Genomic DNA, 72089 nt, shown 5'->3' with positions numbered 1-72089 from the left:
TTGGTTATGTTCTTTAGTCCATTGGCAGGATTGCTGCTTTCCAAAGTGTCAGTTAATTCTACGCTCACTTTTAATGAACTATTGACAAAGCACATTGCCACTGTGTCCTTGAACCTCTTAGAGGTATATTGCCTAGGAAAAAAAAGGAAGTTAAAGAAATGGAAAGATTTAGAAAGGCCAGAGCAGAAAAGAGTCCAAATCCCATCAGTGGTACATACAAACTGCTAGACAATTGGATATTTGATATGCACTATCTACATGAAAGCCAGGAGGAAAAATATGGGAGCTGATCCAGAATGATAGGCATCACTAGGTAATAAATAATTGAACACATGAGTGTTCAGGTGAAGCCACTCATGAAAACAGCAGAGTGGAATTATGCAGGGATGTTTTCTTTGTAACTAGGGATGTTTTCTTTGTCAGCAGTGACAGAGGAAGAACTTGTCTTTGTGTTTGGTTCAGACCTTAGTATTTAATTCAGCTCTGGGATGGGGTACCTGCTGAACTTGCACATGAGTTGCACACACTACATCTTCCCTGAAACAATATATGAATTGTTTGCAACTAAAACCCCAAAATCATGACCTAACCGCAGGAAATAAGTGAAACCGCCAAAATAGAAACAAAACAGCTTTCATGATGAGAATTCTCGGTAAGGTACAAACTGGTACATCTTTCAGACCAACTGGCAGGTCTTAATGGAAAACAAGAGTTTCAGCAGTGTTTCTTTTTCACTGTTCTATAGTGTACAGAAAGGTAACCATCAAATTGTGAAGTGTGCTTTTGTATTATTATGTTCAGGTAGAACAAAAGCTACTTGGTGATCTTGGGACTACTGTGCGTTCTCCATTTGGCCACCGAGAAAATTTCATTACTTATGACATCTTGCAATGCATAGAGAAAATTCAGTTAAACCAACTCTGCCTCTGTAGGACCTGTGGCAAGATGCCAAGTTGGCACCAGATGAGTTGTAACACTTTGTAAGACAAGTACCTCCAAATAATCCAGGATGCAAGTTACTCATGCTCTGTTTACTGATGAGATAAAGAAAAAAACCCAAGCATCAAGTGGTAGTCTACTGCTGCAAGGCAAAGCACCAATTTTATTACCTTTCTCTTTTGTATCAGCATTTCTGCATTCTGAGCATGTGTGTGTGAAGGGCATGCTTTGGCAAGTACCTGGAATGGCTTCCCTCAAAAACTCTGCAAGAGTCCACAGAACAACACTCTTTCTCGATGGATGCAGCTACTACAGGTATGTTTCATGTTACTAGTGTTTCTCCCACAAGCTGAGGGAAGACTTAGGATACACTCATCTGTGATTTCCACCTTGAGCTCAGCAGGCAGAATTGGTTGTGCCTGCCTGTCTTTCAGACAACTTCTGTGAATGCTGGGCTATTCGTTTACTTTAGGGAAGAACTAGTTTTTAAGCTCTATTTAGGCTTGCAATTAATTTCCAAGTGAAATGGTGGAAATCTCTCCTTGGCAAGCTCTCAAGGAGAGAAAAAGTTTTAAAATGTGCTCTTCCACCACTCATTGATTGTAAACTTGTCCTGGCTGGGATACTTTCCCTGCAATAATGAATGGAAAAAAGACGAAAATTCACTGTAAAGGTGCACTTTAAAGGGGCAATTTGGTTGGCAAAACAGATCAAAAGTTTTAGAATAGAAACTGAGAGAAATAAAAGAAACAGAGCAAATTTTATAATCAGTAGCTACTCTAATGCAGTTACAGAGGAAAGAGACTTAAATGGTAATTATTTTTCCTTTTTTTTCCTGATTAGCTTCCTGTACAACAAACAGAAAATGCAGATAGATGGATGGTGTTCATGCACGTGTTGTGGTTAACAGCAGATGAAGTAATACAGTATGAGTGAGGGCAGTCATTAGTTTCTTACTAGTTAATAGAAAGTATTGCACCTTGTTATGTCCCATCCTTGACACCAGGCAATGTCAGTAAGAAGACACAGAATTTGCTTAGTCTTCCAAAGCTGATTCTGCTTCTTGCCAAAGCTGCTTCAACAAGAGAAACCCCTTCCTGAAGCAAATAAGGGGCTGAAGCACACACATGCCAGTGCATGTGAATGATAATGGCACTGATCTGAGAAGACCAATGTTAGGTGGCTATTTATAGTTCTTGAAAGAATACTTGCATCAAGCATGCCCATAAACATGGGTTTATGCCCGTAAACAGGATATGTCCACAATTATGCCAAAAGTTTATTTTGACAAATTGCATTATGGCAATGTCTGGGAGGTTGAGACACCGTGTGAATTACAGGCCAATGCATTTATTCAGTACAATTATTGTCTTCATAAAACAGGAAATGGGAGAGAAGAAAAGCTTAGTTGTTCTGATTGCTGCTCTATAGAGGAATTGAAAGAGTTCTGCTAGACGATAAAGACAGTGCTGAGACTTTTGTGTCTACTCAGCTTCTGTAATTCGTGAAACTGGACCCTGCAAATTCTCAGAACAGCATTATTCTTGGAACCCCAAGTCCCAGCACTGGAGACGCTGAGTCATGATGTAACTGTTACAGTGTTTGGCCAAGACATGGATGTTTTCACCAAACCAGTCAACTTGAAGATGAAGTTCCCCTCAGCTGCTGTGCAGGTCGAAGGAGGATTTGGTTTGCTTAATGAAAGGAAGGGGAGTTGCATGCCAGAGTAGTCTAAAAGCATCCTTTACTAGATCAGCACATTGACTTTTTGGGTCAATCTGTATTCTTCTTAAAACCAGACTAATTGTACAAGCTTTATATGAGTAGCTTTGTAACCTTTAATTTAAAACATAAGAATTCAAAGATTTGCTTTTAGTCTTCTTCATAGCTAATGCTAAGAAAGAACATTGTTGTTATAGTCAAGAAAAAGTTGATAATCAAAAGAGCATCTTTCATTCATTTTTATTTTTGTTTCTCTGGCTTAATCTATTTTAGATTTATCACCTTTTATGTGAAGAAGAAAGCAAGTGATATTAGCAACTTGGATATGGCTTAGAATTAATTTTTGCTTTTTGGGGTTTTCTAATTTTTTTTTTTTTAATTCCACTAACAAATATACACGTCTGTGTAGTAGAATTGCCTAAGCCCCAAGCTGGCTTCAGGACCAGTGATGTTTTCTGTAGAACACAAACACTGTCTTCACCTTTGCACATGACTACACTATGCTTAAAATCTTACAAGCAAGTTTATACCCTTCCAAGAAACAGGGCTAAGAATCTATTGGCTGAGTTTGGTTCAATTCTGCAAATAACACCAGGTCTCCTCAAACTACAGAATTGGGTGATTTTGTCCAAAACTCTCCTTTTCCTTTATTTGTGGCATACAGTCAAAGCTGTTTTTTTTCTAATGAATAAGACACTCTGAGACTGTAGAAAGGAGATTTGTTTAAACCTTTTACTCCTTCTGTTTTGTGCTTTAGAAGAAAAGGGGAAATTGCAGGCAACCGCAGCTGATGATGTGCTGGCCTCACATGGGAAGGGAAGTGTAAGCGTAAGTTTGCTAGATATAAATTTGTCCATAACAATGCAGAGCTCCAGACACCTAGTATATCTCGGTATAGGGCTATCCAGTAGGTACACTAGATAGCCCTATCGTGTATATTACACTACTTGGAAGCTGAAATATAGCTCAGCTCCTCACTGTATGGCAGTGACTGGTCCCAAAGTTTGTTTTAATTTCAGTTTACAAGAAGTAATTTTTCACCCTATTTCCTTTACTTTCATGATTTAGCTTGCTTGTCTCTGATCCTAGGCTACCATCATGTGGCCACTTTGAGAATCTTCCCAAGTAACCAAAAAGGACTGATTAGTCAGCCTGGAAAGCAGCCAGGTACTGCCTGCATACAAGATGAAGGCCACATGTTGCTTCCAGAGGGCTTAATTTTGCATCCTGATTGCACTCACTCATCCCTTATTTAGACACTCTGCCCTTTGTTTTGTGGCTGTTTTGTTCTGCTTTAATTCTTCTGCCCCAAATACTGACAAAACATACCCTAATTTCAGAAGGAAAAGGTGCATTTTTTTCTGTAAGTAGCAGCATTGGGCCACTCCATGCATTAAACTCTAAGATACAGGTTTATCTGTGCTGGGCATTTCTGCCCACGCATTCCAAACTCAGAGGTTCAAATCATCTATGTGTAAATCCCTTCTGTAAGGCCTTTGATATGGTCCCCCACAACATTCTTGCCTCTGGATTGGAGGGATATCAGTTTGACAGATGGCCTGTTAGATGACTATGGAACTGGCTGGATGGGTGCATTCAAAGACTTACAGTCAATGGCTCAATGTCCAAGTGGCAACCAGTAATGAGTGGTGTCCCTCAAAGATCCATACTGGGACAAGAAGAATTTGATATCTTCATCAATAGCATAGATAGTGGAATTGAGTACACCCTCACCGAGTTTGTAGACGACACTAAGCTGAATGGTGGATGAACTAGAGGGAAGGGATGCCATCCAGAGGGACCTTGACAGGCTTGAGGAGTGGGCCCATGTGAACCTCATGAAGTTCAACAAGGCCAAGTGCAAGGTCCTGCACCTGGGTCAGGACAATCCCCAATCTTAATACAGTCTGGGGGATGAATGAATTGAAAGCAGCGCTGCAGAGAAGGACTTAAGGATATTGGTGGATGAAAAATTGGACATGAGCTAGCAATGTGTGCTCACAGCCAAGAAAGCCAATCACATCCTCGGCTGCATCAAAAGAAGCATGGCCAGCAGGTCAAAGGAGGTGATTCTCCCCCTCTACTCTTCTCTCATAAGACCCCACCTGCAGTACTGCATCCAGCTCTGGGGTCCCCAGTACAAGAAAGACAGGGACCTGTTGGAGAGGGTCCAGAGGAGAGTCACAAGAATGATCAGAGGGGAGGAACACCTTTCCTCTGAAGAAAGGCTGAGAGAGTTGGGGTTGTTCATCCTGGAGAAGAGCAGGCTCTTCTCCTGCGTGAGGAGACCTTATTGCAACCTTTCAGTATATAAAGGGGTCTTACAAAAAAGGCATAGAGAGACTTTTTACCAAGGCCTGTAGTGACAGGACAAGAGGCAATGTTTTTCAACTGAAAGACGGTAGATTTATATTGGACATAAGGAAAGAATTTTTTATGATGAGGGTGGTGGGACACTGGAACAAGTTGCCCAGAGAAGTTGTGGATGACGCTTCATTGGAAGTGTTGAAGGTAAGGTTGGGTGGGGCTCTGAGCAACCTGATCTAGTGAAAGATGTCCCTGCTCATGGCAGGGGGGTTGGACTAGATAATCTTTAAAGGTCCCTTCCAACCCACACCATTCTATGATTCTGTGATTCTATAAAATATGATTGTAGTAAACACTCTCCAAAGTTCATGCTTCTGAGTTATAATTTCAGACTGTGAATCAAAGCAGATAAATATGGAAAGATCTGATGCTATAGATTTGCAGCTGTCGGGGTAGGAACAGGGATCTCCAAGTCAAACACAAGCCTATACTGTGTAGTAAAACTTTGTACCAAATAAAGGCTCTTGTACTGGACTAATTTTTATTCATGTAGTAATGGAAATATTATTCAAAAAGAAACTACATACTTCATATATTCATTACAGAATGGACTTGGATTATTCGTTGGAGCTTTTCATCAGAAAATAATCTATGCTGGAGTCTATTACAATTTGAAGTGTAAATCCAGTCTCCAACCAAATGGAATGTTTATTGTGGTGTTAACATTTCACCTTACCCTTTTTCTCCATGTACAACAAATTGTTTAAAAAGTGGAAAAATGGAGATAGTTTAGATGAAGATTTTTAGCTACAGACATTGTTAACTCTTGATCCTGGCTTTTATTTTATTTTATTTTATTTTATTTTATTTTATTTTATTTTATTTTATTTTATTTTATTTTATTTTTGCCAGAATTAAAAGTCTTAAACCTTTTTACCAAAACATAAGTTCTATTAACTGAGTTTATATACTGACAAGGAGCAGACCACTGTTGAATTTGTAGGCAGGCTGACTGACCAGACTAAATTACACTTCTGCTTACAGTAATTTTATAAATTATAGCTCCATACATTGAATGTTAAACAAGACTTCAAGATTGGGATTAATATCTGAAGTATAGATTAAAACTGCATATTGTAGTCATCTATACTTTAGTTACATGACTCTGTGCTCACTTCAGACTCTGTGAAGAGAAATGAGTCCTTTCTGGGTGAAAATGAACAGGGTGAGGGGAATGGTTTTTTGTCATGTTATTTCTTTTCAATTTTAATAATGATAGCTGAACCTGATTTGTGCAGATATAAATATCTCCAATTTGTTTCAGAATTCCTTTGCCTTTTAAGTTGCAATGACAATCATCTGATTATTCCCAGAAAGGTGATACACATCAGTCTGAAATTGTGGTTATACAGCAGTAATGTAAGCATTTTAACTTCTTTCTCATGCACTCACTCTTACACTCTGACTCACAGAGAATTGTGCTCAGGTCCTTTAGTCATTTCCAGTCTAGGCCGTGTTGAGTATTGTGTGAAAAAACATTAAGGAAGTAAACTAATGGTGTTCTTCCTTTGATTTTCTGTATTTCTTAGTAAACTTGAGCTTATCATGTTCTAATCATTACTTTCTAGAGAGGTTTTGCATTAGAGCAGTTTTCTTCTAAGAAGTACCTCATTCATTGACCTGTTGTTCAAGTTTGTGAGGTATACTATCCAAGCTAGTTCTGCTTTTCTTTTTTTCTTTCAAGTCTTTTTAACAACTGTTTGTCCTCTGTTTTTTAAGTTGGTGTAGTTTTTCCTTTGAGGTATTCAGAAAAGATACAATACTTTTTAAACCCTAAATATTGACTAGTTGTTAGTACCCTTTCCACCCATATTGGGGGGCAGTCTATCTGGTACAGCAACTCTGGTTTTAGCTGTAAAGCAGCTCACACTGAGCTGTTGACCCTGTGACTGTGACTGCCTCAGCCTCTCTAATATGCACTTTGCTGTATCAGCAATGGGATACTATTTCAACAAGACATAAATGGGTGCAGTGCAGGTAGTAAGTTCTTGAAGAAGACCGTGTTTGTTTCTATGGCACTTCAATTCGGGAGCTGTTGGGACCTCTTCTGGTAGCCTAGCGTATGAGCATTTCTAATATGATACCTGGTGATGGTGCTATGCTCAGCAGTGGCAGGATACCCGTAGTGCTCTTCAAAACACAATTGCTCCGTGACTCTCCTGTGCTTCAAACTCTGACAATCCCCTCTTACCACACAGCCTTTGCTTTAGTGATAATGCTTATTTAGCCCGAATCACATGCAAAGACCAACTGAAAAGGCCTTGATAGTCTTTGTCAGTCCCAGACATCCTGAACGCTTCTGGCAGTAGTCTCTGCAGGAGATGTGTCTGAATATAATACTTGTATAGTAAAGTTGAAAGGGTGAGCAATGACCAAAGTCACATGACAAATGAAGACAACAAATGTCCTCCAAAGATTCAGTTACAACTTTACAACAGGTCTACTGACCTGTTCATCACAATTTTTTCTCGATTTGGCTAATCTTCTTTCTGTTCAAACAGGACATGTCAAAAACCCAGCCACATGGTCATAGGTCTGATCTAACAGGAGATGATCAATGTTAGTCTTCCACCCAGCAGAAGGGCTGGGTTTGGAAGAAAAGCACCTCTTCAGCAATTTCTCCTGCAGGTATTGGTAACTCTAGGTGAGATAAGGTAAAAGGATGTACATCAGCTGCAAACGTCATCTGCTTCTGTAGCACTATATGGTCTAAATCAGTTGAAAGTCATATTTTGGTGCAATACTGTGGTGGGTTATCTTTGGCTAACTGGCAAACTCCCACCCTATTGCTTGCTCACTCTCCCTCCTTAGTGGGACAGGGGGAGAAAATAAGAAAAAAACAGGAATGAGAACTCATGGGTTGAGATAAGGACAGGGAGATTGCTTACCAGTTACCACTGTGGGCAAAACAGACTGGACTTTGGGAAAATTAAGTTTCGTTTATTGCCAATTAAAATAGATATGAAACAAAAAGACAAACATTAAAACCAAACCTGCCTCCTCCTACCTCTGCTCAGGCTCCACCTCGTTCCTTCACTTTAGACTCCTCTGCCTCCCCGAGTGGTGCAGGGTGGATGGGGACTGGGGGTCTATGATCAATACATGAACAATTCATCTCCACTGCTCCTTCCTCCTCATGCTTATTCTCTGTTCCAGTACAGGTCCTCCATGGGCTGCAATGAATGTCTGCTCTATGATGGAGCACCTCCAACCCCTCCTTCTCCTCCAACCTTGGTGTTCCCTCTGCTTTTTCTCACTCTTTTTGCTCCCTTCTCCTCTCTCTATCCAGGATTTTTTCCCCCTTTCTTAAATAAGTTTTCCCAGAGGTACCAACACCTTGGCTGCTGGGCTCAGCTGTGTCCTGCTGTGGGTCTGTTGGAGCTGGCTGAATAGGATACAAGACAGCCCCTGGTGTCTTCTCACAGGGGCCACCCCTGCAGTCCTGGCCACATCTATCACCACATCTGGCTACCTACACCCAATGCATGTTAAAATAAGTTTCTTGTCGTTTGCTTTTTCTTCCTAAAATAAACAGAATAGTGAATTAAAATTGAGCTAGAGCTCAACAGCACTTTCTGTGGGACGTCACCTGTGGACAGTCATTCTCACCAGCAAAATAGTTACAAGTCAGATTATGCAGGGACATTTCTTGCTCCTTAACTTAAATACTATGTGTATCAGAAATCATGACCCAATCAAGACAGGTTACTAGAAATTTCAGGAGAAGATGAACTTTTGAATAGTCTTCACATGATGTACCCAAAAGAGGCTTTGGTTTAAGTATGGGGCTATATTCCTAAAGCTGAGATCCTAATAGATATCTACAGGTCAGTTGTTACTAGAAAAGTCATTCCACATCTATAGGGTGGGATTCATCTGTAATGTTAACCATCTAAAAATTATATCCAAGTCTGATCCAGAGACTTACCCAAGAGGCATTATTATCCAGGGGATAATTCATTTGCTCTGCCTTATGGGATGAGATTAAACCTGTAACAGGCATCTAAGTCATGACAAGTTCATTAATTCTTATTCACTGTGAGGGGAACCCAAGGTTATAAACCCAAACTTAAGGATCTTTGACAGATACCTAAGTAATACCCTCCTGATGTAGACATAGATCTTTGCACAGTGCCAGAAATGGCTCCTCCACTGGTACCGGTACTGGTAGTTTCAGTGGTGAGGTTACCTACTACAAATTAGCTAGCTCAATAATGTTTGCACAGTGTTTACTCTACCTTCCCCTTAGGTTTTTCCAGCTACTGGAACACTTACAGTGATTCTTTAGAAATAAACCTTTGTTAAACTAAGGAACAACTGCTTAAAAGGAAGAAAAACATTTAGCCACATACACTTGTCAGATAAAACGAAATGGAAGTGGCTAAATTAACGTGACTCAGCCTAATGCAGGGAGCAATTTAACACAGTGATGACAATCCTGACTCAGCCGGGGAAACATTGAGTCCTCTTGCGTCAAGAGACCTGGTACTGCTTGCATGTTCAAGTGAACTAGTAAGGGTTGGAAAAGGAAGTAGCGCCTGGGACTGAACAGGGATCTGACTGATTTACTAGTTAGCTGATCTGGTTGCACAGAAGGAGGTGAGTAAGCTGATCTGCGGGAAAAGAGCAAGTAACATTGGACTGAGTGCAGGAGAGGATTTGGAAATGTTAGGCAAGCTTGACCCATAGCAGAAGCTACAGCTTTGAGAAATCACCTCAGAATGAGAAGCATTTCTCATTGGGACTCTCCAGTGTGATAAACGGGGAGGGAATTACCTAGGCTTCGCAGTTGGAAATAGCACCGTAGAGGGCTGTATCCTCTCATTTTCACCATCAGAAAAGCGTGTGCCCTTCCTGTGGGACTGAAGGAGTGAATCATGGATGGACTGCAACAGCTGTGAACCTCTGCCAAAGGTAGGTCCTAGCAGCATTCCTCTTTTAAACTTCAAGCAGGGTTCATTCCCTTTTCTTAACTTTTTCCAGAGGCAGAAACCCTCACCTCCTCCTCTGCTGAGGAAGTCAGGAGTGTGCTAGAGCAGCCCTCCTCTGACTGATAGATTTTAACCCAGCTTCTCCTCCACCTCCTTTGTTTTCAATCCAGTAATCCCCAAGTGAAAAACTTATTGTTTAGTCAGAAAAATCAAGTACCCTCCACTGGGAAAGTGCAAAAAAAAAGGGCCCTGAACTCTCAAATTGTTTTCTGGCAAAGTTGTAGATTTCAGAAGGCAGCTCTTACAAAATTTTCTAAAATTTAGAATAAATCAGATTTGTTAAATGTCTAACATTTTAAGATTTCATCAAAATATTTCCTGATTTTTTTTACTGATGACAAATAACAGTGCCTGTAGATAGGTCGGTCTTTTGGGTGAAAATAGAGTTGCTTCTAAGAACACTTGGAATGGTTGCTCCAAGCTGAGCTACAGCAATGCTTCAGAAGTATTGTGATGAATGGACACAGCTCACTGTCTTTCAGTGTGATTTCTTGCTCAGTGTATTTTCACTGATAGGAGACTGAGAGACCACAAGAACACAACAGAAGAATGATGAGCTCCAGATTGGTAATAAGGAGCTAAAAGTCTGAACAAGCACAATTGTCAATGTTGACCAGTATTTAAGAGCGCTGAGAAGAGTGCCTAGAAATGTATCTTTCTCTAATACAGAACAAATTTTTGAAAATCTGCATAGGTGAAGTGGCCAATGACAATGATTTTGTCAGATAGTTCAACTGTAAAGAGGTTGACATGGTTTGGATCTGGAATTAGCAAAAGCTGTTTCACAAACACGTAATTTATTTACTTGTGCTTAGCAGATGGATAGACATTTTCCCTCTGCCTGTCTCTAGTGAATTTTATATCATCAGATTGTTTGGGAATGAGTCAATTTTCTTTCAGTTGAGTGGTAAATGCTGCTCTTCACTATTGTGATCTTGGGCAACTAGAGTTTGGCAGGGGAGGAGTGTCATGAGTGTGAGAAAGTTCTTCCAAAAATTATGGTTATAGCAGGTGGATAGACTTTTTCCCCTCCAGATTTGGCTGTGTAAAGGACATGGATATGCTTACTGAACACACCATCTGCACATATATGTTGTCTTTCTTGGCTAGGCAAAGAGTGCCCCATGGTAGCACTAGAAGACTGCTTATCGACTACCGGTTTCTGAGTTGAAAGAATCAGAGGGAGGATGCAGAAGGCAGCACTTTACAAAATCTTCAGTAATCTAGATAGGAAGCAGTTTTTTTAATAGCCTTTTCTGAATTAACAGAAGTTTTGCCAGTGCCAGTCCTAGGCCTTAATGATGGAAGTATGAAAATTAAGAATTGAAGTTTAAAGATGTTACAAGGACAAGGACTGGTTTTGAGCACCTGAAATGTTTTCTGTATACTGCCTGGGAAGGAAAACAGAATGAACCATTCTGAAGGACATTCTTAAATGAATTGTATAGAGGAAGCATGGACAGAAATTAACAGTGTTCCATTAAAGTAATAGAGTGAAAAAAGTGGTCTTTATTCAGAGCCCATTGCTTTTTTCAATCTGCCCATTTTTAAAGGTTTGATCCAAACAGGGGGAGCAGGGGTTGTGTTTGTAGTAATTTTAGGGGTCTGAAATTCAACTGTAAAGAGCAAAGATCTTATCAATGCGGCTTAGAGTGTGATTTATCAGATTGACTGTATGGGTCTTCCTGAAGGTGAGATGAGTCTTCTTCCCCATCCCTGTCCCTTCTCTCCCTGTAGCTGACTCATTTCTTTAGCTAGATCTCCATTAGCTGTAATGGAAACCTGCACAACTAGCTCCTTGTAGATGTTAGTTTGCAGGTGTCTGAATCCTAATCCTTGACTGCAGAAACCCAAATGGAGGATGAATACCATCCCCACACTCGTGACTGAGAAAAAAACTGAGCACGTCTCTTAAGGCCTTCCCCACCTGCCTACTCCCATCAGGGTCTGTTCACTCGTTAGTTCTCTGTCCAGATGCTATGCACTCCAGGTAGCTGCCAAAGTCCTGAGGGAATGGAATATGGATCTAGTGGCAAAATACTCCACAGACTGATGGGGTGGTTTAGTAGCTCAATTTCATTCTGTTAACTGGGAATGCCAGGCGATAAACAGAATTAAAGAAGGAGGCATTGAGGTCTCTGCCTCCTTGAGATATATAATGGATCTTGGTAGTTCCAATACAGAAACAGGCACATCACACACCTGTGACCATGCAGAGTTGCTGTTTGCAGCACAACAGCCATCAAATGATTCAAACTGACTCTAAGAGCTAAACATAAATAAGGGCTAACATTACATGCATTGTTATACTCTTATTTGATTTTGTAGCTGATAAAATATATACATTAAGTAGTCTGTTGTCAGTGCTTGAATATCTGATTGGGAATATTTGCATAAATTAGTAATCAGATGCCACTATTTTTATTTTAGGTGTCTAGGAATTTTCTCTGTGTTAGGCTATGTTTCACCAGTTCCCTTGAAAGAAGGAAAATGGTTATGAAATATGTCTTATCTTTTATAGTACAGCAGGCTCTCTTTCTAGAAATACTCAGGATGCATATCTATTGTTTTCACACTAAAAGATAAGTCCTTATTTCAAGCCTTAGTCTCTTAGGCTGCTTGTCATCACGAATATTGTGATTCGTCACTGATCTCACCATCACTCCAGAGGAATTTGTATGCATAATAAGATATCAGCTCCTGATGAGTGTTCTGAATTTTTCTATGTAGTTCACAGAGTTTAAAATTGAAATTTCAGAATAGTAACAATTCCTAGCTATTTCAGCTATTTCTGGTATGATTTGGAAAACTTGTATAATCTCTGAATGCCTCAGTTCCTTACTCAGAAAAGAACGGGGTTGTTTTTTCCCCATTTTTTTCCTCCCCTTTCTCTCCCCCCTCAAAAGTGGTGCATGTCCTACGGTAGGTGTTAAATGCGTCTGATTCAGTCTAGTGGGTTTTTAATCACAATACGATCAACGCTAACTTTTTAATTCAAACCTTTCACTGATTCCTCCTGATTAGCTGAGAACAAGCATGTCCATATAGTATTGTACTCCTTTATAGGACTCATTCCCACCCTGATGCAAAGTACCCTACAGTGTACCCCAAACCTGCACATTGCTGTCTCAAAAATCTCTGCATGTAAGATTTGACTGTAATTGATATTAACTTCTACAGATGTAGAAAACAGAGAAACTAGAACAGAGGCATTGTATCTGAAGCTTACTTTCACAACAGATGGTTATTTGCTGTAGCTGATAATTTTTGGAAAGCAGAGACATCTTCTCCAAGAAATTACTTTCTCTGGCAAGCCTTGTATTGATATATGTTCATAAGCATATATCTGGTTTGAAAAGTGTTACAAAAGTAATCCACAATGAAAGAAATGTTACATTTTGAGACTGCAGATGCAGTGTAGAAGGCCACATGGACAGTTGCCATCCCTATTATGTGAAACAGAAACATGATGTCACCTTCAAAACAGGATTGAAAGACCCAAATGGTAGTAATTTAGTCATTGCAGTAGCAAACTGTGATGTCAAAATTCCCTTCTGCTAACAAGCACATATTACTTTCAGAACACTCCCTTTACCTTACTGATATCCTTCAAGCCTGCCTTACTACCCCTTTGCCCTGAAACATTTCATTTTCAACAGCCCAAGTCTCTGAAACTTGATTTGCACATCAGTGCAAAGCAACAGATGAGATTTCCCCTTCTTCATCTCTTGATGTAAACAAAGGTGGAACTAAAGAGCACCCCAAATGCCCCCAGCACATGGTCACAAACACTAGTTGTGCTAACACAACAAACTTGACTTCGAGGGAATGTGAGAAGGGAAAACCCCTGTCCTTTAGTCACACGCATGGGACTTTGCTCAAACCAGTTCAACACAAGGTTTGGATGACTACAAAAGAAATGGCTGCTAAGTACTGAGCTTTGCTTAGAGCGCTGGCTTTATGGATTGTTAGCAGTCATTTCTTTTTACAGGCATCTAAGCCCTGGGTGAAATACTGCACAGGCTTTATGAATATTTTTAATTACACGATATGCCATTTTGATCAGCCCAAATGCACATGTTGTTCCAACACAGCATTTCGATGAACTGGAACTATTATTCACTTCAGTATGAGAGTCTACTAAGAATAGAAAAAAATGTTGAATTCCTACCGTTCTTGCTTTTCTGAATAAATTAAAAAATTAAAAAAAAATAAATTGAATTAAATTCAATTAAAAATTAAATTCAATTAAATTGAATTAAATTGGAAATTAAAAAAAAAATCCCTGAGGTGCAGTTTTCTTCCTTTTCATTTTAAATTATTTTAAGTTATAAGAAAAGTCCATAAAATGTAACACTAGGTAATGAATGGCTTTTCTCTGAAGTCAGCAATGGTAGTGTGTTATTGGTGTAAGAAAACAGGAAGAAGCATACTGCAGTTACTAATGTGCTGTCATCAATTCAATGTACAAACCACACTTAAACCAGATAAAATTTTCATGTTTTGCTAATAAGCAGAAGGCACAATGGAAAAATAAGTTTTCTATATTTTAAAAATGAAGTACTGGGCATGTGGTCAGGTTTGCTACTATTACTGTTGGATTTGAGATTCTAAGTCACACTCTTCTCACTTAAATACAACATACTTCTAAATATAGTTGAAGTTCTCAAGAAGCATTTACCTCCTTTTATCTAGTTCATTGCTAGAAAAGTATGTCTTTTGTACACACCCACCTTAAGCTTATGTCTGATTAAATCCAGAACAAGGGAGCAATTGGATTCAAGGCTGTTGGTTTGGCCTTACGTTGTATAATTGCATTATCTAGCGTTAACAATAAAATAACACATGGACCTAAACACATTATTTTCTAATTTAAAGCCAAGATTAATTTATTGAATCTATGTATAAGGGAAATCTGGCTTTGAACAATTTTATCTGTTATTCCCCCTCCAAATTCAGCCTAAGGTGGAAAGCTGGAATTCAAAATACCAGCTTGTATGAATAAAGTAATAAGTTGATACCAAACCCACTTATTATCAAGGCAGTCAAACCCCCTAGAATGCCACTAGTAACATGCCGGTATGGCTTGCAATTGCATATGTGATAACTGCAAACTAACCCCATTTACAAAGTAAACAAGGTAAAAGTAGGAGAATTTCAAAGGCGAGGCTGGGCAAACTTTCAGATATGAAGAGTAAACCAGACAGTGCTACGTGTTCAAAATGTAAGATTTATTTGTTCTTTTTCCTCCATCAGTTCTGGGACTTTTTGTTATCTGTCTAAGTTTGTATTTGTTTTTTTTTTTAATTTGGTGTGCAGTGAAAGATTCTTATTAGCCGCTGAAAAACTGGGAGAACAATGGCAAGTAGGGTATGATCTTTCTGAGATTTTAATTTCATAGTCACCACTTGCACTACGAGATTTAATTTCTCCTATGAACTGACTTTTTCTTAAAAGATAAGAGCTCATTACAATATGTAAAATGTTTTGAAATCCTTCTCTTCCATATGAAAAGAGAGAAAAAATAGTAACAGCCCTGACTACTGAGTTAGTCATCCAGAGGTGCACCTCTTTCAAGGTATTTTGAAGAACTTGGCTAAGGTTCCAGTTAGTGTTTACGTATTCAGAGGTGTGCTTTAGTCCATAGCGGGAAGTGGCAGGGGAAACGGTGGTGTCTTGCAAAAAGGGAAGTCTCTCGAATCAGTTTCTCATTACAGTCTTAAATCAAGACATTCTCCGGTGCTGACCTCTCCTGCTTCTCAGCCCAAAGGATGCATAGGTATCCAGGATTTAACAGGCATTATAATGAAGGTAAGTTTTGAAAAAAGGATGTAAATGGTACTGCTGTTTTCACTCTTTAGCCACCCAGACCTTTAAAATGTATTTGACCTATATTGTTTATTTTATTATTCTTTAATCAATTTCAACATTGTCTACTATCAAATATGGGGGCTTTGAAAAATATGAATTGACAGCCTTAAAAGAAGCCTAAGTTTTAGGTAGTCTTAATCAGACAAACAGTCCTAGTGATTCCCCTTAGCTAAGACTGTGCATTAGAGCTATGAATAAAAGATTTCATTGCTTAATGATTGAATTTACCCTCTAAATTTGGCACAATATATTTTTCAAGAGCGCTTGAAATTGTCTTTTTGGACAATTTTATGATTTTTTTTCAAAGACAATATTAAAAAATGCTGTTTCTTGAAACATTAACTTTTGTATTTAGGAAGATATAACAATCAGCCCCACAAACTTTTCAAAAATTACTTTATTCAGACACACGGACAGTGAACAGATCTACACTCAGGAAACTCTCAGGTCTCCTGAATTTTTAAAATTAAATGGTTTATTTTCCCCACACTCAAAGTAACTGCTCTAAGTTTTGTGAAGATTGGTTTCACCACTTTCATTTTTCTTGCCCTGAGTGTCTACTTCCCAGATTCACCAGGTGGGTTTTGCACAAGCCTTTTGCAATCTCTGCAGCTGCTGTGATGTATGGGCTGGCAGCTCCCCTTATGTTACATCCCCTTTCTCTTACTCCAGCAATCCAGTATTGTAAAACCAGACATTGCTGGGCAGCAACCAACAGGCATTGGCTGTAGTTCAAACACAGCAATGAAAGCAAGTGGATAAATGGAATACCAAAAAAAGAGTAAAATATAAGTGTGGTACTGTTTTTAAATATTAAGAATACTTTCCTACTAAAAAAAGAAGTATTTTTTGACAGTGCACTGTTTGGAAAGCAATATTTTTTTTCCTTTATGGTTATTTTTTTGATTATTTAGGTTATTGAGATAATTTCTATCCCATTAGATTAACTGGATTGTCTGTAAGTATATTTGGCTACTGTGCATTTCTTCAGAGACAAAAGGACTAGAGGGCTGTTGTGGTTTAACCCCAGCCAGCAACTAAGCCCCACCCAGCTGTTCACTCACTCCCCCCAGGTGGGATCGGGGAGAGAATCAGAAGAGTAGAAGTGAGAAAACTCATAGGTTGAGATAAAGACAGTTTAATAGGTAAAGCAAAAGCCGCGCAGGCAAGCAAAGCAAAACAAGGAATTCATTCACTACTTCCCATGGGCAGGCAGGTGTTCAGCCATCTCCAGGAAAGCAGGGCTCCATCACGCGTAACGGTTACTTGGGAAGACGAACGCTATTACTCCGAAAGTCCCCCCCTTCTTTCTTCTTCCCCCAACTTTATATGCTGAGAATGACGTCATATGGTATGGAATATCCCTTTGGTCAGGTGGGGTCAGCTGTCCCGGCTGTGTCCCCTCCCAACTTCTTGTGCACCCCCAGCCTGCTCACTGGTGGGGTGGGGTGAGGAGCAGAAAAGGCCTTGACTCTGTGTAAGCACTGCTCAGCAACAACAAAAACATCCCTGTATTATCAACACTGTTTTCAGCACAAATCCAAAACACAGCCCCTTACTAGCTTCTATGAAGAAAATTAACCCTATCCCAGCCAAAACCAGCACAAGGGCCTTTTTAAAAAAATTTGTCAGGCAGTGAATTTTATTTTGCACCTCATACACTGAATTTCAGCACCATATGCTAACATAAAGCTCTTCGTAGCACGAGATTAGAAACACACAGTCCTGTCTGCATACGTTTGAGAAGAAACGTTCTGTCTTTCAGCGCAGCTATGCTGGCATAGATGGAAATATGGGTGCTTTGACAAGTCGTGGAGCAAAAGCCTTTTACGCATGGACGGCTTTTTGTTCCCTCCTGGTCACCTTGGGTGTCCTTACGTTGCAGTGCTTTTGCTTTGCTGTTTTCTGTGGACCAATTCATTGCATATAAACATAAGAAATTCCCTGTGGGGTCAGCCCAGTGGTCCATCTGCTGTTCAGTCCGCAGCAGTGGCAATAGGAGGTGCTACTTAGATATAATCTACAACATTGGCCACCTCCTCTAACCCATCCTCTAAGCATTCCCAGAGCATCTACAGCTGCTGAATTAGGGTTGTTAGGGGTTATATCCTTCTCTAACACTTTTTAGTAGCTTTTCATATACCTCTTTCCACGAATTCGTCTAGTCCTGTTCTCAGCCTGCTGACACTGTCTGCCACCACTGGGCCTGTGGGAACAAGGTGCAGGAGTTCATCGCACACTGAGTGGAGAAGTGCCGTCCAGTGCTGTACGAAAGGTACTCCTAGGAAGAAGTCACCTCCAGGAAACAGCAATGATCTCTCCTGAAATGCCTTTCTTTGACTCAGGTTGGTTGTTTTTTTCTAAGTTTATTCAGACTTACTTTAAAAATCTTCCTTCTCTGCCTCTGTGTTTCCTTTCTCCAACTGAATGCATATATATTACCTCACAGATGATTTCTATTTTTGTTTCTAGCACCAAAAGTTGTTGTTACTTTAAGATTTATTTTGTTCCTTTTCCTGTTTCAGGTCTCTTTTTGGCTCATGTTTTCCACAAAAGTAGTCATGTTACTAACAGCCACAAATATTTTAACTTGCTTAGTGTTTTCCATCTTCATTTTTTCCCCTTTCTCCATATTTAAATAAAGTATTTACATGTTCCTAGGACTATTTTTGATTGCTCCATCTCATGGGAATGGATGAGCCCTTTACAGCCACTGCCTGTGGAATTATAAACCCTTGAAAGTTCCTTGTTTTCATTTTATATTTTCCCTGACTTTTGCCACACACCCTACCATTTCACGGACATCATTAACGAGAAGTGAGCCTAAGAACAGCTCACCCCTTCCCTCTCCATGTAATTAGAATTGACTTCTTTCCCAGGCACACCAAGCAGAATTTATTCACTTTTTTTGCTTGCCATGCACATGGTGTGGCAGGCATAATGCAGCTGCTGCTGCTGCTACAGCTGAGATCAGTGCCAGAATGAACCAGGTGGGGGAATCTCTGCCTTAAAGAGTTTTGTTATGATTTTTCATAGCACTTCATAAACAATGACCTCATAAACATTAAATGACCTCTTGTTCACTGCATTATACCAAAATAGTATTATAAATGAAAGTGTATGTGTATATTTTTTTTTCCGGGTAACCTCATTGCAGGTTTTTTGGATGGGCTTAACATTCACACATTTTCCTCTACGTGACCAATGCCCCTTATTAGTTAATGTATTGTGAACATTTTGATATGGCTCCAGGGGTCCTTTTGCTGATCCCTGGATAACACACATAGAGTGTGTGTGAGGATTTAGTATTGAACACAATAAGAGTCAAGATACATCAGTTAGTTTGTGAGTGAAAGAACCTGAACACAGAGGTGTATTAATTCTGTGGAGAACTGGTAAGGTCCCAGAGGCTGTTTTACATTAAAGCAACCCTTACATGAATAGTCACCCTTCAAACAGCAATTTTGTCTTTTTAAAATGAACTTTGACCAGCGCAAAATCAGTTTTCTCACTGTATCCCAAATTTAGCAAACACCTGATATACTCTTACTGATAGTCACTTTTGCAAATGACAAGATTCATCTCTCCTCAGACAGTTACAGTTCATATCCTCCTAAAGCAGGTACCTAAACCAGGTAACACTAATCACAACCTAGGACTGTTGCTCTAATGCCACTAGAGACTAAATAACTCATACAGTTACAGCTGCTGGGTTTGTATCTAGCCAAAGTTATGTCAGGCGGCTCCTACACAAACTGTCTGCTTCCAGTACCAGTAGTGTCATTCCTGTGGTCTTGCTTTGCAATCTGAGCCGTACTGCCATTCAAAACCAGCTCAGCATGGCACACCTGTCCTCTTTGGCCCTGGCACCCAGTTAAAGAGTGCGCTTGAATACAAACATCCTGGGAAACTGAAGGCACGGATCAAGAAGGCCCATTAAACATATGTCATTTCATATTTACTCTTTATACTTCAGATATCACTTAAATGATTAAGTGACTGTTTCGTATTATTTCACAGATGCAAAATGAAAACTTCATGTTCTAAGTGCTTTTTCAACCAAACTCGGAACTAAAGAGTCTCAGTTTCCGCAGACCTGTGACCCAAAACATTTGCTATGGCGCATGTTACAGTCGTTTCTGTCCTGCTGATATTAAGTTTTTTCCAGTGTAAGACACTATTTTCCACTAGTCTGGCAAGTGGACAACCAGATGCAGTGGGTAAGTAAAATATTAAGTAATAGTTCATCCTACACTAGCCATCCCAGATGTCTAATCTGAACTTGTTGTCAAGGCACTTTCTACAGTCCAAAGAGAGAAAGAGAGACCTGTGCTAGGAGAGGTGTCCAAGAGAGGTAAAAGTGAATCACCCAACATTTTGGGAGATGCAGATAGGTAAACATGAATCTCACTGCTAAAGTCAGTCATATTCAACAGAGGTCAGCAACCACCTGCTCCATGTAAGAACAGAGCTCCTGGGGGAGCTACTGGGTATGCAAGCCTCACTGAGAGCCAAATCCTCCATGTGCACAGGGGCGGGCCCTCTCTTCCTCTATGTAATTTCTTTGTAATTGCAGATGCTCTTGGGCTACATAATGTTCTGTGGATTACCAAGCATGAGTCAAGAGTTATTCTGTCCTGGAACAATAACCTGACAAAAGAAGAAACTGAGAAGTACACTGTGAAGTATATTTTGAGTTATAAATTCTTCAATACCACTCATGAAAGGAAAGTAAGTTGCTCAATGGTTACGCATAGTTTAAAGTGAAATCATGTATTACTTCATTCAGTAGATGAATTTGCATAATCTCCCTTTCAATGCTTAGCACCATCTACTTTCATGCAATTCCTTCTTTCTCCTCTTAGGAAAGACTGCAGGAGAAGAAAAAGATAATACGTCTTCAGTTACATTCTGGTTTTAATGCTAAAGTTAAAACACAACTTTTTGCAAAAGAAACAGAAGACGTAATTAAGGAGAGTGGCTGGACAGAATATACTTACAAGGCACCTCCAGGTCAGCTGTTTCCTACATGTTGTTAAGACATCCAAGCGTTCATGATAATGTTCTGTCTTACTTGGAGACACATAATTTCTGAAAGCTCAGTATTATCTTATGCTACTTTTTTGGTACGTATTTGTTAAGAAGATGACATGTAACACCGTGGAATGTTGCAGAATTATTTCCTTTATTAGACATGTTCAGATTCAGAAAACTCCACCTCTACTGAGCAAGATGTCAGAACGACCCATCCACTCCCTCCGTTTTCCCTAGCAACTCATGTCTCTTGAAGATTGCCTTCTGTATCATCTGGTTTCAGGAAATCTTAAAAGAGCAGAGCTTTTCAACTACTACTCCGGACAATTTTTTTCTTTAGGTGTGTTAGTAAGGCTTTTGGTGGTAGTAGCAGATGTGCCTCTCAGTTGTTATTGTCCAAAAAACCGAAAGACCATTTGTTCTCACCTATCACTTATTCATGCTTCTAGAAATAAGGCTACGTAATGGGTTTGTAAAGGCAACCGTCATGTTGTTTTTAGAAAAATTGTGTAAAGTAAACATCACTCTGTCTTTTTTCCCCTTTCTTTGTTGCAGTATATATTCAGAATCTTTCATGCATCATATATAACATTTCTTTTTTCAATTGCACCTGGCATATTAAAGCAGAAGCTCCTGAAGATATCCAGATCTTTTTTTCATACAGGTAAGGGTCTTGTGCAAAATAAGTATGAAACCAGGTTTTTGTACCTAAGTCCTTGATTTACAAGACTCATCTTTCCTTCTCACAGACACGTAGGAAAAGATTTTGAATGCCAGCAATATATAAAAAATGCAAGGAAGAAAAATATTGGATGCCATATGAAAGAAATATATTTCCAACCATCAAGAAAAATCAATTTAAACATAACTGTAAGAGATCTGAGAAATAATTCAATAGGACTGTCTTATTACAAAGCTTTTATACCTCAGACAATAGGTAAGTATTGTCTATTATTACCTATTATGAAAAGTTCATTTATTGGTTATTATTTCATTTGTCTGGAAAGCAAAAAAAAGAAACAGGAAGGTGTGACAAAGTCAGAATTTCAATTCTAACTTTTTATGCATTCATCTCGCTGGAAATTTTACAAAAGATTAGACAAAATGGATTATTGCTCAAACGTTTTTATTTTTTTCTCTGATGTAATATCATTGTTTATCTATAACTGGCATTTTAAAAAAAATGATAGGCTAGTGTGAGACAATGCAATTTGAAAAGCATTATGCACTTTCTTTTCTCCAATTTTTCTCTTTCCTATCCTTTTCTTTTTCTTTTATAGTGCTGAAGAAAATGTGATTAAAACAAGGAACATAAATAGGCACAAGTCTCATTCATAACTGAATATAAGAATATGAATATTCTCAAACATTAGGAATATTACTATTTATTTATGACACCGTTTTTCAGTTAAAAATACTTTGATGATTATTTTTATTTATCGTCTGTTTTTAGTGATCATATAAAATTATTTTACCTTACTTTTTTGGGAGGTTTAAATTAATCTCATGGGTAAGAAATTCACCTGAGTTTTAGCACAGACTGCAGATTCACATACCTTTTAAACTATGAATATGTTGATCATATTCCAGACCTGTAACACAGGAATCAGTCATAACTCAAGAGATAGCAAAAAAGTAATTCAAAACTATCAAAATCTATTCTGAGTTAGATAACATTTATTCTGTTCTAATACGTTAGAATTATTGGCTTTACCCGAAGATTTACACTGCAATCAGAGCCAGCTATAAGCAAGATGTTCTGTTTTAGCAAAATAAAACATTTTCAAGAAAATCAGATTTTCCTGAAATGACAAAAAAAAAAAAAGGGGGGGGGGGGAACTAATCTGCAGGAAGAGTGTATTAGCTGTTTTCATAATTGACTGGGAAGATGCTTTTGCTTCCAGACTGGCTGCCTGGGTCTAATCCCACCTGCAGACTCCAGAGCTGCCATAGTACACCCAGTACATCCAGTTTCAGGATGAAATGCTTCACAATGCAACAAAAGATTTCACATGATGTTCATTGGTGATGCCTGAACTGCTTTAATTTGCCTGACAACGTCCTGAGGTCTTGCCGAGCCCCACCTCAGCAGTTCCATGCCTTTTTCCACCGCTGTGCTATTCCTGTGGCAACCTTCCCACCAAGGGCCTCCTCAGGGAGCAAAGGGCTGGGGTGGGCAGGAGCGAGCAGGAGGATACGTAGCGGGGAGCAGGCTGTCCCTTCCCTGTGTCTCTCCCCACCCACTTGATCTCCTTCCTCCTGCTCAGAGCAGCCTCCTCTTTGCAGAGGCCAGACTGCCGGCGTTTCCTCCCTGCCCTTCTTCCCTCCCCATCTTAGCCATCTTTAGCCATTAACGGGGTGCACACAAGTCACAGCTGGTTCAGCCAAGAGCTTCCCCTCCTGTCTCAGCACCCAGCACAAACCCTGTTAGCTCACCTTGCCTCTCAAACCCATTGCCGAGCCTTGGTAGGGCACAGCAAAATCTAAGTAAGCTTGCAGGGGACATTGTTCACATTATAATCAGTGGAATTACTCTTGCAAGGCGCCAACATTACCAGGGCTGTCTTCTCCCTTGCGGTTGCACCTTTCTGGTTAAGAAGCATCAAAAAGGCTTGTTCGTATCCGGGCTCCCCTTCTTAAACAGGAAAGCCTCCAGCTGGGCTTTAGCCAGCCTAGCCCTTGCACAGTCCTGGAGGTCCTGGAGGTTGACTGTCCGTCTGCGAGTTACCAGCCTCTGCAATCCAAGCTTCCCTCTAGTAACATGACGTACAGTCTGACAAAACAGGACTCATGCACGCTCTGTCCTGAAGGCAGCCCAAAAATAACTCAGTCCTGGCTGTCTGTGTGTGGGGGCTGAAGAAATTTGCAGATGACAGGTGACAAAAGGGTGAAAAAAAGTTGTTTCCTACTCTTGGTATACTCAAAGAAGGGCAAAGAAGATGCTCTGGGTATAGTATTTCAGAGGTGAAAAATACGTCTTTCCTACTACAGAGACTAAACCAAAAAAAGCTGCTGTTTACTCTCCTCACCTTTCATGGCTCATGGTGTGCCTCCACCCTCAAAGGCAGGTGTTGGTCACTGCCAACAGCTTTGGGGACAAGCAGAGGCGAACAATTTTACATGCCCAATGTAGCCCTGGGAGAAATGTTTTTGCTAACTTTGTGGGATTGTTACTCAAAGAGAAGGGACTTCTCAAGGAGGGGGAGGAAAAAGAGAAGCCAAAAAGGAAACCCCAGTGTGACGTACATGCCCGTGGAGAGACACAGGGTCATGCAGCCACAGCTGCTAGAGCAAGAACAATGGCTTCATGGACTAGTAATCCTGACACTCACCTTCTCTGTCTCTCTGTGTTTTCTCTCCGGCACCACATTGCAGTCACATCAGCCCCAGACCTTACTGTCCCTAGCCACAGAGACTTGCCCTGCATTTCTGCCTCTGCTGGAAGTGGTTTTTTGGAAATCTCCAGCTGTAGTTCCTCCTTTCACAGCAATGCAACAGCAGCTGGAGAGGGCTCAGGGTGCTTCAGTACTCCAGCACACACCTAGGACCTATGCCCTAACACTCATCATGCTAGAAAGCAACTGTAGACTTGCTTATCTAAACCAAAGCCTAAAACCCTGGGAACCTAAATGTCCCTTGCTCCAACCCTGTACCCTATCCCTCTCTGAAAAAAAACATTGCCATGACACTCCTTGCACTCCTGGCAGGAGGAGTATTTTTTGTTTGTTTGTTTACATCTCCTAAGCACATCTTGCTTGCTCTGTAGCAAGTGCCTGCCGGCTCATTTACAAAAGAGATAGAAAGGTTTCTAAAGCACATGTAGAAAACCTCATACATTGTGTAAGACCTGCCAGGAGCTGGTACCCTGCCAGTAACCTCTCAGTGAGAGATGAAGTTCCATTTTTTTCAAAGTTATACTACCAGGCTCATGGACAGAATTGGGGTATCCCACAAGACACAGTGGAAAAGATCTGACACGGCAGAGAGCCTGTAGCAGCTTGGAGGTCTCCTTGACATCCACCTGGAATCTGGAGGGTGAACTCAAAGCCCTGCTCCTCCTGCCCACCCTCACTACCTTCCCTGGAAAGATACATGAAAAAAAACCACCCCTCTCTTTGAGACAGAAATGGATGCTGCTTAGTGAGCAGCACTTTTAAAGAAAATGTGTCACTCGTTGAATGCCTTCCTTGGGTGTGATAAACACCAGATCAGTCAGCTGTGTATTTTAGAGACTAACGCACTGCATTTGTTTTGCATCAGCATAAATATGAGAAAGAGCATGAGGTACAGAAGGTCTCTCTGTGCTCTTTTTTCAGAGAAACTGAACCCGCCCATCAATGTCTCACTTTCCTTTGAAAACGGAAGTATTAAAATTCACTGGAAACCCCCATCTACTATTGGTTCTGCAACTAACACGTGCTTTTTGTATCAAGTGAAAATAACAGATCGTAAGGTAATCAGGTTTTCGGTAATACACTTAATCTGTATAGCATAACTGCCATAAAAACTAGGCATCGAATTTTTACAGAATTTAACAGAATTAAAACTCAAAAAAACTTTAGAGAAATCCTAAGGTCTTTCATAAAGAATCCAACTTTTCTTGTCTTTCTGGTCAAAAATGGAAAATCAACAGTTTTCATGAAGTGTTTCAGAGTCATGCTTGCATCGAGGTGGACTGGTTGTTTTTTTCTTTTCATCTTGAATTTGAATTGTACATAAGCATCACGTGGATTATTGGGTTTTTTGTTATACAAAAAGGGGTATTGATAAAAAAAAAGTTTAGCAGGAACTTTTATAATATTTTTTGAGAAAAAAAATTACATGTTACGGTTGTTATTTCTACATACATCACTAAAAGAATCACCCCTGTTGTTTGCATACATTATATATATTTTAAAATCTTTAATGGTGTATTAGCAGCTTCTCTTAGTCTTACCAGTAAGAAATAGAAGAGTGTTAATAGTTTAGGTTATGCCGTATGGTGACTAAATGCCACCTGGCATTTAAATTACCTGGAAATAAGAGCTGAAAAGTTTTCATGCAGATGAAAGAGTAGAAAGCCAAGCACTTAATTCAGAATATGATAGGTAGGAAATTCAGGTATGTATTGGATGTGAATTGTCTGAATCTTCGGTGTTTTCATTCAACCTGTCTTTGAAGCTGTGTTTTTCTTTAAGAACGTAAAACTTAGCTAACACACACCTCAGTCAGTGCACAGTACTCATAAAAGTACATAAAAGTACAAAAAGTACAAAACCAATAAAAGGCTTATCTAAGCTGGCTGCAAACATTTAAGAGACAATTAAAGCTGAAAGAATGTATGACTAAATTGATATGCATCCACTCTTTGTTAGACACAGTAGAAAGGAGAAGTGCAATGAGGTAGACACATTATTGACCACATAATGTTATCTTCATACATTACAGCAGGGTTTATTAATTCAGGTGCAGTGCTAATACTGCTAGGCAGCTTCCAGAACAGGGCTGGCTCTTCCCACATTCCCTCATTGCAGCACACGGAAAAGGAGCTCAGGTCTATATGTGGACATGCTAAAGTTTCCCAGTCCTCTTTGGGTTTTTCAGGAGGAATGATAAGTAGCCTCCTTCTAGCCACCTATGCAAATAGCTATCATCCCCTTAACCATTCCTAAGTCTAATACTTCAAAACCCCTGCCAGAGACATCCGGGGGCTTGTCCCTGTCCGTTCACAAAGCTCCTGATCACCAAAGGCTGAGAGCAGAGGGAGCAAGGGAGGTTCATGCTGGATCCTTGGTATCCTGTTCAGACACGTGCTGGGGCCCTTCTGATCCTTTCTTGCCCATGCACACAGATTTCCTTCCTGTTTCAAGACTCAGAGCAAGGGAGGCGGAAGCAGGGAGGGCCAGGAGTAGGGGGTCCCTTCCCACTGCAGGGCTGGGATGTGCCCAAGGTGAGCAGGCAGATCCCACAATCCACAGCATTCATGTGGCCACTGCAGCCCCTCTTTCCAGCTTCCTAACACCTTCCGCTCTCTGGAGGGAGATGTCAAATACATAAAATAGTCCAGCATCCTTACTTAAATGGAATAAATCTATTTTATTTTCTTTGTCTTATACAGCTGCTCCTCTTCTTTGTACACATCTGCAGGGTATAAACATAGGAGAGGAAAGCAAAGAAAAATAATTTGGGCATGGACGTGAATAAACACTTACAAGAGTGGAAAATCATGGGGGGGTTTTTTCCCACATATGGGATGGTTTGGGAATACAGAAGCGAGGCAACTGCAATAACAACAAAAAAGACATATAAGGGCACAAGACAAATGAGGAGGCTTTAAGGGAGATTTAGGAAGAATCAGTGTCAAAGTTAGTAACGACTAAAATGGTAGTTACCTAGCCAAGTCGCAAAAAAAAGACTGGGGGGGTGTGTGTGCAAAGTTAAGGAAGAAAACTGCAGTAGTATTACAGGGGATACAGGAGGGAGAAGAATGAAGCAAGCCTGGGATTCTGGTTCCTGGTCAAAGCAAGGTCTTAATTGCTGTCACAGAGACTTAATGAGATGAGGCATTAGGGTGTCCCTAAGCAGGCTTGTAAGTAATTCTTGAAGAAAAGGTAAGAGTATAATGATTAAAATATGCAAATCTATATTTATTTATTCTGAATACCTGAAGAGATGACTTCTTGAATACTTAAGCGCACAAATAATAATACTGCGATACAGAATGATAAAGCTTGAAAACAGGCACTTGAGTCTGCAGGTGACGGGAAGATAGGGAGGGTTAGCACGAACTATGGGAAACAAGATTAGAACTTGAAATGTTGAGTAAGTCTGGAATCAACAAGCCAAAATTCAGTAATAAGGAAAATCCTATGATTAGCTAGTACAGGTCAAAAGCGCCAACACAGAATAAGGGATTAGCACGCAGGCAGCAATGCAGAAGAAAAAAAGGTCTGTGGATTACATTGAACCACAAGCTGAGTCAATCATTCCATGCTATTACACAAAGGTCAAATGTTATTCAAGTATATATGACAGGCATGTCACATGTAAGATGTAGGTTGTGACTAATTCGCCCTTCTAGCTACTGAGTTTCACCTGAAGTTTCAAATTGTGCCTTGGGCACCACCACAAAATATAAATATGTTGAAAACAAATTCAGAGAACATCAGTGTGAGTTATCTAAATGAGCATAAGCTTTGAAAACACTTTTACCGCAGCTTTGAAGACTGAGGGACATGGTCTAGAGTAAAGGAGTGTAACTTGTGTTAACAATCTTCCGGTAAGTAAAAGGTTGTTAATGAGAACATAGGGATCATACTTACCCATGTCAACTTGTGAGTAGGATAAAAAGTGACTGGCTAAATTCAAAGCAAGGAAAACATATGCTAAAAGTAGGAAAAATGCCATAATTCCAAGGAAAGTGTAGCACAGGAACAGATTTCTGAGGCTGCTTGGGGGTGGCTCTGTATAGAGTTAGTGACAATGGATTAGGCAAACATCCTTCACCAATGGTCTGGGTAGATGTGACTGAAAGCTGCTGCACATCAGGATTGCCAGAAGGTGGTCTACGTAATTTTACAAGAAGTCTTTCAGTCCTGCATTTTGGAAATTTCCTATGATGACATAAGCTTATTATTGACTCCTTAGGAAGAAATTTTCAGGCACAGCCTTTGGTTAGCACTTAACCCTCATAGTCACTTGCAGTTTACTTTTGAAAACCCTAGGACTTTCCCCCATTTTTACTTACTTCTGAAAAACATAGCAAGTGAACTTTTGGACCTATTTTTGACATCAGATCTGGAAAGGTCTTAAATAGCATGAAGGGAGGTACACAGCGTCAAATTGACACTGCGCACCGATCAGTATGAGGAGAGCAGGAGGTCACCTTTTCTTAAAGCTGGCCTTATAGTACTACCTCATGCTTTCCTGACACCGAAGATGCACAGATTCTGGGCCCCTCTGTGTCCGAGATGCATACTTTCTACTTCTTTGCAACTTCCTAACATTATTTTTAATTGTTATAAGCAGGAGTTTCCTCTCCTGCTTTTTTTTTGTTCCTTCTTAAATTCTTAGCATTGTTTATTTACAGCGGCTGGCTTCAGTTTTCAGAAGTGATGAATGATTTGGAGATCACTCTGTGTTAAACTCTGACACTCCTTGTATGGGCTTGACCTTGTGAAGTGATGTGCTTTCTTTTATAGGCACAATTAAAAAAGTTTCAAGATAATCACTAAAATAGTGGGCATCCCTCACCACCAGCCAGATGAAAAATGCAAGCTTTTATACTGCCAGACAACCAAGTATAGCACACTATCCACACCAAAACCTTGAAACTTGCAGTTTCATAGTTATTGTATTCATCCTACACTTAGTGTGATAAAAAATGAAAGGGGAATCAAGGTTTTCAAATTCTTAATGTCCTACTATAACTGATACCTCCTTCCACCTTATCAGTTCTAGGCTCTCCTTCATTTTCAGTCCCGAGTTTTAACATATGCCAGGTAAGAATCAGATTGTGTCTGGACATAAACACTTGTTCTGAAAATCTCTTCCTACTAGGTTTGAGATGTAAATAATAGTATTTGACATCCCTAGATTCATATCGGTTTGAACTGCAATGTGAAATCACCTAAATTAACCCCTTAAACCTATTTTGATAGACTGTAGATGTCACTGAAGATAAATATGAGTACCCATTTCATAAGCCAGCAAACAAATGTGCAGCACAAGTGAGGGTAAAGAAAGAGAGATGCATAAGAAACAAGATTTGGAGTGAATGGAGCGAACCAGTGTTTATTCATGATGGTAAGTTATCATGTATTTACCATTCATGACTCTTATAATTAGATATGTTATTACTGTTCAACCTATTTACTTCATTACTACATCCATTCTTCTCCTGGCTGTATTATTGCACTTTAGCAGTACCTAGAGGTCCATGTCACGCACCAGGCTCACACAGCTCTAGGTGCTGAAGGGAAAGGCAGTCCTTGGTCAAATGAGTTGTACTTCCTTGGTCCTAAGGCAGTCTAGCACAGGGCTGTTCTCCTGAGGTAAGTTACATCCGACTCTTGACAGCCTTTAGAAAATAAAAATGGTCAGCAGCCAAAAAGCTCACAACAGCCCCCTGCTTGCCCTGAAATGGACAGCCCAAGTATCTCTACAGATGCTTTCAGCTGGAGTTAGTAAGCCAGGAAACCTATAAAAGTCATAATATTCATCAAATCACATAGTCCTTAAGGACTAAGTCTAACATTTCTTTTACTACACCAGCAGAATAATTTCTTACCTGATAGAAGCAGGAAATTGTTTCACTCTCATTTAAATATATGTGCTCTGGATCCTACAGCTCACTTCAGCACAAATTAAACAATAACCTTGTAATACTTTTCCTTCACCTCCTATGACTAGATTTTAACATTCATGTGCTAACAAGGGAAACTTGTGCTTTCTTTCTGTGATGAGAAAAATGCCTCCACATGCAGCATCTTCTTGATGTCAGGTTAGGCAAAGGGGAAATATCATAATGGAGTGGTACTCTATATTTATGGACAGAAACTGGTGCACAGACTTGTCTCTGTACGTTGATATGCAAAAAGAAAGTACAAAACAAGATAAATATCTTTATTTAATGCAACAGACTCTTTGTTTTGGAATATGTCTTTTTGATCTATTGAGCTTCAAGCACGTATTTATCTGAAGACACAGGAAATACAAGGCCAGACATTATTATTTTTGCAGTGGATTGAATTCAGTTAAATTAAATTCAGTTATGGGGTTTATAGGATGTTGCCTGCCTACTCTAGCAGCTGCCTCACCACATCCCACTGTTCTGCTGGCATCTCTCAGCTGCTGCCTTTGTTGGCCCAGATTCATTCATTTCATTTCAAAAGCATTTCACTTGTGAAATGCTTGGAGAGAGAAATGTAGTTGCTCCACATGCTCACTGTGGTGAAGGAGAGAACATGTTTTAGCCCATCAGAGATTTGAACTGCCCTTTGGAGATGCTTCTTTCTTCTCACTGAAGACAGAGAGAGCCGAGGACAGTAGCATGGCCAGCCGAGGGGTCTGCTTCTTGTCAGGGCAGACACATCTGATGTGTGGATGGCGGAGGGAGGGGAAATTAGAAGGGCTTTTCCTGGGGGGGTGGGGGTGTAGGTTTACTCCCTCCCTGCCAGCCCTTCACCAGAAGAAGGAAATGGAGTTGAACAGTCACCCGTCCTGGTTCCAGACTACCAAACCTTGCTCTCAGCAGCTGCAACTCTCCTTCAACTGTTTTCAACACTGCTGCTGTCCCAGCTTCTTTGTTGAGGCTGAACAATGACAGCATGTTTCTTCTACTTCAGAAAAGTTTGTGGTAGACAAGGCTGCCATTGTGTATAAGCTGCCATACCTCTATGTGTTCAGTGCAGCATGTTGATTTACCCCTTGAGCATACTGCACATATGCACAAGTTCATGTAATGTGGCAATTTCCCTTCTTCCTTCCTGTACTCGGAGAGGATCGGTGGCTTTTAGAATACTAATCTATGAATATATTACATCAAGGGATCACATGCTCAGGCAAACCCTTTTAAACATCTCCTTTGATGCCTAGAGAAAGTTTTCTGCCCATTTTGTTTTGGGAACATGTCTAAGTGGACATTATGAAGTGCATTTTAATATTGCCTAGATTAAAAAACCTCTGATATTAGTAGTATCGCTTATGGTAACTCCAGGAAAGTCAGGTATCTAATTTCATAGACACAACAAATTGAAAAAATTGAATCTTTCTGTGGAGTAACTTGAAAGGAAAAACATCCATACAGTATTTTTATTTTGGAATGTATCAATTTTTCTGCTGAAAGCCTTGAAGGAGTGTGCAATGACCTGCTTTTTGCTTGTTTCTACATGACATTCCAATTTTTCACCTAGGAAATATGCTACATTTCTTTAAGAACGCGTTTTTAACAGGCATTTCAGCTTCCATTTAAAAAAGCCGAAACATCAAAATGAAATAACATAATTCAAAACATAACTAAAATATTTGTTCTGAAATGTTCCTTTGACATGAAAAGAATTTGTTAATTTTCTCATGGGAAACACACTCATTTTCCATTGGAATTAGCATATGCCCTTGAAAAAACCCCACAGTTTAAACTGAACTTAGCTATTTAGTATAGTAACTTTCTGCTAAAAAAGAAACGTTTGATCAGCTTTATTCAGATATAGAAACTTGAAATAATTGGTCTAATTTTTAGAGCTGCTGAGCATTCATGGATCACTTTGAAGTTAGTAGTAATTCAGAGGTGTTCTGCATTTTTGCAAACCAAGCCACTTGTTACGGTTTCAAAGTACTGTTATTTGTGACTAAGTCTAAGCATTTGCATCTGGAAAAAACCCACCATAAAATGGTCTACCTAAAAGAACATATGTGCTTCTTTTTCTTCCTCCTTTCCAAAATGCATGAGGTAAGAAAGCAAGAAAATGAAACCTCTTTGTGGTTTGGCTGATGTAAAGACCACTGTTTCCTCTTCTCTTGGGCGTGTACGTGATACAGGGCTAGCAGAATGATGCAGAACAATTACCTCAAACAAAATAATTTCTACTACATAGTCCACAGATTGTTTAGAATATATTTTCTGAGCCCTCATCGCAAAAGACAAGAAGGGAAAACCTCCCTTTTCACCTTAAAGTGAATAAAGAATAGTTTTGTATTTCAGTAGTAGATAAAGGTTATTCTTATGCACAGTTCTGCCCAGAGGTTTGTGAGTTTTTTCTTGGTTTTATATAAAATTTGTGGAAATTCATAATATCCTTGGTTTAAACTACAGATGGGTTCAAACTAGGGACTTCTGTACAATTCTTTTGTTCTTTGAATTTGATCTAGATTCATCCTAAAACGACTGTGACTGGCCTTGGACTATTAACATTTTAAGAGCTGTTCCTGCCTGGTTTTCCTCAAAGTACTTAGTTCAAAGCAGTCCAAACTAGTTCTGGTTCTAAGGCTAGGTATTAAACAAAAACTAAAATTTGCCAAAAATACATTTTTGAATGAACAAAAAACATTGCTTTTTGGTATTTGGGGTATTTTGGAGAAAGGAATGCAAGGTACAGAGCAGTAGTATTTGTTGGACAGTATAAACATGTATTGCTGGCATTTCTTTAAGACTATGCCTAGCAGGCTTAAAAAAGGTAAATATAATGAAAACCAAATGTTGCTTCTTGAGTCAAAGCGAATATTTTGTTTGACAAAAAGCTTTTATTTTCATTTTGCCTTAAACCAGTTACAGCTGTGAAGGGGTGAGGAGGCAGTGGCAGGGGAGTCACGGTGTGTGGAGATGGGAGGTGGCAACAGCAGGAATCCAGAAACAGCTGGGGCTGCAACAGGAGTGTCAATAGCGGACGGACAGAGGGTTTGCTATCCAGAGGAATCAAGGCTGGATGGAAGTATCCAGTGGCAGGACAGGCCATGCCCAGCATGTGAGAGCAGAAATCCAGGGAAAGGCGGGGATGGAGTCTACCGGAGCAGAAGAAGCTGGGGGAAGTGCTGAATCGAGGCAGCAGCAAGGCGGAGAGCTCAAAGGAGGAGGGAGGAACAGGGCTGAAGTCAGAAGCCCCTGTTTCTCCTGAAAAAGCTCCAGGAAATGTTTCTTTAAATCTGTGGCAGTTCAGGAATAATGCAATATTTATGAGTCAATTATGTAATTCATCCATTTATGAACTACCCTTTCCCACATTATTAACATTACCTTTCCCTCTTCTTTTTAAGAAGAAACAGTGGACTTCATGCTGCTAAGCCTCACGTTGTTTTGTCTCCTGATCTTCCTTGGAGGTTTGCTGATATGTGTGTGTAGAAGGTAGTGTATGTTTCTGGAAGGCAGCATAAATTTCTGGTGGAAGAGAGGTCAGGGTGAGGGTAAAAAAACTACACAATGGATTAAAATAAAAAAAAATTAAATTAAAATTAAAAATTAAAAACAAAATCAAACACAGATCTTCTCAGATAAATCATATTTACAAGAAGCAGTTAATTGTGCATTTCCCAGTATTGTTCTAACAAAGAAGTGCTAGGTGTTAAGACCTAGTGTAAGATACTGAGCCCTGTCACTGTCATCTCACAGCTCCCATCACAGTCCCTGGACCTCCAGTCTCACACACAACTCTCAGATGTCTTTCTGCCACTATAAATGACATTTTTTCATCTTACTCTGACTGCTGCCTCTCTACCCTCAGTGTGACCTTGCCCCATGCTTTTGCAGGCTCTGCATTCAGGGCCATCAGCGTTAATCATGCCAAAGATGAACTGCCTTTGCCACATCATTGCCCAATTTCATTTCACAATCCATGGGTTTATGCTCCAACAGCAGTCTTTTACCCTAAGCTGGAGAGTTTACAAGAAATAAATAAAAAAGGAAGGTCAGGCTGATGGAAGGAATTTGCTTTGCTGTACTACTAGTACAACAAAGTAACAGTAGTGGTTCTACACCCACCAAAATTAATGCAGCCAGCTGCCTCCACATCACTACTTTTCTGCCTGGCTACATAGTTTTCCTATTGACATGGCAGAGAAGGCTTTCTTGAACTGAAAATCAAACTTGTTCAGGATAGAATGGTAACTCAAGATGCCTTAATATTTGGAAGGTGCAGTATGTAAATTGAACCTCTGTTAAAAGTAATTGATAATTTAATTAATGAGTAAATATAATTCCTGATTATGATAAAAGAAGTTATCATGTGCTCTATCTTCTTTCAGTAAACAAAGACTCAAGGAACTATAGATATGAAAGAGCTACTATAAAAATACAGAATAGAAAGTTTCCCCTGCGGCAAACAAAATATGTAATTGAAAGCTATCTGCATCTAAACATAAAACAATATTCTGGTCAAATAATGAGGACTGACTCTGGCCTCAAGAGAGCAATTCAGCTGGTAGATCTTTTCGGTGGAAAATTTACATAGTACTCAAAACGAACAGATAATCCTTTGTGATGAAACGAAATGTTTTCATGATTCTTTGCAGACACCACTCACTCTCAAACCTGAATTCTGCTAGACCTCAGCAAATTAGTTAAAAGATGTTTCCAATGCTATGCCTGCTCCCTGTCATCCGATGTTTCTCTCTTTGATTATTGCACTTTATAGGTAATACTTTTAATTATGAAAAGAAAATGTAGGAGTAATTTTTTAGCTATAGACATAGTAGCATGCCACCAGCTCTCACTTTGCTTGGAAATCATATGTTTGTGCATATCCATACAGGTCTTAAATCTCTAGCAGGCTAAAAACCAGTCAGGAAGAAGAAGAGCTGGGAAAAATATTGAGAAAAATATCTGCAGTGAAACGAAAAAGGGTAGAATTGCTTTGGAAACGGTAGATGTCTGCCTAAGTGGTGTTATCTATTACAAAGCATTATTGACTGATCTGTTCCAGCAGACATTTAAGTCGTGTGTCTGTGTCACTCTCTTGTAGGTATAGATGTCTGGAAGTTATAACCATGCCTGTTCCACATCCTTCAGATAATATCAAAACTTGGTTAGCTGCAGATGAGACTCACCACCAGGTAGAGTGTGCCTGTCTTTTTTCTCACTACATTGACATGTATGATATTACTTGCAATCAGAATGGTGCAACATTACATTTAGAGCAGGAGTAATTTTTAAGAAAAACTGGGAAAAAGGCATGCACAATGTTTGTAGTGAAGCCAGAAGAGAACAGAAAGCTTGTGGAGGTTACAGGACAATGATCTCAGTAGACAAGAGGGAGAAAGTCCTCAGGGGAGTGTTCTCTCAAGTGTGCCTCAAAGTGTTTCAGCATATCCACACTCAACGGGCCAACATTTTAAGGAGTGGTCACCCTGCCTCCCTGCAGAATAGTCAGTTATGGGATATTACATGTATAAGCATGTGGGCAAGTTATAAAAGGGGAAGTATTTGTGGAGATCTGCAAGTCATTGGCTATGTTGTAGTAAATGTGCATATTCTTATGGCAAATAAGAGGAGGCTCCACCATGCACGCAACATAACCTACCCCAACTGTGCACCTGCTACGGGATAAAACCATGTACTGAGGTGTTTACTTTGGAAGAGCTGCTGTGCTGTAAGTTCAGATGCTAGTTTATCTCATGGCAAATTACAAGTCTTTAGCTGACTGGGCAAAACAGAAGATAAATATTTGCAATATTTGTGTGTCTATCATTAATGGAGCTCCTTGGCTAGCACATTCAATGCTTCTCATCACTGTCTGTCATTGTGTGAGTTAGAGGAAAAAATGTGCTAGTCACGTAGTGGTCTAGATCCCTATAACAGAGTGAACTGTGCTCTAGGAGGCATGATAAGATTGCCTCTTACCTGGTTCTCCTGCAACACATAATGAGAAGGTGTAGGTGTGCCCAAACTATGTTCTTTTGGGGGAAACATCATTGAAATAGAAAACTGTAATGAGGATTTTCTCTGTCCTACGTACTCAAAACATTTGTTCAGAGCCTCTGCAGGATTTCTATTAATTTTACTCTGTCCTATTTTATTATTGCACTTACACTGCAATATCGAAATGTCTTCTAGTAGTGCATTCAGCAATGTAACTAACAATTACCAATGTGAGCTGTTATGCCATCTTCTCTCCCAGGGGAAAAATGTATGCCTTCCAATATTGTGGGGGTTTTTTGTATAAATATACCTACATGATTGCAAACTCTGACATGGACCATCTCAAGTCATGAATCACAATTAGAATTGTGAGGCAAAAGGTGTGGGTTTTCTTCTTTTGTTTTATTTTACCTTACCTTCTCAAAGACAAATTTATGGAAAAACTGATGTGCATATGCTATATAACCATATTAAAAATTACAAGATTGAAGTGTTTTGAATGTGCACCTGGAGTTCATTCCACAAGCCTTCGGCTGTCTCCCAAGAGCAGTCTGTGCTCCTCTTCCTCTTTACAGTCATCTTCTCAGGAAAGAAAAGCCCAAGAACTCCAGAACTGGACTGATGCCAAGTCTTTTATTCTCAAGATTCAAAGTCATATCTGTGACACTTCTGGCCAAAATTATTTGACCAAATTTGACCCAAAAGGTGCCACATTCACCACCTTTTCTGTGCAAAAACTCCTTTGGCGCCCTTTTCACCAGTAATGGTGTGCAAATTAACTAATAGTATCCCTTGTGGCCATCACATACGGACTGGCAGAATGTAAAGATAAAATCATCACCATCAAATTTCTATTCTGTATCTCCCTCTACCCTAGAACTGCGTTCACTGCTATTTAGGGGTCTTTGTATTCAATATATAAATAAAAAATTACAGCAATCAATGATCACCACAAAAAATATATATTTAATATTAGTAACACAGAAAGAAGAGATTTCTGTCCCCAAACTGTTACAAACTGTTACACTGGAATAAGCTCCCCAGGGAAGTGGTGGAGTCACCATCACTGGAGGTGTTCAAGGAACATGTGGACGAGGCATTGTGGGACATGGTTTAATGGGCATGGTGGTGTTAGTTGATGGTTGGACTTGATGATCTTACAGGTCTTTTCCAACCTTAGTGATTCTGTGATTCTGCGATTCTGTGAAACACTGAATACACCTTTAACAGGAAGACCTCAGCATAGCTGTGTAATTACTGTCTAGATGATTACAAGAAGTGGCTGAGATGACTGTTGATGGCACTTCTAGGAAAGATAAATTGAATAAAACATATGGAACATATCAGTATCTCAAATATTGCTGACACCTGAAATAGCAAAGACATTAGCTTTGGACATACTGTAAGGGTTAAGACGACTGTGGAGAATGGTGCTGAGATAATCTGTTTTATCCAACAAATAAATACAACCCCTGAAAGCTAGACTGTGACTTTGACATAAACCTTAGGTACGTAGTCATATCATCCTGGAGGGTGACAAGCAACAAAATTAGGGCTCAGAACAACAAAGCAAATTTTCCTGTGAGTAACTTTTAGATTGAAAGAGTAACTCATATGATGTTACATGGCAGAGTAAGCAATCCGTACTAATCCCAGATACACAAAATAAGTAGCATGTTTGTAAAAACATTCAGAATTTGTAATACCATTGAATGCAGATGTTGTGCATAATGTAATTTTTATCCAACAGCAACAAATATCAATGCAAATGGAGATGCACTCAGAGGTTACTATGAGAATACCAGAAGAGAACGGAGACGAGAACATTCAACAACAGAAATGTTTGAAGGAATCGGGATTAGAAGACCTGTAGGGACGATACGCTTTTTTTATATGCATGCAAGAGTTACCTTTCTGTGAGGTGGACAATATTCTAACAGATCTAAGAACGGCTGATGCTGGATTTTGTTTGAGCCCAATAATTTGAAGTATTTTGAGCTCTGACATTGTACAACTCTCAAAATGAGTTTTGGATCACAAATGCAAAGCAGTACCTTGCAGTTTGTCTCTAACTACTACTGATCTTCAGCCTAGTAAAATTACAGCACCTCAGACAATATGATCTAATATTGAGGTCCACTTGGCTTAAAATGGAATCAGTTAGTGTTTCATAATGCTGCAATAGCTTCCAAGTACTGTCTGATAGATCAATGCCTTTGAAGACTGGCTGTTCTTACAAATCTCATACTAGCTATTCAACATCCGATTGATCATGAGAAATGGTGGAAACAATGAATGTTCCTGGAAACAGCAGCAGAAGTTCACAAGGGTTCTCTAAAGCTCCAAAAAAAATCACTTTCTGAGACACTGCATTGTGTAAGGAGACATCAACCAGAAAGAAGAGTCATGTGTGAAGACATAAGGTCTTTTCATGTGATGGACTTATTCCTTTGCAGTTAGTAGAAGGAGAAAACTTCAGACAAGGTAAAAAACCCAACATTTTCGGCTGTATTGTGATTGTTTAAAAAAGGATAACTCAGAGAAGTTAAAGTTCAGAACTGACCAAATATTGTTATTTATTTTTTTCTGTCCTTTTAAAGAAATCTTTCTTTCTGTTTCCATGAGGTGGTGAGCCATGCCAGTTTATTTTGAGGTACACAACCAGGGCAGACTGTTTTAACTCTTAGTTGAGACAGTATTTATTTGACTACAAAAGAAGGAATATAGGGCCTTGATTTTGCAAGTAAGAAGTTTCTGTAGACTTTTTTTGTGGGCAGAAAATACAAATAAATGATGGACCTAATTTTCTGGAAGGCTTGGAAGCTACCTAAAAATTTCTTGCTTTCATTTCTGGTAAAATTTCTCCATGTTCAAAATAATATTGGCTGAAGGAAATATTTGATTACACTTGAAATAACATCTTTTGTATTATTTTAGGGGACAATATAAAACTTTTGTTTGTGCTTTTTTGAAACATTCAGTTTATAAGATACACTTTTGTGCAGAGTTTCGATTCAACTGAACATGCTTTTTTGGTAAAATGTCTCCCTCACCACAGTGGAGAAGACTGCACTCTTTCTCCTTTAATAGTAAGAATGGTTGGTAACATCTCAAGAGACCAAGCTGGAATTGTCCAAACAACAAAAGGAATATCACTGACTTTGTTTGCCAGAAGATAAAGTTCATGACCTCAGGAAAAAACAATGAACTTTTTACTAGGTAGTGTTACCTTTCCTGTTGCATTGCATTTTTTACAGAAGGTAAGGGTGGCCTTACCTTTGAACATCAGTGCTCTTCCCCCTGTACCTGTCAGCCTGATGCCTACGCAAATCCTCAGGGAGAAAATTGATTCTGAATCAAGTTTCAGTAATGACAATTCCTGTAACATCTCCTTCTCCGTCTTGAGTACAGATGGGAAAACCAGCAATCAACATACTCATTTTTCTCTTGGATGGTCAGACACTGTCTCTGTGAGTAGACAACGTAGTTTATCCCATCAGCCATGCTCCAGACATGTTTTCTCAAAAAGCAGGAGAAGAATTATTACTTCAGTTAAAAATCATTACAGGAGGCATTTAGAAAACAAGTGTCATGAACTTACAGATTCCTTTCCTGGTGAGGATATAGAACTGATATAATGAAAGAATCAGAACATATGTGAGCTATGTGGGGTAGAGAATTACCACACATTGGCCAAACACATCTGGAATCCAGACTTCATACAGTGAAATCAGGCCACAGTGAATATTCTATTGTTCCTTAAAATATATTTTATATATGTATATTTTATATAGTTTTGGCTTGCAGTGCTTGAAGCCTACAACCACTGCCAGGATTTAAAATAAGATGGAGAAACTATGGATTGAAGTAATTTTACTATTTTACCTGAAAATAGAATAATTCTTTTAGATTAAAATTGCTTTACTTACAAGAGGTCTCAGTTTTGGTCAATACACACAGTTTGCCCACATGCACATGGCAACCTCCAGAGACACACTACATAAAACGAAATATTGTAATATCAGTTGTATGGAAAATTAATCCTAAAGTGCAAATTTGATAGTAAAAAAATCAGTATCTGGACCCTTCCAAGAAACACTTGACCGATTTGTTTACAAAATGGTATAATTTTCCTTAAAATAAGAACATTATTCTAAACCTATCCTATTCTCCAGTAGGACTAATGTGCAATATACATGTGAAGAAATATAATTATCTGAAAGCGAAACTGTACCATCCTCAGTATGGCAATAAACACTTAAGTATATACAAAATCTTACTCATCTCAGCTGGCTTGCTCCTGTGAATGAAACACTTGCCTTCATCTTACCTGTGGATGAAGCTCCTGTGAATAAGGTTTCACCTGCTGGTATTCAAGTGGCACAACCTGATGAGACACTGGGCAGTGCATTGCACGTAGAGAGACTGCTGTTCCTCTCCACTTACGCACATGCGGAGGGCTCTGGAGTCAAAATCCCTTTGTCTGAATCATAAAGCCCCGTGATATATCATGACTAGCTATTTTTATGCTTTCAACTCCAAGTCCCCACTTCTACCAAGTACATATAGCACACAGGGACTTTGGGCTAGGAGTATTATCCAACATTTGTGTTTCTTCCCGAACATCAGTGACTATGTAGCTATCAGGCGTACTTTACTGTAGCTTCTGAAGGCACAACAGCCCCTTCTCTTTGCTTTGAAAGGAGGATAATTGCAAGAGGATGAAGGGAATCAGCAAAGCAACCCCCAGACAGACTTGGGACTCTGCATGGAGGCTGGTCGGGTTGTCCATTGCTGCCACCAACCGTACAAACAACCTGCTTTTAAGAGAAACATTCCTTAAGTTTTCAAACTGGTTTAACGCAGGGCAGGTCTGCTGCTTTAAGTGCATTGATATAATTAAAGAAGTGCACCTTCCTCTCTCTCTTGAAGACCTGGCCATCATTAGGGACAGGATCCATCTCCCCAAAGTTTAGCCTTCTCAAATTCGTGTGACTAATCAAACATAACTGGCCAGAGCCCTGGAGTACTGGAAGAAGACCTCCAGCGAACACTTTGTTCCAACCTAAAACAGGTGTCCAAGGCAGGATGACTCTCCCCTCTGGAGATGCCCATCTCTTTCTCGTTAGACCCTAAATGACCAGACTCAGATTAGATGCCTACATTGGCAAGACATACTTTTCTTGACCTAGTTATTCTGGCTCTTCATACCTATGTGAAAGGAGATACTTTGGCCGAAGAACAGCTTGGCAGGTGTAGCCTTTGCCTCTGAGAGTTTTTCCAGTACAGTTAAAGAAGTCGTAGTTACTATGTCATCATGTTTCAGACCAACATTACTAAGCCAGCAACAGCACTTTTGATCAGAAACAGCCTTGATCAAGAGCAAGGGCAGAGAATCTTGGGCAGCAGTATTTAGGCTGAAGTCTGAGTTCACAGTTTTATTCTTCTCACTATCAAGTGGAGAGGCTAGTGGATGCAAACATCTAATGTACGCATAATTGTATACCATTATAAGTTTAACCAAAGTGAAATGTATCAAAGAGATAAAGACTGTGTGGGGGGTGTGTGTATGCAAGCGGAAGGAATATGGTCAAGGAAATGTTGTCTGTACGGAAAAAGGCACCAATATTCATCAGGGCCAAGTGTATGGTACATGTTGTGTCCTTAGCGTACTGCCTGTATTTCTCCACTACAGCTGTATACGTTAGCTGCTGGCATTTGAATAGCCAATGCTAGCTGACTGGTACAACTTGATCTACTTATATCATATCAGATGGCACCTACAAAGTAACTCTAAAGATGAAGATGATGTTGAGAAGATAAAAATGCTTTGGTGGCTGGTGCAGCACTGGATTACACTAAGAGTTGTATTACTGCATCTCATCAGAATATACTCATGTCAGCATATTTTCAGTAATCTCAGAAAAAATCCAGGTCACAGCTTTGAATGCTAATTGCATATAAAGCCTGTCACCATTCTTCTGGTTCTCCTTAAACCTGGCAGGTGATCGAACTCCTAACTATTGGACAAATAGTTAGAGAATATGATTTTGACATTTAGTTCAGGAAAATATTTGGAGTGACATAGACCCAGAGAAGCAGTCAACACTTTTGAGTCAAAACTACCATAGCTTTACTCAGCTTTCCCATTATGATCCTCTAATTTTGTAAAAGCTTCTAAAAAAACCACAGTCAGACTTATCTAGCTGCAGTAAATCCAAAATATGTAAGCATAAAAATATGCATGTATAATACCTAGGCAAAGCAAGACATTAACAAAGAAGGAAAGAAGAGATGGAAGTGGAGGGAAAGAATGAAGGAATTAGTATTCCAGACCATACAACAATATTATTATATTTTCATTTCCTCACAAAATTAGTTTGGATCCAGCAAGCTGCCACTTTGCATTCATGTAGATGAAAAGTAATTGTATTTTAAAGCTTGTTTTGGCTTCTGGCTGTCATTTGGTTTTTTGACCAATGGAGAAAATGAGAAATGTGGTGATAATGCAAATATTCTAGACCTCAATAGCTAACAGATACTTTTTTCATCCTTGTTTTTGTGCAAAAGGCTACTACGCGGGGAAACCTTTTTGCTGTTTTTACACTATAGAACTGCTTGCCACAGGATGTTGAAAATGTACGTCAGCTCAAAAAGAAACTGGACAAAACCATGAAAGAGTATCTATCAAAGACTTGCTAGATACAAAGTCAACTCTTCTGTCTCGTGTGAGCCTCCACTCATAAATTGCAAGACACAGGGAGAATACACCTGCCCTCTTCTTATTTTCTCCCCTAGGCACATGCTACTGGCTCTATTAGAGAGCAAATGGACAACTGGTCTAGGTCAGCCTTTGGACTGGTCAACTACACCGATATTTTTAGAGCAGTTGGAGAAACCACTGAGGCATCATAGGTGTTTCCCAACTGAGGGACTAACTGGGTTCACTGCTAATGTTGAAACCAGTGTATGACCTCTCCCTTCAGGAGAACAGCAAGGCGTCCTGCTCAGCTAACATCTAAACCCAGAAAACGTCAGAAATGGGTGTCTTCATAAAGTCACCCAGTTCATCTTCACTGTGTTAATGTGGAGAAACTTTATTAGCCTGGACTTCCAGTGGTAGTATGGAGAGGGAATTTAGCCACTTACGTAATTTCAGTAGCATCTTGAATCACAGGGTGTTTTTTATAGAACAAAACGTTTTATTTAAAACACACAGGATGGGAAAGCTTCATCCCTGATCCCTTTTGGACATTTAATAAAAAGAAATAGTGATGCATATACCATAGACTGTTCCAACATCTGGCAACGATAGAAAGAGATGGACACAATCAAAATTGTGCCCACTTTCAGCAGGCTGAGGAGAATTTACATTAACATATATTCATTATATTGTGAATGTAGTCAGCTTTGATGCATTGTAAACCTGCCTTACTTGACTGAAGAGTCTGTGAAGTATGAGGTATCCAGAGTTATATAAAAACTGTAAATGATTTGCATCCTTACATCTCTCATTTTATTTCTTCACAAAAACCAATAAAGAATAAAATAACAGAATACTCGTCCCATATGTAGCATATATTTCGTATTCCTTTAGATAGAAGACAATGTATGTTAAAGGGAAAGGCTCTTCTGTTCCTGGTGAGCAGTTGTTAGCCCCGGCAGTTTGAAAGTAAGAGGCTTCAGGATAATCTGTTTGGGGAATTTATGTTGTTCACCTCCTGCCATATTCCTAGCATACAGACTTGTACTAAACGTGGTGAGCAACCACTTTCCCAGCAGTGGAAACAGGGGCACTGCTGGACTTCGGGGGAGCACAGGGGTGCCAGGGCCACCCCACTGGAGAGTGACAGGTCACTTCCCTCCCTGGTCTAGAGCCACGGGTTAGTCGTAATGTCACAGGAAGGTTTGGGGTAGAGGTAGCACACTTCAGACAATTAAGTTAGTGAAAACCTAGTGATTATCAGGCCATGGTGATTATTGATTTAGTAACCCAGGATATCCTGTTATCTCTGTAAATGCTACTCACCTCAGCCCTCGACTTGGACCATTGCTGATGAGGTGGTACTTTGAAACAACTGGGAGCTCTTCTCACTAAGAATAGCCCTTTTTGGTTGTTTTCATGTACTTTTTTTTTTCATGTGAATAGATTTTAAACACTAGGTGTCAGTCAGTCACCTCACAAAAGCAAACTCTCAAGCCATAGCACATTTGTCTTTGGCAGCAAAAACTTTTAAAGGGAGCATATACAATAACGTACACATTAAATAATAACTGCAGTAATGTCAAAGCCAGCTGCAGCAATTACTCCACAGGGCTGTTTAGCAGCCACAGAGATCCCAGAGCCAGGGTCTGCGGAGGAAACCCTTTTGTAGAAAGACCCTAGCACACACTGTGGTAAGTATTCACACTGTCTCTGTTAAATCCTTGTTAATCTGTTGTCTAGTGCTACAGGTGACTGGTAAATTCCTCTGCTAAACCACCCATGCTACCCCAGCTTCTGAAGCATTTGCAAAAATTTAGGTTTCAAAAGGAAGGACACCCATCAGCTAGGTTGAAAAACAGGAGTTCAAGCAGCACTCTTCTCTTCTGCATTTCCTCCTAGCTAAGTTAGGACACTGGCAAGGGGTCATGCTACTGCATTTCAAGAAGTTATGGGCCACTCTTGTTTTTCTGACCTTTGGATGTTGCTCCCCACAGGGCATCATTGCCATACAGAAACTTACGCCCATAGCTAAGCTGTTGTGACAGCTGGGGGCTGGTTAAGCAAAATGCTTGCGTGGACAACAGAGTTTGAGTATTGCTCCTTTTGCCAGTTTTCCAGCAAAGAGGCCAGTTGCCTGGTGGTGAACTGCAGGAAGAGTCACCAGACTTCATAAGTCAGGCCCCTCAGGCAGCTCTGCACTGAGGGTCTTCAGTTTTGTGGGTCTGGCTTTTAGCGATCTGGTGCCACAAGACATACAGATACCCAAACTGTCGCCATAGAATAATGATATACAAGAAGAGCTGTTTGGTTAAGCACTGCTGCGTGACTAAAGACATAATGCCTCAGGACCCAAACTAATAAGCCCTCACTGAGCTCCCAGCATGGATATGTAGGGTGGCATCCTGTTGCGTCTCCCCTGTGTCACTTGGGCACCCAGCTTTCCCTTCGGATTGCATCACAGACCTGTCTCAAATGCTCACAGCTCCACTAGGTGTCAGGGCACATACATCCTCTGGGTCGTCTAACCAGTGTCTGAAATTTGGCTTTGTAGTTGCAGAGTTTTTTATTATTCTCTTCAGCTACATTTTGATTCAGAAATCTCAATAATCCTCCAAAAATCTGTTACCTATTTTTGAAACACGCTCAGACTGTCATCCTTTCCTGGAACCATACATGTGTTTCATTTCAAACACTCAACTACTTTTAAGGCAATGCCACTGTGTAGCTCAAATGGAAACTTACTCTAGAGTGTATGAAGAAATGTATTTCACAATTCTGATCTCTACTCTTTTACGCATACATTTAAAATTACCGCATCTCTGCTGTGAGGCTCTGAGGAGAAATGTCTTTTATGACATACTGATCCCACAATATACACTTTTTTTTTCAGCCAGCCTGTGAGATCCCAGGATGCTGGGCTTATGCTGCTCTCGACTATCTGATCCTGGGGTAGCAAAGGTTGGATTAGTGCAGCAATCTCCATGTGTCAGTCCACAGAATGAAGGATCACCTAGGACATGTTGTCAGAAAAGGCAGGTAACAGCTTTCAGGCTAAAAGAACAGAGCTGCATTTTTCGCTGCTCTGTACTTTGTGAGGCAGAATACAGCCATGTGCAGGACTACCCCGTGAGAGCAGTTGCATTTCCACCCACTCTTCACTCATCCTGCCCGAGCATAGGTCACTGCAGAAGGCGAGGGGACTGGAGAACCAGACCCTTTGATGTCTAGACGATCACTGCGTTTGGTTCTTTTTTATATTATTTATTTTGTTTGATCTCACATCAGGACTTTAGTACTTTTTTTCCTGGTCACGGGAAGAAACAGCAGTGAATTAGTTCCTCATCTATGTACCTGTCTTCCTGCTGTGATCATTTGGCCATCCTTTCTCGTTCCCTTTACCTCAGGGTAGTTTTATACCTGCACATCATCATGATGGCCATGACAGCCTCTCAAATCAATAAAAACTAGATATATTTGTATGGCAAGCCTTCTACCAAGACAAAGACTGCCTTGTGCGGAGCAATATACAAACACCTATACCCAGATTCATCCCACTTAAGTGAGGTGCCTCTTTTAGAAAACCAGAACCCCTCTGTACCCATGGAGAAAGACAGACACCTCCAAGGGATGGTTCATTCCACCTGAGGATGTCTTTTTCGTTACTCTTTTCTCTCTGGACTTGCAAGTCTCCCTCTTTCTACATGAACTCTAGTTCAGCACATAAAGTTAGTTGAAAAGAAATAAGGGAAAAACATTAACTATATCAAAGGTGTAGCAGCACAAATAGAAAACATAGTTAAAAGGTAGAAAATGGAAAGATGGGGGAAAGCTGTGTAGTGATGAATAAGAAAACGGCTCTCAGGTGCCCTGTGTCATCAGACCTGTCATCAGAAGGTGCCCTGTCTTGGCCATATATACTTGCTAATCTGAAAGTTCTGTTGTTTTCATAATTCTTCTTTTGAGCAGATGCAGGACTGACAACCGTCACTGAAAATGTCCTCCTGATTGCTTGAAATAGCCATTTATGACTCAGTCTAAAGTCAGTTCAGAAAAGAGATGAATTTTGGACTCATTATCTGCTTGAAGCCTAAGACTGACCTGGTGTAATGAGTACTGTCCTAGCCTCACTCAGAACCAGAGCTCAGAACATGAAACATGTGATACTCAGCTGATTTGATCTGTGACATACAGCCATAAGCAAAATATTATATCCTTCCAAATTATCATGTGGGTCTTTTGTTCCAAAAGACTGGCTATATGAAACTGAATTTGGTGTTTCACTGCTGAAGTAAAAGAAATAAGCACTGTAACAAAAGAGCTCTATGTCCTTTGCCTATGGGGATCCTTTCATGGCTATGAAGGTTGAATGAATTGGCCTGACACAGACTCTGCCCTCTCCCTTGACGACTACTTCTTTAATGTTTGTGAACAGTGAATATTTATCAATCTTTCACCTTCAATCAAACTCTGGCTGAAGCTGGATAACAGGATTAAAAGGAAAAAAGAAGAGGTGACTGAGAGACATAGGTCCATATCCACACACACAGCATGATCAGTCCAACTTCATTTGCCTAATAAATCAGGCTCAAAGTTCTTGAAGGCCCACTACTACTCTGAAAAGTGAAATTATCAAAACACTAATATACCGTGCAGAAGTTCTGACCGTTAATAAGGTTAGATAAACTTATCGAACTCAATTGCATTAGTCTCACACATACTTAGAAAACTTCAGCAAATGAGCTGATTGGTATGGTTCATACTTAATAATAACTTTGAAAAGTAAATTCTATTTTTGTAATCAATAAGGAGAAAATGAATTCACAGACTCAAAATGCTGAAGTATTTTTTGCTTCAGTAAAAGAAGATCTTTTCTTAAGTGAAGCTGAGTGGAAGGGCTCTCTGAAAAAATCAATTGTTTTACAATGCATGTAAAAGCATGTCATTATTTGTCAAAGAAACCAAGCGAGATAAACACTGAGCTTTTTGGGAATAATATAGGTTTATTAAATACCTGATTTAAAAAGCATACAAGTCATTGTTGTTGTTGCACACATCCTAAAGACATGTTCAGCTCTCTCTGTCATTAAAATATAATTTTTGCATTTGTGAATGCAAATCAAACTATCATGTAAACTTTATGAGGACACACCAATCTTGCTCCCAAAGAAATTAATAGCAAGTTCTCACTGAGTATATGGAATTTCTTTATTCCATCAAAACACCGGGAAGTGCGTACAATTCTTGCACAAAGCCTGGCTGTTCAGGACAGTGAGGTAGAGACTGATTTCAGAGTCCAGTGTCATCCACAGAAAGAGGGAGAGGTAGACACCACCTGAGTATCACATCAGGATGAAGATATCTTTTCCTTGGCTTAAAAAGCCAGTATAATTGTGCAAGCAGGAACTATTTCATAACAAATTTAAAGCTCCTGAAACAAATGTTATTTCAATATTACAAAAATCACATAGGAAACAAGATTAAAAGATACTAGTTTTGGTTGGCTGGCCAGGGTTTGTTGTCTGGGGTGTTGTTTTGTTTCTAGTTTGTTTCATTTTTTTGCCAAAGCTAGATGATATTGATATAAAGCAGCAATTTGATCTGTTGGATCATAGCACAAACATCCTGTCAAGACAAACTGATGGTCTATCTAGTTTTTTTCCTATGTAGTGTGTGGGTGTGCTTTTATCTGTTTAATTATTGGTTTTGAGAATGTTTGGAATTAATAAGAAGGTAATAAAAGAGCAAACGAGAAAATATTATAATGACATTGTAAAAATTCAGGGTGTATCAGTGGCTCAAAACTGCATGCAGGTCTGGTTGTCCAACCTAAAAAGAATACAATAAATCTAGAAAAAGAAAGACAACAGGGGTGAAAGGTGTGAAATAGCTTGCACCTGTGAAGGAACTATGTGATCTAGGATCCTTCAGCCTGGAACAGAGGTAGTTAAGGGGAAGGGTGGTTATACTGGCTGTAAACTAAACAACTGGCTATAAACTAAACATATCAGATACATGTCTTCCAACAACATGCATTGTTAAGCTGTAAAAATCTTTGCCAAGGAGTGCTGTGGATGCTGATGGTCAAAATTAAAAAAATCTCATACAGTAACTCTTGATTCATCAAGAACTATTAAGCACACTTATGCGACTCAGGAAGCCCCTGAGCTACAGACAGCCAGACAGGGGGAGGCTGCACGCTGTGCTTGTACCCTTCTTACATCCTTCCCTTGGCCTCTTGCGCTATACCATCTGGAGGATGGCAGCACCAGGTGCCCTTCTCACCTGCCCTGGGATCTCGCCCTTGGCATGGGGTTCTCCAGACTGGATATGGAGGGGCTAAGGGGCTGCTCTGCCTGCCTGGGGAGGAGTGGGCTTTTGGGACACCAAGCCATGCCCTCCCTGAGAGGGAATACAGAAGAGATTTAGAGCTGAGCTCCTGCCTCTTTTTTCTTGTGCACCTCTTGGCAAGGGGAAGAAAATATATAGTCTTTGAAGTGTAGATAAGCTCATCACATTTGATATGGGTATGAGCAGGTGTGGCCCGTATCTTCTTCCCGGAATCTGTTCACTAAAAGGCTATAATAAGTTCCTAAAAATGGTGAACAAGGTTAGAATATAACCTGGTACAGTAACAATGTCTTACAACACAGCCACCCATGATTTTGGGCAGGGGCACATGACCTTCTAGGGGCCCTTTTTAATGGCCATACTGGCAGGGCTATTACTGCTGGGTTATGGGTGCAGGCACAGCACCGGCTACAGCAGCTTCCATCTCTGCATGAGGTCACATGCCATGCAGACCCATCTCATCTACAACTGGTGGGCAATTTCATGTTTTGACTCCCTCCTCCATATTCTTCCTCCCTCCTTGGAAATAATAATGCTTGTCCAAAGATGCTACCTGAGCATGGATGTGGAGCAGAGAGAATCCATTTTGCTCAAAACAAAACTTTAAACTTGCTCAGTGTGTTCTGCTGTCTCTGCTTTGCTGCTTGATAAAGGAGATAATGAAATTGGAGATAAGAGAAAAAAGAAAAAATGCCTATCTTGATCTGTTTGTTTTTTCCCTATAAGTACTGTGTGTGAGATGTCACTAAACTTTGTTTCTCTTGCTTAATGTGACATTGACTTCAGCAGAAATTATTAGTCGCTTTTCTCATTTGTCCAGTTTGTCATCCCTACTAATTGGAATTTATTAATTCCTAATTTAAGTTTGTATTTCAACACAGAACTGGGACAGAGGGTGAGCCTGACTGACACTTAATTTGCTTCCCATGGTGAGAGGGTCAGCAGAGACGGGCTGCAGCCTGCGCTGGCTCCGCTGGTGCAGCTCCAGCCCACAGCTCTCCTTACAGCATAAGGTGGGCTTCTTCCCTCAGTGAAAGAGTGAGAAAAATCTTGTCTTTCATAGTTTCATGGCTGATAACTGATGAGGTAAAAAACTGAAAACTTCCACTTTGCAGGCTTGTACTGAAGGCAGCAATTTACACCAGGGAAAAGCAAGATAAAACTGAGGCATTCTGTTATAGCATTGTTTTACCCTCATGCAGAAGAGCAGTGAATCAATGCATGCATTACAAGGCACTATGCATTCAGGCTGATCCTTCCTTAGCTGTGAGTGAAGGTGTCCCAGTTTAGTCCTCTTGTCACATAAGTAAACCAAGAAAGCTTCTGCTCTGAAATCTACTCAGTTAAAACAAGATAAATGGGTTTATATGGAAGAGGGGCAGTGCAAAGGAGGAGCAGCAGGGGTGGGAAGCTTGTATTTATTGCTTCTAAATCACTTCAAGTTAGAATTTGCTCCTGTTAGAAGTGCTTTTCATCAGCAATGCAAATTGATAGAAATGTGACATACCAACCTCTTGTGAGTATATGATCCTAGGAAGCCCTTTCTACTTAGGCTCTCCAAGACTAGTTTTTATGACTACTCCACATCACTGAAGCACCTTCTAATGTAGGATGTAACTGACACTGAGCAAGGTGTTGGCTCAAACATTATTTCACTGTAGTTACCCATGGATTGCTGAAATTCTCTGTAGCTGAATAGATTTCAGAAAAAACCAAAACCATGGAATATAACTATCTAGCTATGAAATGTCAATGATATAGCATAAAAACTACTTTGCTTACATTCATATGCACAGGGGCTCTGTCATACCCAAACACCAATTCAAAGGATAAAATTTTCAGGGAAAGCAGATACAACTTTTCAGCATGATTTTCCATACCAGCACCACATTTTAAACTGAAATGAAAAGAAAAGGTCATAATGAAAAGTTGTTCTTTAACAAAAGCAGAGTCCTCCTTTCCAACCCCAAAACAATATGATTCTTCCATGAGCCCTCCCAGCCTCTACTTGCCCTTTCTATATTTCCTTCTAAAAAACAGGAAAAAAAAAAAGATCCGAAATACACGTTCTTCCCCTTTAGACCTAATTTGATAAAAACTGCCACCCTCCATTCCCCATATGCCTGCTGGTCATGGCCATCACAAAGTTAATACTGTTACCAGAAATGAGCTTAACTTAACTCAAAACATGTGTTTGCCTGTACAATGGCATTTTAGAAAACTTTGCTTGTATTTCCCCATCCTCAACTTCCTTATGGTTTGTTTGTTTGAAAACAACATTTGAAATTCAATTACATTTACTGCAATTCTGAGAAGGGCCCCTGCTTCCTTTTTAAAACAACTCACAGAGAAAACAAAATGGGGACTGTCTGGAAAAAACGCAAGCTGCTGCTGGTGCAAAAGACTGTCTCTAGAGCCTGGCTTTCCCCTTCTTCCTTTAAGAAGATTTACCTATTTAAGAATATTATCTTGTACATACCTCACTTCCAATTAGTCTTGTACTGAAGGGTCCTCTTAGCAGTCAGTAATAACTGCAGCTGGGTCATGCAGTAACAAAGCACGAAGACATCCTGGCTGAAGAGCCCTCCGCAGCCCAAAAATAACTGATATTTGTGAAAAAATAGACAAAGATCCAAACTCTGCCTAGACACAGTGACCTAAGATATCACACTGCTTTGACTACACAGTCCTCTTTTAGAGTATTTTTGCATGATTACTCTTCTTGATACAGAGACTCTTCAGTGTAATTAGTCATTAAAAGACACAAGAACATTTTGTTATTAATAGCTCGGATAGCGAAGGGTGAACGACATGAACCACATTCCCTGATGCAAAATCATCCTCCCTGAGCGCAGAGGATTACCAGATCTCCAGAGTCTAGAACTGCATCTCTGTCCCCTTTACTGTAAGAACACCATCTATGGAGTATATAAACAAGTGTCTCAACTCCCCTCCACACATGAGCAGCTCTCCCCTCAAGACCTGCTTTAAAGCTTCAGTACTACTTGGGGTGCAAATAACAGTAATAGAACAACTACCTTCTGCAATTTGAGATTCTGATACAATTTTCCAGAAATACAGGTAAATTGGAGCCTGAGGGAGCAGAAACATCTTTAGCTAGTTTTATGATGTGCAGGCATTTGGTCAGTGCAAGGGAGTATCATTAAATGTCCATTTACCTCCCTGCTTCCTTTGCCACTACGAAGTCTTCCACAGTTGCACAGAGCCCAAGCTCTCCCCAGGCCATTATATCCCATTCTGGTATGCTGGACTAAGCTGATGGCAGGCAGGAAGGACAAAAATCTCTCACAAAGTGTCCAGCACTGTCTGCTGAGTATTGAGACAGCATCACTCTTAGGGACACCCCAAAATTCCAGATGGATGAATGTGACGTAGGAGTTCTTAGCAAATCATGGTGGGCAGATGTTAGGAGTTTCCACTATACTAGAAATTCACCTCTAATCCACATGGGTAAGGAAGCAAAGAAATGAGATCTTATTAAATAAAGTATGTGGGAAAAAAATGAAATCATTAAAACATCAGGCATAAAATACAAATATCTAATTCCAGTGTAGACTGTAAAAAATATGTAGGATAACTATCACTTTTTATTACAATGGAAACAAAGAATGTGCATAAGAAAAAAATTCTGGTGTTGAATTTTCATCACATTTTTCTTCTGCTGAAAAAATTGAATTTTACTATCATGGGCTGAAACAAACAGGCAAATAGTTCAGGTTACAGTTTGTTGGGGTTTTTTGTTCAAAGCTCAAACCAGAAGAAAGACTAAATGAGCAAAGTTAACTTTCCTTTGCAATTTTATGTTCATAATCTTTTACATACATGGGTTCACATGAGAACAGATGAAAGAAGTTGTAAAACACCACAAGACTGACATGAATCAACATAACTCTGGATCAACCGGTAGTATGTGAAAGAGCAGTCTGGGGTTTGTGAAACCTCAAGAGACTGAAAAAAGTAAGTTTCACTAAGCATTTCTATTTTTTTGCAACTTTCTCTATTACTTGAAATAGTACTTTTTGAACAATTTAGAACTAATTAAAATATATGACTACAAATAAATAGCACTAACCAGAGATCTTAACCAAGTAAGACACAGGTGTTTATATGTAATCCTTGCATATTTTTATGCAGGCAGCACTACTGGGTAAACATAGATGCCTGAACTTCTCTAACCAAAACCCAGTCTAGAAAAGCTGCCAAATGACAAAACCAAAAACTATATACTATATAAAAAAACTATACTATATAAAAACCACACACCAGAGTGGCACTTTAAAAGTGTTCAGAAGATTTACCTGAAATCAGATCTTTCACATTTAAAATAATTCTGTCTTTGTGAAAAACACACCGATGCAAAAGAAAAAAGCATTTTTAGATTTAATTTGTCATTTTTCTACAAGAAAAGTAAGAAAAATGGCAGCTACCCATGAAAAAAAATCATTTCTTTTATACTCCCATTTTTAATAGGAACATTTCAATATTAAAAATGCTTCGTTAGGTCTATGCAGGAATATATAGTGACAGAAGGTTTGTCAGGGAAGACATTGTCTTTTATGAAAGCAACTCACAGACCTGGAAAAAACACAGAGAAACTTTTAAGAGCACAAACCTTTTACAAATTTGCAGTGGACACAGCAATCCTAAGGCTGCACAGAGGTTGCAAACAATTGCTTTGGGTTTAAAGTAAGTACGTTTGTCAGAAAGTTGTAGTGAAAAGAGATGTACCACAGGAGGAAGTGATAAGGTCTTAAATCTTGTCATAAAGAGAGGGAACTGATGTCAAATATGAACTTGAATGAATGAAACAGATTGACCGTTGAAGAAACTCAAAATAGATGACTACTCTTTTCTGAAACCATGGTAAGCTAAGGTGACTTATTGTTTCCTTTAATTTGCATACAGATGAAATTAGGATTTGATCGACTCAGACCGAATATGTTTTTCTCTGGGAACAGGGAAAGGGAGAGGAGGGGAAAGAAGAGAGGAAGGCAGAGTGTTTTGGGGGTGTTGGGTTTTTTTGTTTTTAAAGAGAGAACTAGATTGTTTCCACATCTTTGGGAGCTGGAGTGCTGAAATGCTGGAGTGTGTGCTATCAACATCTGGGGCAGAAAGGAGGACAGCTTAGGTGATACACTTCAAGCCTCCTCTGCTTAGCTTTCCATGGAGGCTAAAGGATTGATCCCAAATCCTTCCACTTCCTTAGATACTCCAGGGAGTTAGTTTTTGCCAACATATTCTCTTGGTTTTACAAACATGGAAAATATAAACTTCTAATAGCCCAAATAATTCAGCTATAAGCAGGACCTCCAGGAAATTTCCTAAACACATGACTGACTTACCCTCATGACTTGCAAACATAGCCTTACACATGCAACCAGTTCAATTGAAATGAATGATACATCCTCAGTGGGAAAAAACAAATTTGTGAGATTGGGTCTGGAAGAGATATCTTGCCAGTTCTGTGGCCTTCATTTGACAATTCTTTAAAGAGTACTAAGTTATTGATTTTATAATTTGGAATAGTTATAAATGTTTTTTAAATATCTAGTTCATAATTTGAAATAATTATTAAATAACTATTTTATAAAATATGGTATATAAATAGGTTATAAAGTTTTAAAATAATCTGGTTTGGTTCTTCTGTTTATATTGACATTCCTGTTTAAGAATTATCAATACCTAATTAGCATTGGGACTACAGACAAAGCCACCACCAGGAACAATTAAATACAAGCTTTTGCTTTTCAAGTTGACAAATGCATATTATGGCTTCATTGGCAGAAAATGCTATAACAGAATTGAGGGTATACATATGCATGCCATTTTGAGACTTAGAAATCACCAATGAGATCTGAATGATCTGGGAGTTATGTAGGTGGTGTTGTGGCACTGGCTGACAGCACTTCTCAGCTTGGGCATAAAAATGCAGCCTGGCAACATAAGGCTGCCAAACATCTGAAGGGAGAAAGCATCAGGCATCGCTCTGGCTAAAATTTCGGTTTCAGTGTGTTGGCTCTTCACTCCCTCCTCTGCCCTACAGTGTGTGGGACTGCATAATCTGCCAGTGTGGCAACCAAAGGTCAGTAGAAAATTAAAAGCTCTCCACAGATAACTCTGCTTCCACAAGACTTGCACACAAAACTTGAGGAGTGCCAAAGTAATCAAAATGACCATTCATAGGCTTAGCTAGGCACATGTCTGATTTTACTGAGCTTATTTAATTTTCTAAATCACTTTGGGGCATAAGCTGGTATAAATGCAAGAAAGTCATATGCCTAGGAAAATTTTATGCCTAGGAAAAATGCCAAGATTCATAACCATTCCCCCAGCTAAATTCTACTTTGCCTCATCTTCTGAGTTAAGTGGCGGTAATTATGTGCCTAATATGCATTCCTAGTTAACATGCTTGTCTCTATACATTCAGTAATTGCTTATTCAAACAATGCAACCGGCATGTAACACATAATTGGCATGCACAATTACCTCATTTGCATCAGCAGTCACTGTAATTTCATGTCACGCTGATTATGCATGAAATCATAAGTGTATTTTGGAAGACACTTGAAACCCAAATGCAAAACACAGACACAACATAAGTTTCTAAATCAATAATCTTTTCCTCTCCCTTTAAAAATATTTTACTTCCACAGTGCTAGTCTTTATTCTTGTGCATTTGCTTGTGTTTATTTATTTATTTTTACTTTCCTTAGCTCACTGTCCTGTAATCAGGTCTGTAGAAGATTGTGAACAACTAGCCCCACGAGAGGGATAGAGCTCCTGTGTCTGCCTGTGCCAGCTAAATGATGCTTATGTTCTTTCATGTATGTTCAAAGAGGTGTAAAATTTTCAATAACCAAAAGCTGAGACATTTTCACCTAGGCACGGCTTCCTTCTGAAAAGGAAAGTTTTCTCTAAACACAGGTGATATTATTGATGACTATGTATATGGCCCTCCAATTATCGACATTTTATTGCTATTATCATTTTCACCTCTGAAAGCTTTACAGTCAGTGATTTAAACACTTTAATAATTTCAATGGATGTAAGTTTAAATAATGTTTTTTATATGAATTTCATTTGCTAGTTGAATAAATATATTAAAGTGTTTTAAAAAGAAAGAGTGAACCACTCATTGATGGAACAAGTAAAAGGAACCTGTGCTCCATTTTAAATTATGGAACATAAAACAGGGGGAAAGCAGAGCATTAGAGTAATTTAACAAGGTGAAACACAGGTAACTGCAGCCTTGCTGGTGTTTCTAGGATGGGAGAGCTGGAGCTGATTTAGCTTTTTCAACTCCTGCGCCTGGCTGTATCACACTTCTCAGCTCAGCTCTGCATGAACTTAAATGTTCATTTTTAAAATTTAGCTGGTTTTCAACTATTCAGTTACTCAGGCATTCAAAGCCATTTTATTTCCATGTATTCCCCAGAGTATCCCTGCCTGAGATCCATGAAGCTGCTACTCATTAGTCCAGCGTCTTATCTTAACTAGCAGCAGCAGAATATTAGCTTAAGTAGATGCTATTTTCTCGTAAGAAGTCTGTGCAGGACTTTATCCCCACACAGTTCACCCCTGTTCTCACACTCGAAGATACGCGTTCAAATGTCTGTCCCCTCCTGCGGAAGAGAGTGTTTGAAGCCTGAGCACAGAGCTGGAGCTCTTGCCCTCCCAGAGCTGCTCCTGGCCCCACACTGGATGGGGTCCTGAGGAGCACTGACTGGTGCCGGCAGAGGGTGATGCCTACCTGGGAGCTCCCCGAGAGTCTGGGACGGGCACATTCAGTAAGTCAGGACACTTACCAGCTAGCACTAACCATCTGGTTAAACCTAAGGAAAAAATGTCAGATTTGGGCTCAGTCTGTGATGCTTAAGGTATGGATTCAATCATGTGAAGGCACCTCTGCGTAGACAGAAACTCCACCTGTTATGCGAGTTCTCTCATTTTCTGTGTGCGCATAATTTATATGAAGTAAAACAACCCCTACAAGTGGGAGTGAGCAAGGAAAAGCAGACTAACTGCTAGGTTGGTCTTCCAGGACAGTAGAGTGTATTGATTATGCAATATTTTGAGGCGTGCACTGAAGTCACTTTTAAAATCTGATTTCTTTGGATCTAGAAATATGAATTATAAGTGTCTGATTCATTCAAGGGTAAAATAATAAAATATATATGAGTGCATGCATGTTCATATGTATGTATAGCAATAATTTGTTATGGAATACGAATATGCTTGTATTTATGCATCTATTTATATAGAACCTATAGGTACAGATGTGTGTGTGCGTACGCGCGTGTGTGCACACACCCAAACATATGCTCCAGAGCATAAAAACACCAGGAGAGCATTAAAGATCTTTGCAGTTTGAATGACATATAATGCACCTTTTTTCCTCCTTGCCTGTGACAGAGCTGCAGAGTGCGATACAGAAGCTGCCCACTACTGGGTAGCAGCTTTGACATATTTTACTTTCCACAATGCTTCACTATTAGAGAGCAATTTGTTCTGTCAGCCGGTGACTTTCATACTGCTCTGTGCTGAAGGTGTTCAGCACCAGACAGGTGATTGCCCGCAAAAATGGAGCTTCCTGTTGCCATACACAAGAAGTCAGGGTGGATTACAATGCTGAAAGTGTAAACTATGGTGTCTTCCAATTTATTATGAAAACAATTTCTAGCCTTAGGTTTTAGGAAGCTTGCTAAAAACCTCAGCATGAGCTCTCCTATCACCTCAAGCAGAAAAGCCAATTAACAGTGGAATATGTATTTGCCAACATGGGAGTCACATCTTCATTGTGTGATCTTCAGGGCTATGCATGGCTGGAGGAGTCAAACGCAGCTGCATACTCATACTGAACGGCTGTTGTCCCAGTCTAGAGACACCTTCAGGGGTGTAATTACCTGTATTTCATCCCATTAAATGGTCTTTAATGCTTGATTTTCCTCTGTGTTGAGTAAGTTCCAAAGTGAGTAATGGAGCACTGTGATCTGGGACTGCAACTAAATGGGGAGAAAACAAGAAAATATATCTACTTTGCAGATAAAAAAGATGGAAAGAATAATATCAATAACATTACAGGGTTACTTTACAAATGTGAATAATGTAAAAAGATAAGACTTAAAATGAAGAGCAGTGAGAAAACTTCCAAATATAAAGGCATGTTCTTGCTGCTCTAACTGCTATTATAGAGCACCTTTGAATTATTTTTAATGAATTTTATCCAGTTTTACTAGCCACATCCATTATTCTTTTGAGCAAAAACATTTTAACTCAAAAATTCAAGACTATGTATCTGTCACTTCAGTGTCTGGGAAAATCCAGTTCCTCCCCTTTGATCTCAGGTTCAAAAGCCAGAGTTCTTCATTTAATATACCTTATACATTTAAAGAATATTTATCATTTATCCCAGCTGATTCTCACTTGGGTCCATTTGGGCACCCAGGTACTCTGACAGTACAATCTGAGTCAGAGTCCAGAATATATTATTCTAGTATTAAAAGTTGTGCAGCCGGTTTTAGGGCTGCTGATCGTGTACATGCTCCACCTCTTTATGCACGAGTCAAATGATGCACCGGTCACAACGCTGACCCATGACTAGAAAAGCTGCTGATGTGGAAGGTGGCAAAACATGGAGTGGTTTCACTGTGCAGGAGAAAAAGGCCAGCTGCTGCTGACAACCTGGCAGTTTCTTTTCTGGTGAACCATGTCAATAACATCAGGTGGAAAAAAACGGAAGAAAGCTTGAATTCTCACACCCTGCCCTTATTTTCACACATTTAGGTCACCTGGAACCCATCTTTGCTCATGCTTATTACTGCAAAGAGACAGGTACATGTGGAAGAGCAAATCTAAAAACTCAGGAAACAGCCTGGGCAGGAACACAGACCAAAGCCAGATGAAACCGCCAGCTTGTCCTTCACCTTGTGCTGACTGCAGGACACAAATAACTTTATTCTTTATGCTTGCAATCAAAAAACTGCCTTGTCCCAGATGCAACGTTCAATTATGCGTGTGCAGTTTGGGATATCTTAAAACATCCCATTTTTATCATAGGGGGGACAAAATTTCTTGGGGTACATTATAAAAAGTGGTGTTTTTACATATTTCTTTTGTGAAAATTGGCAAATCTTACTCTTGTTATTTTAGTTAGTTTAGATCAAACCTGGTTGGTTTGTGAACCATGTTTTCAGGAGTTGTCATTTCTTAAAACGCTTTTGAGACCCATCAGAGTACCAACCTGCATCCATTTAGCTTGCCAAATGCTGTAGACTTGCCCGACTATTGCTCAACGTTGGAAGACATGATTTCTCTTGATCTCTGCAATGACAGCTCTCACACCCGCCTGCTCCTATAGAAGAGCCTCTGCTCCTCCTTGGACAGCCTCAAGCAATGCTTCAGAGAGCTGGGCACTTGCTCGGGTGCCTCGTCTACTCGTTTTAAGAATCACAGCAGACTTGCATGAAAAGTAACCACTGTTAGTCAGATCGAAATCACCCTGCATTAAATGCAGGTTCAGTTAAAGTGGAAATATGTCTGTTCTGAAGGGTACATTCAAAATAGTTGATGATTACGAAAGAATTGGGAGAAGTGAAAAAAATAAACAATACGATCTTCTCAGGGCAAGCACAGAACTTAAAGGCCTTGTTTATCTCTCTTTTCAGATGACATGCTGTAGGTGCCTTCTTGGCCTGCGAGATCAGGGATCTCTGCTCCCTGCTTGCTGCTCATTGCGGCTAACAACCTTCAGAGCAAACCCTTTCCTGATAAAACTCGTTAACTTCTACAGCTAATCTATAGCTCTTTTCAGGGTCCTCCAAAGTTTTAATATGATTCAATTCCCCCTCCCAAAGCTTATACTCTAGCAAAACCCACTAGTGTTCAAAGTCCTGGAAAATTAAGGACTGTTGCTATCTGTAGCAAATGCTACTTGTGCAGTGCAGGTACTATTTGCATGAAAGGATCTGTTTGTATTTCTTTGATGCACTGAGGGGTACAAATCCACCACTGTGACCGAGGTGTATTTTTCTCCTGGTAGCAACATCTGCATAAGGGTATTCTGTTCCCTGCATGTTTCCCCTTCATAGTCCCCTGCCCTTGTATTCTGATTCCTGCGCTGCCCTGTAACTGACCTAAAGTCTTTGTTGATTTTAATCTTAATTTAAATTAACTCAATACCTGACTTCAAGGTCAAGGGAACACTGTTCAAAATATCCTTGATGTTATCAGATTTTGTGCAAGATTTAAACTCAAGAGCACTAAAGTATATTCAAATAATGATTGCAGTCTGGAGTATTTTTAGGACAGTGTCAACAACAATGGTGGAATGTGGGAGTTTTCAGGAATAGCAAGTTCAATTGGTTCATGAGAGATTTAATCTGTTATGAAAATTAGAATGAACTGTTCAGAGCATCACAAGTCCACAGGGCTCAATTTCAAGTACCAGCTTTACAGATCATTCTGTGATTGAATTTAGGCATGTTAGAGGTGAAAAATGCTGATTCTCAGTCAAACTCCATGTGGAAAAAGAAATGTAGTGATTTGAGGAAGCAAATAAAAATTCTTAAAAAGAAAGTACCAAGAGATATCAGTTCCACTTCTGAAACTAAATTCCTATGTTCCTGGAAGTCCTTGCTTAGTAGTTTCAGAAGAATGAAATTGTTAGTATGCTGTAATTTTTGGACAGTTTATTCTTGTGAAGAGTTAATCTTATCTAAAAAATCATAAAAGCCAATGCAATAAACTGCCTGATGAATGAAATGAGTGTGGTACCTGCATCTTTCAAAACAAATACCTGAGACAAGGATTAAAATGCTTTCCAAAGATGAGAATCTGTGGTCATCTCAGTACATCCTGAGAATACTGACTACTCAGTCTAGCATTATTTCACACCGATCAGTTGATTTTTTAAAAAATATATTTGGTTCCAGATACCACAAATGTTTGCTGTTAACAGTTGAGCACAGACAGTAAGTGTGGAAAGAATTTAGTCTGTTTCAACACACCCTCCTGCTGAAACACCAACAGCATTTCATATCAGCAATGGGTGAAATACGGTGGGGTTTATTTTTTTCAAGGTAAGTCAGTGTACGTTGCAACTGGAGCCCAATTTCTTGAAATGAACTGCTAGCTGGTAGGTTATAAGAACTGGTTTTGTTATTGCTGTAGCTCACACCATTACAGCCACAAAAGATGCAGCAGGAACCATCTGTCACTTGGCCTTTTCTAATGAAAAGCCCAAACGACTGTAAACAACAAAGCAGATCTATTTCATTAATTTAATTTGACTCAGAGCATCAAAGTTGGCACTTAGCAGCAGAAAAATCCAACAACTGCATTTTGTCATAATGCCTGAAAACTACTGTATTCATATGAAGTTAAAAGTAGTATGGAAAAAATAATTCTTAATGTTCTTATCTTAGTTTCGGTATCTCCTATACAACTGCATGTGCAGATGCTTCTCCGGAAGAGCTCTTAAACTTTGTTCTTATCTCCTCCCCATCAATGTCTGCAGTAGTGGAGGGACGAGGGGGAGGGAAGCCAGCTGGAATTTCCAGGGTGCATTTCATGGAGTTTCCCGACCATTTGGGACTCACCAATTCACACAGGAGCCTGCAACATCTTATGAGAACACCAGCATGAAATCAGCGCCTGCCCGATGCCTGTCTTATGCCTGTCTTCTTCATGCCCTTGTGACCATCTGCATATTGCAGGCAAACCCTCTTGGCTGTCAACCTGCTTTCCTAGCAGGCTCATCCCTCACACAGCACCCTGGGGGATGAGTATCTGTTCTCTACAAACGCAGGAGCAAATCAAGACCAAATCTTATTCTTTCCCTCCCTTACCCTTGCTAACATCTTAACTTCCATTAAAGTTAACTTTCACACAAACTGGCTGAATGAGAACCGAATGCCATTATGGGTTCCAGAAGCTGAAACAGTGACAGTGATAGTCACAAGTCTCTGTGATAAATAGGTCAATGCAGTTTCCTCATGTGTGGGACATAAAAGTTTATTTTCAGAAATGATGCTATCACTCTCATGATTTGAAAGGCAGGCCAGGATTTCAGTAGTGCAGTCCCAGCCAGTGACTAACTCACGGGACAGGCTATGAACCAGTCTTGAAACAGTGGTTTAACCCCCAGATCTTCTCCGTTCATGCTACGATTTCTGAGACGTGTTTTACCACTTCCCCTTGCAAGTTTTGCTGTATGTATTCCAAAATAGTTCAAACTCTGAAAGATCAAATACTGCCTTGACGTATTCCTGGCATGGTCTACTGCCCACTGTGCGCAGCAGGTGAGGACTCGGGGAGAAACGGATGAAATAGCTTTTCGGTGGGAGAAGGAAAGATTACTGGTTTGGTATTGGCTCCATTACTTCCTCCTTCTTTTTAGCAGTGGAAACACTGGCGGCTAGTTTGAGGATGCTTATTTTCTCCTCTGTTTCTTTTGTTTTTCAAATGTGGGGAAGGTACACAGAGAGGATATACTCACTTTAATAAAGTTTTTGTTACAGGTTACAAATGATTATTCAGGTTTCCTTTCCTCTCCCATGTAATCCACCATAATTTCCTACCTATTATTGCTTATGTATTTTTTTAATAAGTCAGATCTTTGCCGCATGTATATGTGTGGACCGCCAGTTCAGGTTGCATTCCTCTCAGCTTCTTTATCCTTTTAGGAAACAGGAATAAAGCCCCTTGCCTGCAATGCAAGATTGTTCCAGGATCACAGGAGCTCTGCCTTTTACCAGGAAAGAGCAAGGGAACCTGTGTTGGGTATTTTGCAAAGGAATGTGCCAGAGGATTAGAAATTTCAAAAATAGGTCAAAATATTCCATGATGGGAGATGGAAGAAGCAGACTTCTTCAAAGAAGAGTAACTGAAAGTCACAGAAATTATTTTTAGCCTATAATCTTTCCTAGCATTACAGGACTGTAATGCTGTAATTACATAATTACATAGTCTTGTTATTATTATTATTATTATTATTGTATATTAGAATCTTAATGATCTTAATCTTACATAATCCTAAGGATTATGTAATCAAAAGACCATCACAAATGCACTTGTACACAACTACTCCTCCACCTTCTATAGATTGTTTTATAGACCATATGGTAAAATTTGCTTTGCCATCTTTTCAATTTGGATGTGGGACTAGGACAATATTTTGACTTGTAGTTGAACGGCCCCACATGTGATGTTAATGTAAGCAGGCAGCAAAAGAGAAAGAGGATAGAAGTGTAACTGACTGTCAGGTGTCCATTTGATGCAAAATACTCCAAAAATTGAGGATGTCCCAAAAAGAGAAATGGGTTCAGTTTCATTCCTGAATTTATAATTCTATTATTCTCTTACCCAGAAAATAAAAGCATAATACTAAGAACAAAAACGTAGTACTTATTACAAGTAGTTTTAAGGCTACACATGACAAGTACGAAATTTAACAAAGCAACATGGTAAAAAATTAAACATGCACTATTGACTGGAATAATGAAAAGACTTTTTCTAAATGAAACAGGTAACCCCTTCTAATATGCAAATTGTTGTATACTACCCATTAAAATGTTTTATTTTGCTTACAATTGTTCAGTACTTTATAACTTGAACTGTTAATTCTTAACTTTGGTGTTAAGTCGGGTGCTTTCTTGTGTCTGATTTTTTTTAAAGATGCTTAACTTCAGCCAAAATATTTCTTTTATTTTTTTTCCTTGAAGGTTCATACTTGACATTGTGAAACATTTCTTTACAGAGAGAGTGGTCAAACACTGGAACAGGCTTCCTAGAGAGGTGGTCGATGCCCCAAGCCTGTCAGTGTTTAAGAGGTATTTGGACAATGCCCTTAATAACATGCTTTAACTTTTGGTCAGCCCTGAATTGGTCAGACAGTTGGACTAGATGATCATTGTAGGTCCTTTCCAAATGAAATCTTCTCTTCCCTTCCCTTCCCTTCCCTTCCCTTCCCTTCCCTTCCCTTCCCTTCCCTTCCCTTCCCTTCCCTTCCCTTCCCTTCCCTTCCCTTCCCTTCCCTTCCCTTCCCTTCCCTTCCCTTCCCTTCCCTTCCCTTCCCTTCCCTTCCCTTCCCTTCCCTTCCCTTCCCTTCCCCTCCCTTCCCTTCCCTTCCCTTCCCTTCCCTTCCCTTCCCTTCCCTTCCCTTCCCTTCCCTTCCCTTCCCTTCCCTTCCCTTCCCTTCCCTTCCCTTCCCTTCCCTTCCCTTCCCTTCCCTTCCCTTCCCCTCCCTTCCCTTCCCCTCCCTTCCCTTCCCTTCCCTTCCCCTCCCTTCCCTTCCCTTCCCTTCCCTTCCCTTCCCTTCCCTTCCCTTCCCTTCCCTTCCCTTCCCTTCCCTTCCCTTCCCTTCCCTTCCCTTCCCTTCCCTTCCCTTCCCTTCCCTTCCCTTCCCTTCCCTTCTCTCCTCTTCTCTTCCCTTCTCTCCTCTTCTCTTTTCTACTGAATAACTTTTGTTATTTGCTGACATTTAAATATTTCTGCTGATACATTTTTTGCAATGGCCACGCATGCTTATTCTTTTAGTAAGGACTTGAAATTCTATATGGGAGCTGTTAATGTCAGTAACAGACCTTATCAAAGTGAAGAACAACTAATGTGTGGACAAATGCCCTGCACAGCCTGTGACTATCCTTATCAGGACACCCTCTTTATTTCTGTAGTACCCAGATTCATTCAGCGTTTACCTTCCATATTCTTTAGCACATCAAGCGGGGTCCTACACATAAAAGACTCCTTCATGATCCATGTGTGATCCATTCAAAAATCAGCTTGTTTCTGCTTTCTGTACTCATGTCTCTGTGGTTAAGTTGTATGCAGTATGCAGACAAAAGGAGCAAAATAAAGGGTTTAGCTTATACATCACTCTTTATTCTGAGTTTGGGATGCTTCACTTTGCAGCTCTAATAATGACCTTCTGAAATAATTTTGTGTGAGAAAGCTTTACCTACTGATGGAGTACATATGGAGTCTGGTTTAGAATTACCCTTCCCTTGGCACTGGTGGCGATTGAATACCAGGCAGGTATAGGACAGTGCTGAATGACAATGGCGCTGGTACAAATGACTGCAGATCAGGCTTTTACACACTGCTCTCTGCAGTATTTTTGGTGAGTTGACAGTTTTGAATGCTTGCCTATTGTGGGTACTACTAGCTAACAGGCAATGCCTGAGAATCCATGAAAGCGCAAAGTTTCCAGTAAGTTCAGAAAATAAGTATTGTTGTGCAGATTGTAATGATATCATGCAAACAAGTGCAAAGCAGTAGGAAACTTTCAGTCCTCTTTAGTGATAAAACTCTGTAGTGCAATCACGTATGGGATCTGTGATTAAGCCTACTTGTATTTTAAAGCTAGAAAGGCAACGTTCTTGCACACACACACAAGTTAATCATTGCTTCATCTAGAACAACCCCTACTTTCCTACTTCAGGGCAAATTCCTGAAACAGAGAGATCAGCCTGCCAATTTAAGATAGTCAGATTTTAATTTGACTCTCCACACACATTGCTTGGATGTAACTGTTGCAGATCTGTCCAGAGAAAGAGATACGTGAATGTTTGATGAGTTTTAGACACTGAATATGCCCACATTGCCAGTGCAGGATTTATGGGATGAAACTGACTGTTTTTTCATACATAAGAAGTCAGATCTCTTGGTCACAATATGATATTAAAATCTATGACTAGGTCCCACTTTGTGCAATTTGTTCCTCTTTTTTATCCATATGGGTCAAAATTCCAGGTTCCGGAGCATACCTCCTCTGATCATGTCAGCTTCTATTTCTTGTGAACGGAAAAGTGGTATTTCTCTCTCTTTCCTCTTTCACCCACTGTCTACTGACTCTTATTTCATGCTTACTGGTGTTGGCCATGTCAGCATTCCTAGACCTACTAAAAATATAGTATCAGTTGCCAAGCTGCAACTTGCTCACTTGTTATTTCATGTTTGTTCTAATCTTGATGTCTCATAACATCATTTTTCAGAAAGTCCCATGATGTGAGAAAAGTCAAAGAGTCACTCCTTAGTTACCATCTCATTATCCATGAACTTCTAGACCTTTATCTATTCTCCACTCACTCATCTTTTCTCCAAGTTGCAAAGCACCGTTCTCCATTTTTTCCTCTTACAAATATTGATCCCTGCCTCTGGTTGACTTTGCAGCTCTTTTCTCTCTTTCCTAACTCTACCACATCCTTGGGAAATGGGGGATAGGGAGGCACTAGAACTCCAATACTTCAGATCTGTGAATGCAAAGTGGTGTGACATTTCCTCTGTTTTCACAACAGTGCAGAATGGCTGAGGTTGGAAGGCACCTCTCAAAATCATTTAGTCCAATCCCCCTGCTCAAGCAGGGTCAAATAGAGCCAATTGTGCAGGACTGTGTACGGTTGGGTTTTGAATATGTCCACAGACAGAGACTCCACAACATCCCTGGACAAACCCTTGCCAGTGCTCAGCCACCCTTACATTAAAAAGTGCTTTCTTGTGTTCAGATTGAATTTAATCTTTTTTAATTTGTACCCATTGCCTCTTGTCCTGTCAGTGGGCATCACTGGGAAGAGTCCGGCTCTGTCATCTTTATTCCCTTCAGCTATTTATACACATGGATAAGATCCCCCTGAACCCTCTCTAGGCTGTCAGACTCTCCTTGTATGAAAGATGCTCCGGTCTTAAATCTTTGTAGCCCTGCACTGGACTCGCTCTACATCTTTCTTGTACTGGGGAGCCCAGCACAGGACCCAGCACTCCAGATGTGTCTCACCAGGTCTGAGTAGCAAAGAAGACTCACTTCCCTGATTTGCTGGCAACACTTTGCCTAACGCATCTCAGGACGCTGTTGACCTTCTTTGCTGCTACAGTGCTCATGTTCATCTTGTTGTTCATCGGGACACCAAGGTCCTTTTCTGCAGGGCTGCTTTCCAGCCAGTCAACCCTCAGCATGTACTGGAGCCCAGCATTACACCTCCCCAAATACAGGACCTTGCATTTCCTCTTGCTGAGTTTCATGAGGTTCCTCTCTGCCCAAGTCTTCAGCCTGTCGAGGTCCCACTGAACGGCTGCACAACCATCTGGTGTATCAGCCACTCCTCTCAGTTTTTTATCGTCTGCGAATTTGCTGAGAGTGCACTTTGTCTCGGCATCCAGGTCATTAATGAAGATGTTAATCTGTACTGGCCACAGTATCAACCCCTGGGGTACACCACTAGTTGCTGGTCTCCAACTGGACTTCATGCCATGGATCACAACACTTTGGGCCTGGTAGTTCAGCCAGTTTTTAATCCCCCTCAACTCTTATCTAACCTGTACTTTGTCAACTTGTCTATGAGGATGTTGTGGGAAACAATGTCAAAGGCCTTACTAAAGTCAAAGCAAACAGTATCCACTGTTTTCCCGCCATCCACCAAGATAGACGCCTTGTTGTAGAATGCTATCAGGTTGGCTGAGCATGATTTTATGTATTTGGAAATAGTTTCCAGGTTTAGTTGCTCCATCACCTTCTCAGGGATTGAGGTGAGGCTGATCAACTTGTAATTCCCCGATCCTCCTTCTTGTCTTTTTGAAGATAGGAGTAATGTTTGCTTTCTTCCAGTTCTCAGGAATCTCTCCCACCTGCCAGCTCCATCAGCACTCGTGGATGCATCCTGTGAGGCCAAGTGGATTTATGTACGTCCAGTTTGTTAAAGTGCTCACTAACCTGGTCCTTCTCCACTAAGAGTGAGTTTTCTTTGGTCCAGACTTTCCTTCTGGTCTCAGGGGCCTGGGATTTCTGAAGACTGGTCTTGCTAGTAAAGACTGAAGCAAAGAAGGCATTGAGTACCTCAGCATTTTCTGTGTCATTTGTCACCAAGTCCCCTGCCTCACTCAGCAGCAGGCCCATGTTTTCTTTAGAGTTCCTTTTACTGTTTATGTACTTGTAGATCCTTTCTTGCTGCCCTTCACATCCTTTAACAGACTCAGCTCCAGGTTGGCCTTGACTTTTCTAACCCTGTCCCTGCAAAATCAAAAAGTAGCTTTATACTTCTAGGTCACCTGCTCCTGCTTCCACCTCTTGTACTCTTCCTTTTCATGTCTGATTTCATATAGGAGCTCCTTGCTCATCCATGCAGACCTCCCGCCATCTTCGCTTGTTTTTTTCCCCCCATTGCTTTCCTGTCATTCATAAAGAAGGCTGGGACAGGCCGAGCCATGGTGATGCGAGGGAAGAGCAAAGATAACTTTTTGAAGTGATTGCAGAGGAGCATGAATTTTACGAATGCCAGGGACCCTTGAGGATTAAACCCCTAAGCTTTGCCCGTGGGTGGAAGATAGACCCAAAAAGTACAGTAGAGATCTTTAGGGATGAGCTTTGCAGCACATTAGAAAAGGCAACCAGGTTCTCCTGAGAGAAGAACAGACTGTACTGACTCAGGTTGACTAAGCTCATTTGCCATGAAGTAATGGGACTCACTGTTTTCTACAAATGGGTCATCATTCCCTTTATCCCACCCCCTCAAAGCACACTGAAATCACTTCCTGTTAATGCTAAAAATTACAAGGAATCATCATTGCAAAAAAGAGATCATCTGCTATTTTGCAGGGCTTTTTGTGGAGCCCGTTACCAAGGCCATGAGTAAGTAAATGACATTAAATGGAAGTTACTCACAGGCTACTCATTGTTTAGGTCCTAAGTGAGGGGAAAAATAAACAGAGACAATTTGCTTTGCTGAACTATGTGGTGATCAAAGACCGGTTTTACACCGCTGATGAAATAATAGGAAGGGGAATAAAAAGAGAGGAAGGAAGCTGATGGAAGTCAGTAAGGGTGCTGGGGGTTGCAGCTGGCAAGTGAAGCCACCTCTGAGAGCTGCTGTCATGGGTGGAGGAGTTGGCAGAGGGCCAAAGGCTGTTTGTGCAGTTTGATCCAAAGTGCAAAATGAAGTCAAAAGGGTTTCTTTTGTTTTACTTGCTTTACTTGCATCGTCCTCATCCTCTGGGTATCTTGTTGAGAGTTTTCTCTACTGGCAGTCAAAATCACAAGCCCTGGCTGCTAATTTCCAACTCACCCTCACTCCTTGCTTTCCCTGTTCCTGCGTGAAGTTGCAATATCAGGATGGATCTTGTTTTCTTAGGCCAAACATGGCAATGCTGCACTGTGTGTGAGCCCTGAAAAGGGGGCACACCGTGACAATGCTCCGTCCTTGTCCTCCATCCATGGGAGCGATGACCCAGAGGATGTGGGCAAGTTAATCAATTACACTCCTGCAGGCAGGCAGAAATAAGAAAGACCTGGGGGAGAACAGATCCCGTGGCTCACAGACGGCTTTTCAGTACATGGACTGGGATCATCCATATTTGAAAAAATCAAAGCAGGTAATCAGAGCTGGCTTCCAGAAAGCAGAACCTGAAGCAGGTGGTTGGGGCAGTGTCTGCCTGCATGTGGGAGAGGTGGGAGGTGCCCAGGCCCTACATCCCTCAAGTGCCAAATCTGATGTTTCTCTCAGCAGTAGCAAAAATAGCTCGACAGTACATCAGATTTATGTAAGAAGTTTGTTTGACCAAGTCGTGTTTTTTTATTCACCAGGACCTCAGCCCTGGGTTTGTTTTCAAAAGTAGTAAAAGGAATAATTTTGTTTGACTTCAAGAGGCCCTCAGTGTCTTAAAAGGAAGTAGAAGCTCGTGGGAGGGACAATTACTTGAGGTACCTGGTAGGAGGAAATGGTCAGTGCTGTTGTCACTTGAGATTTAGATCTTGTTTTAGATGTAGTGTCTCAAAATCAGAATAATAGTAACAAGCCATAAGGAATTTGAGATACCTTTTCTTTGCACATTGTCTCCCCACATCCCTTTCCCCCAAAGAATGAACTGTCTTAGGAGGTCTGCGGTCCAGTGTGTTTTACCTTTATAAAAAGCAGACAGGGGCAAATTGGGCTCCATCACAGTCAAGACACATTTTCTGGAAGGAAAGACAAGACACGTGTTCTGGAAGGAAAATGTGTTTTCAACTCAAATGGGGACATGTGGGAGTTTCCATGTCCTGGGGAACCGGAGAATTCTGGATCTCTGCCTTCATTTGTTTACCTCACTGGCTTCTGCAGTGCTGACTGTGGAAACCATGAGCGACTTCAGCTTTCCATTAACTATCACCTACAACCTAGTTTAGTATTTCAGTTCTGTGTTGCTTGTTATTTTAGTTCTAAGAATTAATGTCTCCCTGGAGGAACTTGATCAAAGCAGGGGCTAGACAGTTAAGAGTCCTGTATGTGTGTCAGACAGTCGTGCTGGGGTTTCCAAGGGTCACTGAGATTTGAATAGGTCTTCCTGGGACACGCAACAGATAAACCAGTGAAAGTAGCCATCCTGAGGAAAGTGAATAGCCAGATCAAAACTGGTATCACAACACCTGGCTGGAGACTTTGATGATATGATAAAGCTGTCAAGGGTCTCATCTGACAAACAGGACTGTTGGGTTAAAAAGAACAGTGAGCATGTTAAGGAAGGCACTGAGAGGAATTAAAAGAAGCCTAAACAGAAATCACGGCAGCACTTCTGGGTGTCTTCCCAGCCACGATCAAGCTCCCTACCTAGTACCATTTGAGGCAAACTTCCACTCTCCCTACTTGAGAAACTGGAGGCAAAAGGTAGTCTAGGGGACGAGGTCTCCAGAAGGTAGTACGGTGTGTGTGCCCAGGCCACTTTGCATGTAGTATGACTGAGTCATTCATCTGCCCAAGTATGTCCCTGCATGAGAAGAAGGTTCCTGTACTTTTTCTGATGCAAGCACAGAAAAAGCTTGAGACCAGCTAGGAAACACACACAGGAATTGAGGTCTACCATTTATATTTTTACATGTTGATTTCATGGAGCAGCTTATTTTGTGTAATGCTTAATGAATGGAGTGGATTTGAGGGGACTCAGTCTGCTTGCCTGTTTCACAAGTCCCTAGAAAAGTAAACTGTAAACCTTTACCAGGATGTGAAGGGAGCAGCTAGCAAGTGCAGAGAAGAAAGCACTTTGTCACTCAGGGCTGCCTTCCCGACCTCTTGCTGGACAAGGCAGCAGGCTAGGGCCATGCTGACTTATCAGTTCAGGTTAGGACCATCCTTGTGAAGGGAATCTCGTAATCATCCCCATGCTTTTGTGCACACAGTGGAGCACTGTGTTCCTCTTGGGAGAGCCCAGCCCAGAAGATGCACTCCAGGACAACATCTAGCAGACTCTGACTGCTAACAGGCATTCAGCCCATGGGGCTGGACTGATACTAGTCTCAGGAAGACTCCCTGTTGTCCCCATGCACACTGTGTGGCTCTTGAATTCTTCAGCACCAACTGCTTCACCCCACTGCTTCACCCCTCCTGCTTGCTGCACTACTATGTGGACATAATCTAAGCCTAGTTTACTGCAGACCTACAGAAAATAGGTCTCTTTAGACATGATAATTGTGATTATTATAAGATTTTAAGTTCTGCTATTTCTAATATATGTCTCATCTCAGGCAAAATACTGTTCTATTTCCCACTTTCTATGTATAATTTTAGTTATATGGATATACAAGGTATAGGTATAGTGTGTTTATATAACGTTAGGTATATGGATATATTTGGAAGCTATAGCAGCATATATGCGTCCAGGTAACACAAGAGGAAATTCACCCTAGTGCCAGCTCTTGTGTAATAGCCTCCCTACCCCTAGCAGCTCATGTGTCTCTGTCACAAAAAGGCCCACAACTTCTGCCTCTGATTACGCGACAGAAGTGGCTCAAGCCAGCTGAGGTGCGCCA

General features: G+C 40.2%; 1 protein-coding gene across 1 annotated transcript; it reads left to right on the top strand.

Annotated features, from left to right (window-relative positions):
* Positions 1 to 20007: 20007 nt before the first annotated feature.
* LOC132316801 (interleukin-5 receptor subunit alpha-like) lies at positions 20008 to 38122 on the top strand. The gene is made up of 10 exons (XM_059815851.1): positions 20008 to 20110; positions 20467 to 20621; positions 20756 to 20903; positions 21480 to 21588; positions 21674 to 21861; positions 25241 to 25377; positions 29564 to 29708; positions 33654 to 33741; positions 35354 to 35444; positions 38000 to 38122. The coding sequence occupies exons 1-10, from the start codon at positions 20008 to 20010 to the stop codon at positions 38120 to 38122; spliced, it is 1287 nt and encodes a 428-aa protein (XP_059671834.1).
* Positions 38123 to 72089: the final 33967 nt, after the last annotated feature.

Source organism: Gavia stellata, chromosome 1 (assembly GCF_030936135.1).
Source record: "Gavia stellata isolate bGavSte3 chromosome 1, bGavSte3.hap2, whole genome shotgun sequence".
Taxonomy (NCBI): domain Eukaryota; kingdom Metazoa; phylum Chordata; class Aves; order Gaviiformes; family Gaviidae; genus Gavia; species Gavia stellata.
This window is presented reverse-complemented; position numbering and strand designations above follow the sequence as displayed.

Bases quoted from the DNA above. Each gene is read 5' to 3' on its own strand.
- LOC132316801 (XM_059815851.1), top strand. From the start codon at position 20,008: ATGGCGCATGTTACAGTCGTTTCTGTCCTGCTGATATTAAGTTTTTTC. The intron at 20,904-21,479 runs GTCAGCTGTTTC...TCTTTGTTGCAG, and splicing joins TACTTACAAGGCACCTCCAG to TATATATTCAGAATCTTTCA. The intron at 35,445-37,999 runs GTAGAGTGTGCC...TTTATCCAACAG, and splicing joins CAGATGAGACTCACCACCAG to CAACAAATATCAATGCAAAT.